This window comes from Cucumis melo, chromosome 8, assembly GCF_025177605.1.
Source record: "Cucumis melo cultivar AY chromosome 8, USDA_Cmelo_AY_1.0, whole genome shotgun sequence".
NCBI lineage: Eukaryota > Viridiplantae > Streptophyta > Magnoliopsida > Cucurbitales > Cucurbitaceae > Cucumis > Cucumis melo.
The window spans coordinates 27655232-27727320 of record NC_066864.1 but is presented as its reverse complement, the minus strand read 5'-3'; the positions used below and the strand labels follow the sequence as shown (position 1 = coordinate 27727320).

Sequence of the window (72089 nt, the reverse complement as noted above, 5' to 3'; positions counted from 1 at the left end):
TGTGTCTTATCTTTTTTAAGTACCCTATTTTTAACAATAGTCGGAAAAAAAATATTATTCTTGAAATTTGTCCTTAGTACAACTTTCGAAGTTTTAACAATATTTTTTAAGCGAGGTACTAATAATTTGTCTATCTATCAACGTTAGAGGTATTTTTCGAAATTTAAAGATATTGACGAAATTTTAGAAACTTAACAAGCGTATTTGAAACAAATTCCTTAAGAATTTTTGTCAGAAATCTAATTGTAAAAGCATTTTAAAATTTTTGTTTGTAAGTTAAAAGGGTATTTGTTAAACTTTTAAAATTTCAGGGACGTAGTATTAATTTAGAGTAATTTGTATAGTTTATTTTATCCTAGTTTATTCACCCAAAGACTAGGGTAAGTTACTGCATATTTAGAGTTAATAGATGAGAATCATAGTTTCAACAAGGTAAAACATATAAATATCAAAAGTTTGAATTTTAGAACTCACACAATCATATCTATCTAATTCTCAACCAAAATTCTACTATATATTTATAAATATAGACAGACTCATGGTAAAATTCCAAATTGATCTTGTTATTATTAATTGATTTTTCAAAATAATGTATTTCATCAACGAATCTCTTAATTTTAAAGTATGCATCATTTAAAATAATAAATTGTATGATTATGCTCTGTGTGTGTGTGTATATATATATATGCATTCCATCATCACTTTCCAATACCAAAGGTATATTTCCCACACTTCAATTAATTAGCCTACTAGGCCCTAGTGGTATTATTCAAACTACTAAATATTATAATATTTACATATATTCTATGATAATATTTTTTATTTCCCCTTAGAAATTGAAAATTGAAATTGACAAGTACCTACAACCAATATTAAAACACCCAGAGAAGAATTTCTAGTTCTCATATAATTTATTTTGATAATTTAATTTGAATGTTTTTGTTGATGAATCTTTTCTACGTCATTATTTTTTTATACTACTTTAATTCTTAAAAGAAAAAATTAGTATTACGCAAACTTTTATTAGCATTGTTAATTATATTGAAAAATTTGATAGAAGAATATTACTACTAAACTGAAAAATAGGAATTAAAATGTTGAGATTGAAACTTGGTAATGATAATTTCAAAAACTAAAAATTTACATGAATCAAGTTTTTTTTTTTTTGCAACGAATTGATTTTTTTTGATTAAGAACAAGCATAGCATACAATGGTCATCACTTCATAGCTACACTTAAAAGTTTAATTTAATTTTGGGGACTTCCTTCTATGTTTACTTGTCTCTCTATCTAACATAAATTTAGTCAATGATCCACCAACCATTGTTAACAACCACAATATCTAATTAACTTGAGGTTTTTTATATATATAACTTTCACACACATCTTAAAACAAAACAAAAAAAAAAAAAAAAAAAAAAAAAACAAAAAGAAAAGAAAAGAAAAGAAAAGAGAGATTTACTTAGTCAACAATAGTCTAATACAAAGAGATTTCAACTTAAAAATTTGTTTAATCATCAGTAATTCCCCCTATGAACTCTTGTATATAATATGATATAATCAAAGAAAATAGAAAGAAGCATAGGCAGTCAAATCAACAAAAAAGTCAAAACATGAACACCATGGACTATTTGAACTTTTCATACTACGGTTTTCATGGTCTAATTCTCCTAATTAAAGAATTCCCACCCCAAAAAAATAATTAAATGATATTGATTGGTCATTGTTAATTAATTATATTTATATTCTCAAGATAATGACAACCTTTGGATGGGAAAATTCCCATAAATCATTTCCTTTACCTTACCACCAATAATTTACACATTTTCTCTCTTCTTTGAATTGGAAGATCTTATTTATATATATATATATATATATATATATATATATATATATTTTTGCTATTTCTTTCTTTTTGTCTCTCTTTTTGGCATTTAATTATTAATTTGGGAAGACAAGTTCAAAAGAATAATTACATATTCAAAGGTCATTTTTCCTTTTCAAAGTACTTTGTTTCACTTTTCTTCATAATTCGTATCTTGTTTGTGTTGTATATATATTTATATGGTGTTTTAATGATTATTTTGTTTTTTATTTTAAAAAAGGATGATTTGTAGAAATATCAAGTATTAGTTTAGAAGAGTATTGATCAAAAACTACATGGAAGTTGTTTTCTAAACCTTGAATTCTATTGTTGAAAACCTATAGAACAAAAGACCAAAGAGAACATTTAATTATAATAATTAGTATGTTAACCTGAGAAATGTAAGAGTAATTAATTTAACATTATAATTTTTATTCAAACTCTAGTGGGAATGTACAAGATGGAAAAGATGAAATTAATGATAAACTTAACTAATAGTTTTTATTGTTGAATTTTCTAAGGTTTTTAAATGTAAAATTATTTCAATTAAGAAAAAGGCAGCACTGAGAAAATTTTATTTTTGGTTATTTAAAAAAAATATAACAAAATGATGTACAGAACAATTCTGAAAATGGAAAAAACCCACGTGCCCACCATGGAAGATATTAAAAATGCTTCGTCAACAACTCGCGTAATATATTTGGTACACGATCATTTAGATTTGACTATCGATTTGGTCTTTTAGATTTAGATAGTCAAATCTAAATGGTTTATTTTTCAAATTGTCTGTACATGATCGTTTATTTTGGTTACACGATCGTTTAGATTTGATTATTTAATTTGGTTAAACGCTTTTTTTCTTCAAGATTTGGTACACAATCGTGTAGATTTGCCAAATGATTTTTTTTGTAAGATTCTTTTGCTACACGATGTTTATATTTGTCTATACGATCGTTTATTATTATTATTATTATTATTTGTACAGATCATTAGATTTGGTTACTCCAATCTAAACGATTTTTTAGGATTTTTTTTCTACGCGGTCGTTTAGATTGGGTTCAAATCTAAACGATGTTTTTTTCAATCTTTTATATTTAGTAAACGATTTTGAACAAGTTTGAAAAAAAATAGATATTTTATATTTGATACACGATCTTGAACTAAAAAAAAGACGATGAAGCAGACGAAGAGTGAAGAAAGACGAAAAGATAAACCTTAAATATTTAAAAAAATGACTATCTTCATGGACTTTGTTACCTGAGTCATAAATATTTTACCGGTTTGTTATGTTTAAGACAATTTACCTTTTATTTTATTGTTTCCAAGGGAGGTGTGATTTTATAATGGTTAAAATTATTTTTATTAATTTTAAAATAACTCTCAAACATGCTTGGAGAGTGATTTTAAATTTAGAAAAAAAATATTTTAAAGTGTACTCAAAGTTTCAAAATCTAGCTCAGAGTGATAAATTTTTTTAAGGTATTTTGTTGGAAATAACTCATCCTTTATTATATGAAAATACCAAACTAAAAAGGAAAAGTAAAAAAAAATAAAAAAAAAATTAGAGAAAAGACCTTACTAAGAAATTTCACTAATGACCTAAAACAAAATTTATCATCTTTGAATTAGGATTTGGTATGAGTTTGCTTAGAAAGTGGGCCTTAAACAAATTGATGTACTCGGCCCAATATAAGGTTTGAAAATTGGGCTGGGCCATAACATGTTTTCGGCTATGTTGTTGGTTGATAATCGAAGGCTTCTACAAAAGAAAAAAGAAAGAAAGAAAATCAAAATTGAATGCAATATTACACAATTTTTTAAAAGTTTTGTGATAAACCGATATTTCATAGATAAATCAAATATTTCTGGAGGTAAATTACCTTAGTAAATATACTAAATAAGAAAAGATAAAACTAGCCTAAACTATAAATAACGGACAACTAACAGTAGTCGTCATATATGATAATAAGTCTAAAGGACTGTTTGGAGAATCTGAAATATGATCAAGATAATTGAAGACAAAACTAAAATATGATCGTGAATGTAAAAATAGTAAAAAGGAGAGTTTAATTGAAAACTGTTAAAATGGAATAAGTTTCTTATTATAAATCAAGTCCAAAACATTCAATCAAAATATGTGTTTTAAATTACATTATATTATAAACTCATCACATTACGGTTCGTTATATATTCATGAGTATGCTGTACATAAGTTTTTTTTTAATGATATGATAATTAATAATCTTTTAATGTTGTCATCAACAATAATAAATAAATAAACCCAAACTAAAAATTCAATAATAAAAAATAATAGAAAACTTGGCAACTTTAATCGTGTACATTTAAAAAAAAAAAAACGGTTAAGAAAATTATATTTATTCACGTAAAAAGAAAATCCACTAAAAACTACGAAAAAAAATTTACGAAATCTCATGAATAAAAAAGAAATGTATGATTTTTGTTGTCAATCTTGATAGAAACATTTTGTTCTTCCATCTTATTACCGGCCAAAGTTGCAACGAAAGAAAGTATCTATAATACTTCATTTTTATTTTTAGTTTGACAAGTTAAGTATGATGGAATATATATTAAGAATTTATTAGATATAAAATTGAAACCTATAATACTTACTTAGACACAAAATTCAAAAGATTTAAAATCTAATTGATAAGTTAACTAGGATAAATCTTTAAATCACCTTTTCATTTCATTAGATACTTTTTCTGGTAGTAAGAAAACAAACAAATAGAAAGCAAGATACTTTTTTTCTCTCTCAGTTAATTTAATTGAGTTTAAAAGATTCACTAATTATGTACTAACATATATAAGGTGAGTTATCTAACACCAATTTAAAATCTGTTTCCAATACCATATCAACTACAATAATCTTCCGCAAGAAAAACATAATTCTTTTTAAAGAAATTATCATTACCACAATTTTTTTTTATTAAAACGTAGGACTTAAGGAAGGAAAATATATATACATATTAAAATCTCTAATTCCATTAACACCTTTGTATATATATTATATGATAGGAAAATTTACATAAATATAACAAAACCGTAAACTATTTACTGCTCGTGTAACAAAATTCCAAAGTTAGTCATTTTTTAAATATTTCAGATTTGTCCTTCCATCTCCTTTCTCGCGATTTGTCTTTCTCCTGATATTTCGTCTTCCCTGCGATTTCTTTTTTTTTCTCTTTTTCTTTTCTGTGATTTCTTTCCATCATTCTTCTTATTTTTCAATTCTTTATTTATGACATTTAATATTTCCATCTTTTTTCTTCTTTTCCTCTTTGTTTTTTTCGCTTCGATTTCTTTCCATCGTCCTTCTTTTTTTTTTACGCGTTTAGATTGGAGTAGCCAAATGTAAAAAAAAAATAAAAGATTGTGTATAAAGAATCTTGAAAAAAAAATCATTTAGATTGGAGCAGCCAACGATCGTTTAAAAAAGTAAAGGATCGTGTAAAACAATAAAAAATCGTCTATAAAAAATCTTTGAAAAAAAATCATTTGGATGGGAGTAAATAAACGATCGTGTAAATAAATCTAAATGATCGTGTAACAAAAGAATTAAAAAAGACATGTACGAAATTTAAAAAAAAATCATTTATATCTGGCCAAATCTAAATAAGTGTAGCAAAATTAAACGATAAAATTGAAAAGATAAACTATAGCCATATCTAAACAATTGCATATATATTGAACCATATCTAAACGATTTCGTATATATTGAATCATATCTAAACGATCGCCTATATGTAAACGATCGCGTATAAATTGTAGTTATATCTAAACGATCGCGTATAAATCGCAAATATGTTACGCGCGTTGTTGACGAGACGTTTTTGATATTTTACACGATGACGTCTAGACTTTTTTATATTTTTGAAAAGACCATATTCTAGTCCAGTAATAAAATTTTCACATTAAAAACTAGATAACATGGTGAAAGTGAATCATATATGCGTTAATTCTAAAAGATAAATAAAATAAAAGTAGCTGGGTATGATAGAGGAAATTTTGGAAGGTGTTGGGTTGACACGTGTAAGTCCAAAATATCAATAAATTCCCATTGAAATAACAAAGAATATCTTTCGGAATTTGAGAAGCGTTGTAGAGAAAGAGATTGGGTTTGATGAGTTAAATTTAAAGGTTGATAGGAGTGTGTCTTGTGACCAATATATCTGCCACAAAATTAAATAAATAAAAGTGACAAATTTTTAGGGTTTTAATGAAATACACGAGAACTCCATAATATCTCCAGCTGTTTCAACTCAACCAACTTCCCCTCTCATGACCTTATCTCCAAAACCCTATTCTTTCTCTTTCTCATTTACTTTTCAAATGATCTTATGGAACACCAAGATGATGATCGCCATTCCTATGGCCACCACCATATTGCTAGGAAACTAAACTTCAATGCCCCTCTTTTGACCACACGTCGCCCGACCGCCAATGTCGATCTCGATCGTGTTAGTGTCTCTGGGTCTGTAAGAATATCGTTGTCAACAACTAGTGATCGAGTTCCATTTTGTTGGGAGCAAGCTCCGGGCAAACCGAAGAAGTATGCTGAGAGATGTCATGATGCTGCTGATCATGGTGGTGACGCCACCACTCCTCGTCCTACGCTTCCACCTGGATGGTGGCGACCACCCGTTCAAACAAGTAATAGTCATGAACTATTTTTCAATAATAGATTATTAATTATTTTGAATTATGTCCTTATATTATTATAAATTTAGTTTCAATATCATTTTTACTTATTTTAAAATTTCATATGTAGGATTTGAACTTAATTAAGATTTCTTTTACTTAATTAATCACATATTTTTTTTTTAACAATATCGATACATTTGTTTACCCCCACAGCAAGTTCATCAACTCATATTAGAATTTAGGATTATTTAGGGTTTAACAAATAAAAAAAATAAATATATATACTTGTGGTACTAATGTTCAGCCATAACACTGGGGATAAAATTAAAATTTAGAAAAAAACTAAACCTAAATCACTTAACATATATTGATAATCATAAAACTATAACGCAAATTAAAATTATCCCCATATCATTAAAATTCTTCTGGGATTAGTTTTACTTAACCGTTTCTATTTAAGTTGTGATCTAAGATAGATTATCTTTTATCGGAGTTCTATAAACAATGTGTTATACTATGTGTATTAATAATAAATAACACTGAATCGAATCCAAGCTATATCTCAATTTTTTCCCTGGATCAATTTGCAGGAAGAAACTCTAGACATCTTCATTGCAACGATGGTCATAGATGTGATGACAATGTAGATGTCGATGACAATAATGACGAAAACTCCAGCGGCAGTGGGTATGTCTTGTCTGATGTCATGGATGTCTTCTCATTGTCAGAGGCCATTGACATAGTTGAGAAGGCCGAAAAAGCGCGTAAATTTTCTGATGAGTTGAACCTAAAGGAGTTAAAGTTACACGAAGAAGAAGAGGAAGAAGAAGAGAGAAACAACGGCAATTACAACCGCTCGTCAAATTTCATGATCGAGCGGTTTCTACCTGATGCGACAGCATTGGCAGCATCGTCGGTGTTGAACCGCCATGCTTTCTCACCACAGAGGGTGGCGAAGCGGCCATTTTCTCCGCCAAAAGGATGTGGGCTAGACGTGTTGTTTCCATGGCGAATAAAGCACCATCATCAGCTGTGTGGGGTGAAGAGTCCGGTGAGGGACGGTGGCCGGAGCCTGGGATCAAAATCTTCAGCAAAACAAAAGAAACATCATTAGATATATTTACTTTGATTTACTCCTTTTGACGACAAAAACACTAAAATTAAATCGTCTCTCCCATATGTTGTATAAATTATACTAACGTACTGTACAAAAATGCAGGCACAACATGATTTTAACGGTAGTTAATGTTGGAAGTTTTGTTGTGTTGTATGAATGTGATCATTTTATTAAAAAACAAAAGTTGCCATGTGTGGCTGTTTTTTACTTAACATGACAGAGATATGTATTCAAGGTAGCATCATTTTTCTTTTTTCATGTATCACCATATTTCTTTTAGCATCTCGTCAAATTGTGATTGTGATTGAACAATTTGTTAATTCAAATTAACCCCATATTGCTAAAGTAACACACTATTTACCGTTTGATATATTGTAGAAATGTTTCCAATAATTCCACTTAATTATTTGGGGACTGCTTCGAGCGACTACTACGCCAACTTTCAAGAAATAGCACATTTATGACGCACAATTTCAACTACAACAGCCTCCGACAATGCTAAATCTATTGACTACCTTTGATGGTCAACTCCAACAATCACCCTCAATAACTATCTATATGTGACAAATCAAGTGACCAACAACACTCTAATGATCAATCCAACGACCAATTTATAATGTTTAATGGATCTTTTATTTGACATTAGTAGAAACACTTTGGGGGTGTATAGGAAAATAAACAAACATGTGTGTACTGTAAACACTCTTAAGCAAATGAGTCTTTTTATTTTAAACAATTTTATGAAATTTGTTTAAATGAAAATGATTTTTTAAAAATCAATTTTTTTCTAGTCAATTTAAAAATGACCTTACAATGTATAACTTGTTTCATGGGCCTCTTTAAAGTATTCAAATATATAATTGAACTAGCTAGAGAATAAGATAATAAATGTGTCGAAGAATCTTCTATAACGGTTCACCTTTGATCAACCATTCCTTCTTTGAACCGTTTCTGAATGATAACCTATCTCATGTTCTTTTTGTACATATTCAACAGTATTGATATATCTCAAAATGACTAAATGAACATAATAACGTATCTTTAAAATCTAATTCACGTGTTTTGTAAAAAATTGGTAGAACAAATATATATTTATTTTTATTGACAAAATATGATAGATAAGGTACTAATTAAATACTTGTATAATATAATACATTGATAAACAACCATCTCATAAACAAAAATCAACAACCCAAACAACTAAATCGACCAGACTCAAATAATATGCATTCTAATACCAGACTTTCCAACTCCTAAAATAGTCTAATCTCAAAAATAAACTTTTTCAACTCATGTTAGTATAAATTGCACTCTAAACAACAAATACAAAATTAATTTATATCTCATACAAATTATCATAACTTGTTCGTAAATTATAATAACCACAAATCATTAGCATTGCCTGCACCACCTTACATAGTAGCATAGTTTTTAATTTAGTTATTGAAAGTCAGATGAACAATATATATGATATTCAATATGCAAATCAGACATAGTCAATGTAAAAGAAAATATGTATGAAATTCCATTTAAATTTAGTCATATAAAAACTAAAGTATATATTTTAGTAAGGTCCTTAAAAAGAAAGGAAAAACAAAATCTAAAAAATAAAATTTTAAAACTTTGAGAAAAAAAAAAAAAAACTAACCCCTACGTCAACAGTATGATTCAGATCTACGGAGGCAAAGAACAATGGATCAATATTTACAATATGGTCTATTAGTGATAAACTTCTATTATTGATAAATTTTGACGGATTTTGCTATATTTACAATTTTTTTAAAATGTTGTTACATATATATACATTAATATTTTGAATCTAATTACTATATTTGCAATTATCAAGCAATGCAAAAAAAAAAATTGAATCAAGGGAGAGTTATAGGTATAACAATTAGATTTAAAATAGGGGTCTTTTAAAAATTATAACAAAGTGGCAAAATATAATTCTAAAAACAGGAAAAAGCTCACAGGCCCACCATGGAAAATACCAAAAATGCCCCATCAACAATGCGCGTAATATATTTGGTACACGATCGTTTAGATTTATTTTTTCAATTCTATCGTTTAATTTTGTTACACGATCGTTTAAATTTGGGGTATACGATTTTTTTTTTCAAAATTTGGTATAAGATCATTTAGATTTGACTATACAATCGTTTAAATTTAGCTATACTATCGTTTAGAAGGCTACCCTAAGTTTAAACGATTTTTTTTCAAAATTTGTTACACGATTATTTAGATTTGAATATTTTTTTCAAAATTTGGTACATCGTTTAGATTTTGCTACCCTAAATCTAAACGATTTTTTTTTCAAAATTTGTTATACGATCGTTTGTATTTGAATTTTTTTTTCAAAATTTGGTACACGATCATTTAAATTTGGCTAAACAGTTTTTTTTTTAAAGATTCTTTATACACAATCTTTTAGCTTTGATTACCCTAATCTAAATGGCAAACGATTTTTTTCAAGATTCTTTATACACCATCTTTTAGATTTGGTTACCCTAATCTAAACGTAAAAAAAGAAAAGAAGAAGACGATGCACGCAGTGAATGAAAAAAAAAAGGAAAAAGAAGAAAGAAGAAGAAAGACATGCACGTAATGAAAAAAAATAGAAAAATAAGAAAGACGATAGAAAGAAATAGATTTGGGTATCAAATCTAAGCAACGTAAAAAAAGAAGAGAAAAAGAAGAAAGATGGAAGAAATCGCAGTTAAAAAAAGAGTAAAGGAGGAAGACGATAAAAAATTTGCATAACGGAAAAAAAGATGGAAGGGCAAATCTAGAATATTTAAAAAATGACTAACTTTATAGGTTTTATTAGACGGACCGTAAATATTTTAGTAGTTTGTTATATTTATGAAAGTTTCTCTTTAAAATAATTAATCTTATAGTAACATTTTAAAAAATTTGTAAATATAACAAAATCTGTCGAAATCTATCAATGATAGAAGTCTAACGGATAGGTTTTGATATATGTGAAATCTTTTAAAATATTGTTATGTATTTCGTTATTATTCCTAAAATTGTCACCGATTATAATTATCTTTGAATTAAATTTATATTTACATTTTAGCACTGTACTAAAAACCAAGGGAACTGAAAAATAAAAGTAAGTTTAATTTTACTTTAATTTTACATAGAACGAAATAAACTTAATTTTCAAAAACTAAAAATAATACAAGAAATGGTTATCAAATTAAACATAAGTTAGTAAAGTAATTAGGGGTTAGGTAAAATGAGCTTCGTTCAATATTGATAATTAACATGATTTTCATTTTTAGAAATGGAAAGTTGAATCCTCGATAATTAGTGCACAAATATTACAAATCTCGTGTAGTTGCAAATGAGTAATTAAGGTGTTAATGATTTTGAAGAGGCTCATTTAATTGGGTATGAAGCTAGAACTGGATTGCAGAAATTTACTTTGATGAAATTTTTAGTATAGTTGTTAAAGAGCCTACTATTTGAATAATTCAATCACTTGCGGCAAGTCACAATTGACGATAGCATCAAACTTACGTAAAAAAATGTCTTTGTGCATTGTTGTTTAAAGGAAGAAGTATGTATATTTCCATGGGTTTGGGTATGATTGTTTTACCTCTTATTTCTTCACCCTTGGTTTTGTCTTTTTTTTCCTCATACTTCTTGTTTGTTTGCTTCGTGACTCATCGTTCACCTATCTTCTTTTTTATTTGAGTGATATTGTTATTGCTAGACTTAATTATGCTTACATTACAACACACGAAACTACATTTGTTTGTGAATTTCATAATTCTAACTTGAGTTCGCTTTAAGTTTTTTTCTTTTTTTTCTTTTTTTTTTTTTTTGGGGAATTGTAATATCTATCAATATAGTGTTTGTTAACCAAGTCAAATATCTTTCATTATTTGTTGCATACCTCGAGCATGATTGCAATGTCTCACGCACCTGTGTCCATAATTTTGGATTTCCATACACCAACTACATTATATGTTTGATGTCATGCTTTACAAAAGCCTTGTGAGTTATTGACAATATCTTTGCTTTTCGATATACTCGACTTGATATTGTTTTTTCAGTTAATCAAGTTAGTCAAATTATGCATAATAATCCAACTTCGTGCGTTTCACTTTGCGAAGCGTATATAGATTATGATAGCTTTGTGGGACCTCCAATCTTGGTTTTTCATTCCAAACCCAAGAATATTGTGGCACCTCCAATTTTGGTTTTTCATTTCAAACCAATCAAAGTTGGTTGTTTTTCTTGACTCTTATCGAACACTACAAGAAATTTTGGATTTCCCGATGAAGCTCCACACTGTCGAGAGAAACGACATCAAGAGATATGAGATATCCTGATGCAGAAACTAGAGCGTCTGGACATATAGTATCTCCCACGCATAAAGCATGTATCGGCAGTTATTAATCATCTCCTGACGTCGTGCATGTAGGCACTGGGAGATATAAGGTATTTTCCAATGCTTTACTAGAGGCGTCGAGATTTATGGGGAATTCTCAGTGCTTATTGAGCTGTTCGGGAGTTCCTCGTTACAAACCTTCCAAATTTTCATTTCATAGATCTGAGAAAGGGGAAGAAGAAAAATCGAGAGAAGGCCTTGGAGAACATCTCATCACTCAGAAATGCACCACCACCGCTCGTGCCACTGCATCGTCGTCGTCCTCGTCTATCAACCTTTTGAAGAGATGAAAGCCAATCGCACTGAAAAATTAACAGAGACCATAACTTAAATTAATTTAGGAACATAAAAATACCAGTACATTGGCAAAAACTAATTTATTTATGGCTAAACATGAAAAAATATACATACAAAGAATTACACAGAAGAGGCAGAATACTTACGATCGTAGACGACTCTAGATCTACAAACCACCAAATTTGGTGACACTACCACTAGGAAACCTCCCTATTCTCTAAGCGAGATTTTGGTTGGTGGAAACCAAAATTGGAATGGAATTTTTTTTGGAGAAAATTTTTCTACCAAGAGAATGTAATACGCAACACAGAACTTTTCTGCAATGTTGCGCAGATCTTTCCCTCTTCTTCAGACGGAAGAAGTGAGAAGTTGAGAGAAAAATTGGGAATGTGAGAAAACCACCCACATTCTTTATTAATTTAATAATAACTTATTATTAAATAATATTAACATTAATTAATTAATTAATTAAATCATATTTTATTTAAATTATATTTAAATGAATATCTCTCACGTAACCTATAGTTTAAATTTAATTAATTTAATTAAATAAAATTAAACCAAACTATTAATTAATTCTTCAATTAATTAATTCCTAAATTAAATATGTTATATTTAATTTAATCCAAATTTGAATCATATTCGAATATAAATTTCTTTCATAACCTATGGTTTTAATGTGTATCATATACGCATTAAATCTTAATCTATAGTTTTAATATAAATCTAATACACATAAATTAATATTTGAACTCACTTATATATTTTATTCCCTCATAAATTAATTTTGAATTATATCCAAAATTAAATTTATATAATAAAGTTTAATTAAAATATAAACTTTATATAATAATGTATCACCATACATTATATTAATTTCTAAAGTAGATTTGAACATTTCAAACTACAACCAATATAAATAAATCTCATTAGCCTTTACGAGCTAGAAAGGGGACTTAATGGATCTACAGGTCAGAAGCTACAATGATACGAGATTAATTGACAAAACTTATGAACCACATTAATCAATATTCGTTAATTGTGTGTACGCTCCACTCAAGACTCACAGTTGAACTCTTCTCATTGTAGATATATTTATGTGTCCACGGAGATAGACCAATACCAATAACTTAATCCTTCACTAGTGTTCGTAACATCAGTTGGGTCAAATTACCGTTTTACCCATGAGTTACTTCTAGTCCTTAAATACTAGTGCTTCTCTAATGAACAACCTGTTTATGGTCCAACCACTAAATAGAAACCCCTCTCGTGCTATAAAGAGGATAGAGCCCTTTGTTCAAGTCCCGGAGATAGCATTTAAGGGAACACCCATCTACTTACCTTAAAGTCGAGAATGAATGAATTCCATCTTGTGTGATTATGTTTCCAGCTCCATATTCGGTCTTATCCTCAAAATGATAAGTATATTGAGTCGACAATCTGACCACTCTCACACATACAAATCAAAGGACAATCTCTTGCAAACAAGAGTTCATAATATACTTAGGATTAAGACTAAGTTACCTAGGTTATCCTAATGAATAGAAACCCAATGAGTTACATCTAGTGGTTACTATTTTGTGGTCCTGTCTTATGCAAACTTATTGCATAGAATACCCTCAATCGTATGTCACCTATACGAATGCGTTGGATCATTGTGTTTGTATCAAATACAAAGTGAGTCATATCCATAATATTACTAAGATAAGGTACCCAACCTTGTCCTTATACTATAGACCCTTTAAGTTGTATCTCAAATATTGATCTCTGTATGTCTTTACATACTGTTCAAGGCTTATCAAACAGTTTAGGATGTTAGTTTATTAAGACAAAACTAATAATATAATTAATAACACTGGTTGAGTTTATAATAATATAACACTTTATTAATAATAGTCAATGGATTAATTTACTATCTACGAGTTTTAGGACATAAAACCCAATACCTCTGTCGTCCTACGGTGTCGTCGCCATCATAATCTCTTAATCTGTAGAAAAAAAATAGTGTCCCGATCCTTACTTAAATGTCTTAACTAATCTACTGAAGGGTCTTCAAACACAATAATATTTTTTTTCTTGTGCACTAACTAATTTTACGATGTACCTTAACTAAAACTACTTCTAACATCCAGTGATTATGTGTTTCATGGCCTCTGCGTTTTTCTTTGAGAGTGTCCTATTTAATTATCGTGCAACAGTGATCCTACCATATTGTCTCTAGCTAGTAATGTTATGTTCCATGCTCCTACAAAAACATATATACTGAAATAGAATAAAATTTTGATGGTAACAAGGTGATTCATAAAGAAATTTATGTTCAATAATTCATCTCTACGAAGGAAAAAGGTGTTGATTTGTTTAACAAAATGCTCTCTCCGCACAATCTTTTCGATTTTATGGTGACAAAGTCTGTAATATCTTCTCTCCCATTATAAATGAATCTCTTTTAAAATCATCCTATTAGCTTACCTATAAACAGGCATAGGCATGAATCTATGTTCTTTGAACATATTCAAAAAATATAAAGTACGTTTAGGTCAGTCTATTGAGTTTCATGAAAACTTTGTTTTATACCAATTTAATATATGTTTTATTTTTTAAATAGTTATTTTATGAAAATATTGAATGTAATTTATTTTTAAGTTAGTCATCATTCCCCAAATTTTCTCTTTTTCTCCAAATATCCACAAAAATCACAATCTTCTTTTTCCCATTCTCTTTAAAAATATTTCACTCTTCTTTCCTAAATTTTCTTTCATTTTCCTCTTCATTCCCACAATTTTTTTTCCCTTTCCTCTTCCCTTCCCCACAAAATTTTCAAATACGATTCTCAACTGCACACCCAAGCTCCCATCGTTGCACGCTCGAGGCAGAGACGAGTGCTAGAGCAGAGAGAATGGAAGATGAGATTGTAGCAGTCGATGGATCGACTGAGGGATAGCTACTGCTGGCAGCATGCTCTAAAATTGATATTCACGGAAGGAGAAGATACATGGCTAAATGTACTTGTCCATGGATGGAAATGAGAATCTGAATGAGTCAGAGTGGTTTCCTTCGCAAATATTTCAGGTGATTTGATGGAAGAAAGGTTTGTGATAGAGTGAGAGTGAATATGATGGTTTATTTATTTATCTTTTTTTAGGTTTGATTTCAGGCGCTATTAGTGAAATTGACGAGGATTGCAAGTATGGTGATAGAGATGTTTGTGAGACGGGAGAGATTTGCAACAGTTCGTCTAATGAGACTGACCAAAACGGTGATATTGTGGCTTTCTAAAGATAAAGCTTTTTGGGAAGAGGTTGAAGAAGGGCCTTGCCCTTCAACAAGTAAGTTCTTAACAACAAATAAACTAAGGTCTAACCTCTACTTGAATAGATTTATTTTATATTCAAAATTACCAAAATTAAATTGTCTCTATCAAAATTGTTGGATCTGTTTATATCTAACCTCCAATTTTGGTTTTTTTTTCTTTTGCTTCACTGTAATCCCAAATCTGAGCTAAATTGGAGTTCAAGTTTGATCTTTCACGGAGGTTTTTGTTGGGGACTTTGTGGCTTCTTCAATCTTCAAGTTAATTTCGGTTCTAATTAAATCTCTCACTGTCTGGATTTTGTTTTTTCGATCTTATTTCTACTTCCAAGTTGGGTTTTTAGTTCTTGTGGAAAATGGTTTTTAGTTCTCTATGTAACTATGCTGAATTGTTATATCACGTTGAAGATTGTTCTGTAAATGTTATTTACCTTTTGTTTTTTCTTTTCATTCTTTGTTATCAGACTGATGGTAGTGTTCCAAAGACACTAGTTATTACAAATTGTAAAGTTGTGAAGCCTAGAGTTGCAGCTGCAGAGCACATTTCTAAGGTGATTGATCAATTTCAAAGTTCAAACCCATTGTTTGCCAACTGAAAATTATAAGTTCGTCTTCTTTCTAGTTTTCTTCATTTTCTTAATTGTAACTTGTGTTTGTTATATAAAAACACAATCTAGAAATTTAAACTTCATGAATATGGTTGGCTAAAGGGAAGCTTATGTTCTTTGGTTTGTTATTCATTTGTTATAATTAATAGCAAAGTTAGATATTGTGCTCCTAAAAAATAGTTGGTTTGGTATTCGTGTTGACAACAAGGTATTGCTTTGCAATAGATGCTAACTCAACAACGTCTTTGTTCATTCCTTAAGCTACCGTAACTCAAAAACGCATTTTAACTATTTTGTGATTCTTTAAAGGTACATTGATGGTTTTGTGAAGTCTATTCATGGTTTTGTGAAATATATTGTTGGCTATGTGATGAAACATTTTGGTAGTTTACAATGTGTTTGATGAAATGCCTCAATAAAGCATTTGGTTGATTTTTAATTGATTATTGTTTGTTTGAATTAGGAAATCAAGACCAAGGGAGATTTCATGACGATGGGAGGAAACTTTGAGAAAAAAAGAATGAAAAATAAATGATAGATTTTAAACTTTGACGGTGTGTAGGACCTTTAAGCATTTTCTAGAGTTTAGAGCCTTCATCACATATTCATGCTCATTAAAAAATGTCCAAAAAGTTGTGAGTGAAGCTGATGGTTACCAACCTCATTTAATTGCTCTAGAACAAGGATACATGATGCTTATTTATGGTTCAATCAGCTATTTTGAGGGTTCTGCTGAAGCTTCTGTTTATGTTGTAATATTTTTATTAAATCCCTATCCGATAATATTGTCTAAAATCAAGAATTTAAATTATGGGATTTATGCATGATTATATTATAAAATTAAACCTAAATATCTAGTATATGTGCCATCTCTTTTTTATGATGAAAAAGAATCTGGTAGTACAGTTTGATAAATATATATGTATATTACAACCTAAATTTCTATTTGTTAGCCTGCTACTATATTATAAAATTTTAGAAGTTGAAGTTTAGATTCACTTTGAGCTTTGGCTATGAGATCACATTGGATTATTTGTTTATTTAATGCACTCTTACAAGGATCTATCATACAACCATGAATTATCCGCATGCTATCAGTTCTCAAGGTAAAACTTGGTTCTAAAAAACTTTTGTTGTAAACTTCCCACCCTTTTTACAAATAGTTCAAATTTTGCTTGGCCATAGTTTCCAGATTCACCATATTGTGTTAATAATCTTACTTTTTGATTATCGTCTTAAAATCATCTCTTTGTTGCAAAAAATTATTGTCAGGATAGTAAATATTTTATTTCCTTCATTTGATTATTTTTTGGTAGTGTTGATTGAATGTGATTTAATTTCTTGAAGCTCTCAAATGCAAAGTTGTGGATTTTCTTTGACATTTGTTGTATGCTATTGTAGTTCAAAACTCTCTATTGTAGTTTACAATGGATTCATAGTGTTGATTTAAAGTGCAACTTTTTTTGTTTTTATTAGGTCTCGCACGAATCTGATCTACTGTAGTGGTGAAGCTACCAAGTAAGTGATTGACATTTACACGACATATGAGGGTCTTTTTACAAGTTATTGTTATGTTTAATGTTTACTTGTATGAGATTTTAATGATATTAGTTTAAATGGCTCCAAAGTTAATATACTTCGCGGGGAGATATATTGAGATACATTATGAACTAATAATTGGTTGAAGTAGATTCAAAACCTAGATCGTCCACTTTAATAAATATTCCTATGTGAACCAATTTTTAACTTATCTTAGTGTATTTTGGTTCAGATTGTGGAATCTAAGTTTGTATTTGAAGCTAAGATCACCTAAGGTTACTGAGTTTCAAGTTTGATCCTTTGCTATTACTTTAGTTTTGAGGACATTAATTCCCTTGCCATGATTTTTAGTTTTTTTATCCTTTAATGCGTATAATTTTCATGTAATTAAGGTAGAATTTATGAACTTCTATTGCTAAGGTAGAATTTGAATTTTTTATCAAAGAAGAAAATATATGTTTGAGTTTAATTGATTTCAAGTAGTTACTTGCTTCAAACAGTGAAATTCAGTGACTGTATTCATTCTTCTAGGTTAGGAACGAACACCAAACTTTATTTGTGTCAGAGATGATTTTAATTTCACTTCAAAAGTTATTCATTCTAAATCACATCATAATTGAGATTCATTATAAAACCTTTTAGATTTGTTTTAAGAAGAGATTGTCCTTTCTTCATGTGGTAGAAATTTCTATTATAATAAATATTTAGTCTGCGATCATGTAATTTATTGAATTCCAGTTTTTAGGACATTACAATATTTATCTGGTATGAATTTTCATTAGTGTTTAACCTCATGTGGTATATGTGCATTATTTCAGGAACCTTCGAAGAGATTTCAGCTTTATAAAAAGTAAGTCTTATATACTTAGGCATAAAATTTCTTCTTTAAATTGATTCTTTCGTTGTCACTTATTATTTTTTCCTTTGATTTTGCCGAAGTAAGAAGGATAATCATTGGCAAATTATATTGCATATTACTTTGAAGTGGTTGGGACTAGAAAAAATTACAAATTATTGAAGCAATATATATTGAAACTGGAAATACAATTTCATATACTAGTTAGAAGTGGTTAAACTTTTTGATATTAGTTCAAATAACTTCAAAGTTATACTTCCGGGGGAGGGGGAATATATTGAGATATATTATGAACTAAATAATTGGGTGAAGTAGATTCAATTTATCTCTCCTTATAACTAGGATTGGAATTGGTACATTGTGTTGGCATTACAAATAGTAAAACCTTATTATATTCTTATATATTGATGTGTAAAGTCATACTCTAAACGAGGTTCTATTTTCTTTCTAGGTTTTGCAAGAATCCAATGTAGCGATGAAGCTATATTGGAGCAATTGATTGATTTATAAGTCTTTTTGTAGAGTTGGTAGCAAAATTTTGTTGATTTATTGGCCTTTTTGTAGGGTTGGTAGCAAAATTTTGGTTGAAATGTACTTATTTAAATAACTTGTTGATACCAAAACATGTATGTTTATTCTATCATTGTACAAATCTTTTACCAACAATTATACAAATATTACAAAGTGTATATTAATGTATATATATTAAAGCGTCGACTGTTTGTTTCCATATGAGTGTGTTATATAGTATTTTGTGCTTGAACTGGTCTGTGTAATGGCAAAGCGGTAAGAAAAACAGAGACTGTAAAAAAAAATAGGGCAAGAAACAAATGTAATAATAGAGGAGTATATGACATTTCAATTTTTAAAACAAAAACTGTCAAGAAAAAGGTATTCTTGACAGTCAATTAAAGTCATGCTAGGTGAAATGATGACAGTTAGTCATTGTTATAAAATATAAACAATGACATTTATTATCTGTTAATAATACTTGATACGTGACATTTATTTTCTGTCATAAAATATAAATAATAACATTTATTATCCATCAACAATAAGAGATATGTGACATTTATTTTCTATCATGAAAAACACTTATTGTGACAGTTTTTCCAAACTGTCATAATAAACTTTCCATGACTGTCGGAATAATGACTGAAAATAACTGTCATGAATTTTACATATGACAGAGTTTAACTATAATTGTAGGCCGTTTTTCTAGTAGTGATTTTGGATGAAGTTCAAGAATAATGTTGTTTTCCAAATTATTGACAAAAATAGAATACATTGAAAAGACTAAACAAAAGTAGGATTGAAGCCTAAACCGATGACAGAGAAAAATCAAATGTAACGAATTTTATCTTTTAGTAGTTTTGTTCTATAAATGGTAAATAGTTTGTCTATTTTTTATATTTTTTAAAGAAACCCTTCTGATATTAATTATAGTAATATATAGATCTTCTCCTTTTTTTTTTCTATTAGATAAGAGATGGAGAGATACCCTCGTAAACCAACTACCGACCCTCTCACTTTATTTAGCTCTCGTGTTCTCAAATTCTTTGAACCTTTATCAGTGAGCTTTTCCTCTCCCCCTTTGTTCATTGATAACAATCGATCTTCTTCTTCACGTCCTCCGTCCCTTTCTAAAAAAATCTAAAATAAAATATATTACTACAACTTAAATTTTTAAGAAAATTGAAATATAAAATAGATTACTATTAACTTAAAGTTTTAAGCAAATTGAAATCTTAAAAAGAAAGAAATTAATTAAAAAAATTGATAAAATTTGAATCTAAATTTTTACTAATGAAATAATTAAATAGGAATTTCCATGGTGGCACAAAGTTGTAGAGTACGTACACGATTTAGCTCTTAAATTATATACCGGATACACAATTCAACTCTTAAATAGTATATCGAGTATACAAATCTAATCGTGTACCAGGTACATAATTTCACCGCTTCACTTTTATCAATTTTTTCTCTCCTAATTAAAAACAAACAGGGCATTAGTTTTTTTCTTTGAAAATTGTGGATGTATTCTGACCATTTTTCTACCATTTTCAACTTTCTAATTAAACCTTTTCAACCCATGGTCAAATTTAAGAAACAAAATATGTTTCTGAATATTTTTCCCTTTTCAAATATTGCACTTACTTTTTAAAACAACTCCTTCAAACTATCCTCTAAAACAAAGAAATCAATAGATAATATTTTTTATTACTTTGTTTTTTTTAAAAAAAAAAAATCAAACGTTTGATATAAATAATTTTCTTTTCAAGTATATGATATAAATAAATCTACTAATGGAAATTAAATTAAAAAACTTGTAAAAACAAAAAATATATATATTTATAAATGCAACGTCAACAGCAGGATTCGAACCTGCGCAGGCAAAGCCCAACAGATTTCGAGTCTGTCTCCTTAACCACTCGGACATATTGACAATTTGACTTAGGAATTCATCATTATTTTATTGAAGGAATTATTTAGTTAACTTAAGAACATGTGTATTTTTTTTATTTTAAAAGAATGAGAAATAAACCAAATCTTGTTGTAAAATACAATACCCCTCCTTTGTGAGTTTTATTGATTTAAAATTTTCATATTCTATAAGTGTATCAATTAATTTCTATTACGTTTTATTTATACAAAGGTTGTCTTATGATTTGTTAGCTATACCTCTCAACTTACATAAGTGAAGCATTTGGGACTTTTAATTAAGATTTCTTTAACTGTCTATTGAATATACATTTGTCCAAAGCATTCAACTCAACAATAATAAGAAAACATCTTTAATTAAAATGTGATTGAATACACGTTTGAGACCTTCTCAAATAGTTTTGATCTTAAGCGCATCATGGGATTGAGTTATTACATACCAATACAAATTATTTGGATTGAGTTATTGCATATCAATTGAGAATTTTCCAGAGTCACGCAAACCATCAAACTGTCCCCTCCTCTACCAATTTCTCAAGTCAGGGTTCATCACCGTTCATCTTCACATTTTAGATTCATATTTTGGATTTTTTTTAAAATAGAAAAATTGACAAACTATTTACGCTCCATAAAGCAAAATCATTACAAGACAAAATTCAATACACTTGATTTCTTTATGAAATATAAAGTGTCAATTTTATATTTTTGACAAATTTTCTTGACAATCATTTTAGGGACATTTGTAGCAAAAAAAAAAAAATTACCCTATGATAGTCCTTCAATAACCTTATGTTGTTGGATGCAATTTTTCATAATTTTGATTAATTATTAGTTTAAAATTTAAATGGATAAAATGATGAAAGTTTAATATTTATTTTGTGTTTTAAGATTTTTCAAGAGTGATGTTAAGTTCTAAAAATTTAAAATTAATTTTCTTAAGTCTTAAATATTTTTTGTTCTCTTGCATAACAAACGTAATGTGATATGTGATAATTCGCTTTTTTATTATTTTATTATTTAAAAAACTTTTAATAAAATAAGTCCAAAACCTCAGTGGCCCATTCAAAATCCAAATTAAAAATGAAAAGAAAACCCCTAAAATGACATTCCTTCCTTTCCCATTTTCCCCTCATCTTCTACCTTCAACCTTCGGAACTTCACCTTCTCCTCTCCATTTCACACTTCGCTTGCACGCCGCCACAGCACTAGACCTTAGCTTCATTTAGATACGATTAACACAGTCGCCCATCACCGCTGCCACTGCAATCGCCGATACTTGTATATTTTTATTTATTTATTTTTGAACAAACGAAAACAAGGATGTTCAGTAGAGAAAGCAAGGATTGTTTGCCACCACGGAGAGCATCGTTGCCTATCTGTGGGATAAGAGGTGGCCGGCAGAGTATACCGAAAAGGAATTGAAGGAAAAATACCTTTTATTGGATTGGGTCGCCACCAACCTGGTGTACCAGAGGCCCATGATGACAAGGAAACTCTTTGTATATGCCCCCACACGCAAAAGACGCTTGTCATCAGTATCCTCAAAAAGGTCTTAAGGATATATTTCGCGGGACAAAGGATATATGACTATTCGGGAACGATTAATTTGACCTGTGGGTCATACATGGGTTCAACGATTACACCGAACACTCCAACTACCCATCCAAGGAAGCTCTAACTCATATGAACGGACTCCTCAAGCTCCTCGATGGGCGGGAGTGCAAACTGAATGCCAAATACTAAAGAACCTTTGTGAAATAGGCCAAAATACCCGTGGTCATAATGGCAAATGAGATGCCCTACCGCTTCAAAAGGGACGAGGGATGCTGGGCAAAGAGGATAATGCCTCTATACTTTTACTCCGAAATAGAGGAGTTGAAGGAGGAAAGGTTGATAGCCACGTTCTGAGGTTGTCTTTTCCGAAAGGCTTGCATAAATCCACAGGAATTCATGGACGATCCCTGTCTTAAGTACAATTCTCTAAGGGCAACAGAGGTCCTCGTTAATGATCCAGAAACAACTCAGGAAAGATTTTTGCACTCCTTAAAATTAGAAGAGGAAAAGGAATACTGGTAGTCCTAATAAGGAAGGACAAAGGAGAGAGGATACCCTACCTAGACCTTGCGTATTCTCAAGTAAGGAATGGACCAATAGATCTACTCCAGTTTGCTGTAGTGTCCCTAAGAGAAGGAGGCAAATGACCCGACACAACCGACACAGACAACACTGACAAATATGGTAATACAAAGGGAAGAAGGAGTGCATTATGCCCTATGGCCCCTGTTTGTGAAGAAAACAAAAACGAACAAGGGATATCATTTGAGAGTCAAAGTTCACTATAAGAAAACACGTGGGGAAGACGAAGAAGGGGAAGGACAGACTCTTTATGAACAACTCGAAGAACAGATGAACAAGGCGGGGAACGAAAGGAAAGAGGAAGAAGTAGAGATTCTTGGGGGGCTCCCAAGGTGAGCATGGCTACTAGATGTTTTTGTTAGGGTTGAATCTGATTTTGAGAAGAAAACACCCGATCTTGGAGACAAAAAGTAGGTGAATAAGGTGCATTTTGTACCAAAAGAGGGTTTATGGTACCAAATTCTCTTAAAAATTGGTCAAAACAACGGGTTTAGTTAAAATATTAGGGTTGTTTTGAAAACTATTTTGTAAAAAGAGGTAGTTTTGAAATTAATTAGGGAAAGTAACCAACGTTAAGTTTATTCCTTTGTTATTTTTTTTTTATGTAAATGAACTGCAGGGTTTAAACCATGTGTACACAATCTTCGACTCTAGAATATGTTGGAAAAACAAACATTGATCATCTTGTGCCATGTCGAACCACTGTTTTGAAAGCAAAATTCAGCGACCTCGATGCTAAATCGCATATGTCGGATTGCTCTTCAAGATTTACACAACTTCCAAACTCTAGCGTGCACTTGTAAAAGTTAGGAATATAATCAAAACGCTCATAGAAAGAAATTAAGTTTTGTTTTGTTGAAAGAAGAAAAAGATCACCTCCAAAACTTTTCTTTAAATAAATAAATAAATATATATATATATATATATATATATATATATATATATGTGAAAGAATTATGTTTTTTGAGTTATAAAATATATTAAATAATAACAATTATTAATTTTCAACTCTTATAAAATAGTACAACGATTGATAGTCATTTCCAACAATCCCCACGAATGGCTACCATTGTAATCCAGTTAAAACAATAATAAAGCATTTTCTCTGAGCAAATAAAGAAGTATTATAAACTTAAACATCAATATCTTTTGATTTGAATTGATGCATAGTGAGGTGGGGGCAACAATCCAATTTATAAAGAAAGTAAGTTATCTTTTGAACTTTCAATAACTATGGTTGAGACCCACACAACACGTTTTACTTCTTAATTTATCGATCCTGCAATAAAGTCTATCATAATAGACAACTCAAAATTGTGCTATTTAAGGTCGTGCACATAGAACATTGGGTCAACGTGAAAGCTCTAGAAAAAGATCCTTAAACTTTTTCATAGAAGGCGGCCACACCCTCACAATCTTGTTTATTGCTTTATCAAGTCTACCACAATAGACTAGTCAAAACTAAGTTATGAAGACTTCACAATAGTCCACATTAAAACCAACTTCATCAAGTTTGTTAAAAACAAACCACTCAAAACTGAGCTATAAAGATTTTACTGTTATCCATACGTGACTATGGACCATCAAGTCTACCGCAACAAACCACCCAGAAAAAGGCTATGGACCATCAAGTCTATCGCAATAGACCACCGAAATAAAGGGCTATGGTCCATCAGATGTTCGAGTCTCATACTTGTTGAAAATCCTAGAATTACTATCTCCTTGTCAGCCCTTTGGAGAGATGATCTACAAGCTTCTTCAGACCTCACATACTTCAAGAAGATAATTCTTTCATTCAACCATCATCTCACAACTCCATATGTTTCAGACGAATATGTCTTTTTTTTTTTTTTTTGCCATAATACACTATTCTTGGCAATACCCTATGGCCGTGTATGAGTCTTAATACAGATATACTAGTATAGATGCCCCCACAATGGTACATCTCCCATTAGGCTTTTATGTCATTCATACTAATTGACCCATATAATGGCATATTTTTTTATTAAGAACACATATCCACTAGTAAAGCTTACCTCGCCATTCTAAGTTACCCGGTTTGCATATACACTACCTATTTAGTATGATAGACAATAATTCCAATGCAAACCAAAATCTATTGTAACCTTAAGATATCTTAATAAATGACGAGGAGCAATAAAATAATCTTAATCGGGATTATATATGTATATACTCAATCTTCTCACAACATATGCAGCAACATGTCTTGTACAGTTGCATGTTCAGATTGAGAAACACTATCTCATTTACTTTCCTTAAGGCTCATTACTAGCGTCATAAGAGCACTATCAAACTATTAAAATCTCTTTAATAGTATTCAATGTGTGATTGACATAAATCAAAACATTCTCAATGATACTAAACTCATCACATTAGTCTCACATAAATCTTTCATGACTTCAAGATATGGTAACTTTATAGCATCACCAACATTTATGTTCGTATCACATAAATCTTTCGTATCAACATACAAACATACACACAATAAACTCCAAACAACTTTTAGTAAACACATATATCAACAATTCACTACTCGAGACATTGTTTACAATATTGTTAATGTTTTTTCCTCATCAAACTTTCAGGAACTAGTTTAAGACCATAAAGAAATTTGACTGTACCAAGTTACCTTTAAGGAATATCATCTTTACATACACTTGATGTATTAGAAGACCACATATAGCTACAAAAGCTTTTAAGGCTCTATAGTAGCTAATTTAGTCGTATGAGAATAAGAATCAAAACATTCTAAATTCCACGTTTGATTCAAAATATTTTTCATCAGTCTAAAGTTACACCTATGTACTTGTGATCAGTTTCTTTATCTAATGTGGAACTTTGGTCGCATTCCCAACTCCTCGAACAAAGTTCCAACTGAACCTCCCTTGAAGTAGACATCAATCCATTTAACTTTTATCTAGGCTAACTCCTCCCTAGAGCATATTGCTTATTCAATAGAGCTCAACCATGGATAATATTGTGACTACTTTTAAGGTTCCACTACACCTTTGTTCGACCTAGGATTATATCAACAAGGCTAAACCAAGAACAACATGACTCTGATACCACTTTAATTTAGAGACACCTTAGGGTATAAGTCCCCATGCCTTATAAGATCTCACATATTCAATAGTTTAGACAATCAATATCTTAAACTTTTCATAAGTTCCTATGAGATTCATAAAGAATGAATTTTCATATTTTCATATTTTCATACTACTAGCAAACTTTAGTAATATGCAAATAATATTGTACGACCAAAGTTGATTACAAATAATAGTAATACTTTCAATTTCATGAAAAATTAACAACCAAATTAATCAACAATTCATGAAGTAAGTCAGTCTCAACATTTACAAACTGATTTAAATATATAAATCTATATGCAACCCTATTATGAATATAATCAATAAACAACAATCAAGGGTTTTCAATCATGCTGAAGATTTCTTGAACACAAGATATGTTACCTTAGTTAGACGCCCCCAGCAGAACATATTCAAAGTTCAACAATACTATTTTGTTGAGGGGAATAAATTTCATGAACAAATCCATTTAGTTCACAAAATTCTATTATAAGGTATTCATGATCCTTTTGTTTAATTGACTTTCTACTTCTAATTAATCATATGCATGATTCATGTCATACATTATTTTCATCCAAGAATGCATAGACTAGTTCAAATCATCACAATAACATTCATTACTACAACATAAATTTGTCAAACTATACAGTATTCTATAGTATATCCTCATCAAAAATATACATACAGAATGTCATCCTCAATTATAGCATAAAAGTAAACTAGTTAATTCTTATACTATATGTAAAAATTAAATTTGTGGAATAAATCATCAATCAAATCATGATTGTCCATATTGAAACTATTTATGTAGCAAGACCATCAAAATCAAATTACATTTTATCACAATAACTTTCCATTATGACATTAATAGCAATACAAAACTAAGAGCCAATATGTTTGCTAATGAACTATTCAATATATACTTATCACACATATATTGAATATCATGCTCAAATATGGAAATGAAATAAGATTGCCAAATATTCTCAGGTCATATATAAAAACTCGAAATATTGTTGAGCCTTAAACCATACGAAAACCAAACCCATCATTATCCAAAACTTACAATAAATTGACTCTATCACATGTATCATGATATAATTTGCTTATACTCGTCAAATATCCAAATATATATTCATAAAGTATGTGTCAGATATCAAATATTAAATCTTGTAAGAGAAATCTCAACAATGTAAAGTTATGTTTGTGGAACAAATTACTGGCCAAAATATATCAACAACACAAGCCAACAACCCAATTAAAGTCATCAACAAATAAATGCATGACTTATTAAACTACATCTTAGAACCTTAACAAGTTTTAAAAATTGAATTTTTCAGAAATTTTCACTGACTTCATCCAAATTGACAAAAGATGAAAATTTAACGTGCTCAATTGTTTTTCCAAAGATTTCAAATAATCTCTTCAAGTGGATGATTTAGTCTGCTGATCACTCTAGAATAAATTAAAATAAAATTCATTCACAGAAACGATTGGAAACAAATCATTATTGACTTTCTACCATTTCTTAACTCTCCATTTTAATTTGTATTGAGAAACTCAAATTTTCATAATCATCAAACAAAGGTTTAAGCTTAATATGTTATGTTAAGACCAACGTTTATCTTTTTAAATTTGTATCAATCAAAATAAATGATTAACACAACTCTTGAAAATAAATGGTTTCATCTATCCCTTTTAGATTATTTCCCTAATAAACCATTCATTAATCAATAAAAATTACGCTACTAAAGCAATAAATATAGATACCCACAGAGCAATCCAAAACTCCGTTGTTAGTGAGACTCCTTTTCCTTTTCAACAGATCAGTGGAATTGGTTGGGACATTTAAGCTCTTTATCTTCCTTGTTCTCTTCGGCCTCAAAATTTTGTTTCCATTCATTTCTGCTAGCAACATTGTCACAAATGCAAACATGTTTTTCCTTCGAAATTTGCCTGGCCAACAATTGTCTGATGTTGGCTTTTCAGGCCTTCACTTTGACAGATGGAGTTATCAATGCGAGAGCTACGGTTTTAGGTGGTTCGGCCATCAATGCAGATTTTTATACACAATGAAGCACAAGGTACTTCCATTTCAATTTCTTCGAAGCCAAAGAAGGGATCGGCAATTTCAACCCTAAAATCGACCTTACGAAATTCAATTTGGTACTCGGAGCAAATCCATGAAGCATGTTCCAGTATCGCAGCTGTAACCCGCCTCTGATGCGACTCAATCGTTGTTGGGAAAGCAGGAGATTCGCAGACATGGTTCAGAAGATTGTGATTTACGAGAGTGGATGATGATTTGCCAGTGTGATTCCCAATCTCTCGGTGCAAAAAAAAAAAAAAATCGATTACATTTTTGCTTTCAAATTGTTGGAAAAACAAACATTGATTATCGTTGTTGTGTCGTGTCGAACCACTGCTTTGAAAGTAAAATTTGGCGCAACCTCGGTGCTAAATCGCATATGTCGGGCTGCTCCCCAAGGTTTACACAACTTCCAAACTCTAGTGCGCAGTCGTAAGAGTTAAGAATATAATCAGAATGAAAAACGCTCGGAGAAAGACATTAGGATTTTGTTTTGTTGAAAAAAGAAAAAGATCACCCACAACTTTTCTTTGAGTTATAAAATATATTAAATAATAACAATTATTAATTTCCTAACTCTTATAAAATAGTACGATATAGTTATTCCCAACGGAACACATTTTGAAACATCAGTATTGTGCAAGTAACCTTGTCCTTCTCTCACATTGTGTTTTCTTCTTTGGCTTGGTGTTAGGCCGGCGGCTGCAACTTAGTAGTTAGTATCATGATGAGGCTCTAAAAAAGGGTAAAGTTGATTTATTTACAAAAATGATAATCAATGTAATTACTTCAATATCTTCTATGTAAAATCCACGTTTTCTATACTCAAACAAAAGAAGGAAAAAACCCACGTTTTCATCCCTTCATCTGGGAACACTTTTTTCTTTTTCTGTTTTTTTTCCCCTCTTTGGCTAATGTAAACAATAGGATCATGTTGGGGTTTATTTGTTCCAATGATTTATTGTTCAACTTTTTTTAGTCCACTTTATTTTTTTTTTTTAAAAAAATATGTTGTTAGAGATGTGACTTATTGAACTTTCTTTTACAAACAATACTCTTTCTAAAAAAAGAATTAGCCAACTTAATTTTCGAAACACATATGTTTACAAATTTTTGCTTTCGGAAAAGGAAGCATGGACTTGTTTGAGGTTTGAAAATTAAAAAAAAAAATATATATATATATATATATATATAACAACAATAAATAATAAAAGAGAAATAGTTTCAAAAGGACAAAATGGTAAAAATAATTTTAACTGTAAAAAAATGGTAAAACCGGCAAATGAAAATTTTCACTATTATGTTTTATTTGTAACTTAGATGTATGAAAAGAGCTCTAAATAAAAAACCAAGTGAAAGCCTCCCCATAAATATAGAGAGAACCCAACAAGGAATTTCATTTGCACCCCTAAGAAGAAGAAGAAACCAAGTTTGCAAACGAATCGAGTTTGGGTGTAGGATTTACTTACATTTAAAAAAGAAGAAAAAAGCCGGTTATCACCGAACCAGATGAGGTGGGTCGGTTCAGAACTGTTGTGCCGTTTTTTACGGTTTCACGCTTTTTTGATAAGAAAAAAAGAGACGTCGACAGCAGGATTCGAACCTGCGCAGGCAAAGCCCAACAGATTTCGAGTCTGTCTCCTTAACCACTCGGACATATCGACGAATTTGATCTTAAACTTATTCAACAAAAACTTACATTGATTTTGTAAATTAGAAAACGTTCCTTTTGGCGCCTAAACAAAATCGATTTCTCTCGTTTCAGAGCCCTAAGAACAAATATCGGCCCGAAGCGTAAGTCCCCACTCACCACTGAAGATTCCCCTTTTTCTTCTTCTTCTTCTTCACAGCAACCTCCTTGTTGACGTCTTCTTCAATTAAGCAAAATGGGAGATTTCGCCACAAATTCCAACATTGAGGAGCTCGCATCTTTTGCCGACGATCTGGTAGCAATCTTAAAGGACCCAACTGACGTTCATAACTTGAATCAATGTCTTGAACATTTCAAGACTCTTCAATCTTCTTGTGACGATGATTTCAATAGTGTTCAAAGCTCAGTTGAAGGTATGTTGACTTCCTTTTCTCTAATATGGGTTTTTATTTATAACCATTTGGAGGTTAGTAATTTCGGGTCTTTTGGGGGTGAGCGAATTCATATAATTTATTTAACTAGTTACTAAACGAAGCAGATTATGAGAAGAAAATTAAAGCATGCCGGGAGAAAACAGAAGAGGCCAAAGCGAACACTGTTGCAGATGATGAAATGGAGATTCTAGAAAAGGAACTCGAAGAGGAGGTTGGGAAAGGGCATTTGCTCATGGAGGAGATAAGATAAGTGTAGAATTAACTTTAATTTTGAATTTTTCTTCATGTGATTGTTTGTTCCTAATGTATTTGTGTATGTATATGATGCACCTGGTTTTTTTTCAACACATTGGTCACCAATGAGATTAATGAGCTAGAACGCCAAAGGGTTTCTGTTCAAGAAAGGAAGCAAGCGATGAAGAAACTTGAGCAACAAGAACTTTGGGCTCAGTGAGTAGATTTTCTGTTTTGAAGTTGCTTTGTCATCTGTAATTGTTAAATGTTAATTCCTTAGCAATTATCTAATTCCTGTGAATTTTGAATCTATTTCAGAATTTTGCTGTTTCTAGTATTATCTGATGAACATATTTTATGTATTGTTAGTTAGAACTTGGAAGTACAAAAGGTGTAATGTAGATAAGTTATAGGTTACTAGCACGTTTGTTTCTCCTACCGATTGCTTATGCTTAAATGTTAACTAGGTAGACATTCCTCTGAAGATGGCTGCTTAATTTTTGAACTAATGAACATTTTGTAGGCTAATAGTTTATCCATGATATAGATAATGGCAATATCTTTGTATGGAATCTCTGTCCTATGTTGAAAATAGGAAATTCTTTTAATGTATTTGACGTTTGTGAAAGATGAGAGCGAGAAGAAATAAAGGTAACAATGATTAGTAAACAACGCTACCAATTACACAATGTTGTCAAATTCATTATTTATTAATGAGGTGAACTAGACTTACCTCAAGCGTTGGGAATACAAACAAAGCCTCACATTGACTACAAAAAAGGGAAATATATGGTTTCATTGATTTGAGGTTTTTTTTGGATAAAACCAAAAGCAAATGCTTATGTTAGACCCCCAATAATTAGATTTGTTTACAACAAAAGGAAGAATTAGTTAAAAATTAGTTACAGCAAAGAATTAGTTACATCAGTTGAAATTAGCTATATTAGTTGTAGCACATCACATACTTTTCACATGTGAGTTAGTTAGAGGCCAGCAAGATTAGTATAAATACTAAGGGAATTGAATTGAGAAAGCAGAGAAATTTTAGTGAGGAAGTTTTACTGTAATTCCTTGAGAGAGAGGAAGATAGTAGAGAGAAATAAGGAATTGAGTTACTCAGCCCCTGATTGTAATATCTTGAATCAATAAAGAAGACGAAATTCAATAAAGAAGAATATAGTTTCATCAAATTGGTATCAGAGCTGACGATCCGAAGCGTTAAAATGGTGCAGACGCGCATTGAAGAACGTCTAGAAATGATCGATCAAGAAATCGTTGGGATGAAAAGAGAGAGAAGCAAAATGCCTGCGATCAAAATTAGCCTAAGCGAAATATCGAAAAATCTCGAGCTAATGCGACTGCAATCGGAAAAGCAATAACAAATGTTGTTAACGATGATGGAAACGAATGTGTGGGAACGGTCTGTGATGAAGGAAAAAACGATAGAAACACCTACGCGATATGCCGAAAATGATAAACGAAAGGAGAACTAAGCCTCATCGAGTAAAGCGGAGGAACTAAAGCGAAAATTCGGGGACGACCTAAACGAAAGAAAGAGCGAAAGCGATGAAAACTACAGTGACCGAAACAAGTTCAAAAAGGTGGAAATGCCCGTGTTCATTGGCGAAGACCTGGATTCATGGCTATTCCGCGCCGAAAGGTACTTTCAAATCCATAAGCTAACCGAGTCTGAAAAAATGCTCGTATCTACTGTTAGTTTCAATGGCCCAGCGTTAAATTGGTTTAGATCACAAGAAGAAAGAGATAAATTCACAAGCTGGACAAATCTTAAAGAACAATTGTTAGTACGATTTAGATCAAGTAAGGATGGAACCATTAGCGTACAATTCTTACGCATCAAACAGGAATCATCTATAGAAGAATATAGAAATTTGTTCGATAAGCTCGTCGCGCCATTATCCGTTTTACCAGAATGGGTAGTGGAGGATACTTTTATGAATGGATTACTACCTTGGATTATAGCAGAAGTCGCATTCTGTAGACCGAAAAGTTTAGCCGAAATGATGGAGGTAGCCTAGCTAGTGGAAAATAGAGAGAATTTCAGAAGGGAAGCAAACTTAAATGGGTATTTCGGCGGGAAGAATTTGGTTCAAACACCTGGAGGAAAGAACACCACCAGCAATACCACTGGAGAAACCAAAGGAAAAACCGTATTTCCTATTAGAACAATCACCTTGAGGAGCCCTGCCCAAGGTGAAAACTGAAGAGAAGGAACATATAAGCGACTACCAGATGCAGAATTTCAGATCCGAAAAGAAAAAGGTTTATGTTTCAGATGCAATGAGAAGTACTCAGCCGATCATAAGTGTAAAATGAAGGAGCATTGTGAGTTAAGGATGTTTGTAGTAACAAATGATCAAGAAGAACTTAGATTGTCGATAGAGATGAAGTAAAAAAGGGAGAGCTGAATATGATAGAAGTCAAAGAAGATACCACCACCTTTGTTGAACTCTCAATCAATTCAGTGGTAGGCTTGAATTACCCGGGCACTATGAAGGTGAGAGGGAAACTGCAAGACGAAGATGTGATAATACTAATCGATTGCGGCACAACCCATAACTTTGTATCTGAAAAATTAGTCAAGAAATTGCTTATCCCAATCAAAGTGACAGCACACTACGGTGGTATTCTAGGCTCAGGAGCTGCTGTCCAAGGTAAGGGGATTTGTGAAGAGCTGGAAATATGTATGAAGGACTGGACAGTTAAAGAAAATGTTTTACCCTTGGAGCTCGGAGGGGTTGATATCATACTAGGTATGTAGTGGCTCCACTCCTTAGGGGTAACTACGGTAGACTGGAAGAACCTATTACTAACCTTTTCAGTCAAAGGAAAACCTATCCAAATTCAAGGAGATCCAAGCTTGACTAAAGCAAGGGTCAGCCTCAAGAATATGATTAAAGCTTGGGGAGCGGAGGACGAAGGTTTCCTCGTTGAATGTCGAGTAGTAGAACTTGTGACACCAGTGAATAACGATTATCGTATGACATACATGGAGATTGAGACCGACAGCTCCTTGAGCACCGTGTTGAAACAATTTGAAGATGTGTTCGAATGGCCAGAAAAGCTCCCTCCTAGAAGGGAAATAGAACATCAAATACATTTGAAGCAAGGAACTGATCCTATAAACGTACGGCCTTACCGCTATGGCTTCCAACAAAAGGAAGAAACGGAAAAACTAGTCAAGGAAATGCTGGAATCAAGAGTTATAAGGCCCAGTAACATTAATTCCCGAAAACCTCTATCTCTCCAGAATGATGTTCTGAAGTATAAGGATAGGTTGGTGATCACGAAAACCTCCTCATTAATTCCCGCAATATTAGACACCTATCATAATTTTGTTGTTAGAGGGCATTCAGGGTTTTTACGAACCTACAAAAGGATATCTAGTGACTATATTGAGAAGGAATGAAAGCAGATATTAAAAGGCATTGCGAAGAATGTTTGATATGCCAAAGAAATAAATCACTAGCCTTATCCCCTGCTGGACTATTAGTACCCTTGGAGATTCTGCAAGCCATTTGGAATGATATATCCATGGACTTTGTGGAAGGTTTACCAAAGGCTAATGAGTTTGAAGTATTTTGGTACTGGTGGATAGATTAAGGAAATATGGTCACTTCCTGCCCCGTAAACATTCCTTTACTGCAAAAGTGGTAGTCGAATTGTTCATAAAGGAAGTTGTGAGATTACACGGGTTTCCATTGTCCATTATATCAGATAGGGACAAAATCTTTCTGAGTCATTTTTGGCAAGAGCTATTTAGAGTTTCGGGAACAAGATTAAACAAGAGCACGACTTACCACCCTCAGACCGATGGGCAGACGGAGGTAGTCAATAGAGGGGTTGAAACCTATCTCAGGTGTTTTTGCAATGAAAAACCAAAGGAATGGGTAAAATGGCTTCCCTAGACCGAGTAGCGATATAATACTACATTTCAACGAGCCATTGGGATGTCTCCTTTCCAGGTTGTTTGCGGTAGAAAACCACCCGCCTTACTATCCTATGGCAGTATGCAATCAAAGAATTCGACAGTTGAAGAGATGTTACAAGAAAGGGATGAAATCTTAAGTGCTCTGCGTGACCATTTACGCCTAGCACAAGAACAAATGAAAGACTATGCTGATTGAAAAAGAAGACATGTAGAATATTGTGTTGGAGACCTTGTCTTTTTAAAGGTATGGCCCTACAGGCAACTCACCTTGAGGAGAAAGCAAAATGAGAAACTCTCCCCAAAATTTTTTGGCCCTTACAAAATCTTGGAAAAAGTTGGACCCGTAGCCTATAAACTCGAGTTACCACATACTACCAACATTCATCCGGTGTTCCATGAGTCGCAGCTCAAGAAATTGATCGGGCCACAATGAAAATGCACAACCTACAATGCAGCACATTACTGAAAAATTTGAATAGAAATCGGTTCCTGAAGAAGTTTTGGAGTATCGACAAAACAAAGCTGAACAATGGGAAGTCCTAACCAAATGGGAAGGATTACCATTACATGAGGCAACTTGGGAGTCATATGAGGAAATGCATCGCTTGTACCCCACTCTTCACCTTGAGGACAAGGTGAATCTAAAAGGGGCAGTAATGTTAGACCCCCAATTAGATTTGTTTACAACAGAAGGAAGAATTAGTTAAAAATTAGTTACAGCAGTTGAAATTAGCTATATTAGTTGTAGCACATCACATACTTTTCACATGTGAGTTAGTTAGAGGCCAGCAAGATTAGTATAAATACTTAGGGAATTGAATTGAGAAAGCAGAGAAATTTTAGTGAAGAAGTTTTACTGTAATTCCTTGAGAGAGAGGAAGATAGTAGAGAGAAATAAGGAATTGAGTTTACTCAGCCCCTGATTGTAATATCTTGAATCAATAAAGAAGACGAAATTCAATAAAGAAGAATAGAGTTTCATCAGCTTATGCCAAAGGTAGACGATAATACATCGTTGCTGAGAGATGCGACAGGTCCATTGCCCTTCATGTCTGGAACTGTGGTACATTCCAGAACTGAATTTATGGTAGTTGTAATTATCGTATTTGTTTTAACCGTGAACTTCTGAACTGGGTGGCTGTCGAAAATCCCTTGACAACTCAAGTCTCAGTAATATTGGTAGGCATTAATTTGACATTTCTTATCTTCTAAATTGATGCATATTTTCTTTTTTTCTTGCAGGAGGAAGCTTTCGATGTATGCTTCGGTCACTGATATCATACCAAACATGGACGATCAGTCTAAAATTTCTGGCCGTATCCTTCATTTGAGTTTATATTCTTTTCTGTTGTATTTTCCTTTTCCCTATTGCAATTAGCCAATTACTTTACCTTAACGTGAATTAACTACAGATATTGTGGACAGAAATAAACGAGTTGTCCAAAAGTTTGAATTCGACCCAACTAAGATATCTTCTTTTGATACATGCAATGGCCTTTGGAATATGATTAATTCCCCATAGTAGAGATATCAATTACATTGTCATTTGTGAATTAGAAGCTTATTATTGCTTGGTCCTTTTAGTCACTTCATGGTATTACAATAGAACGCTTATTTTGTTGTGTATGTATGTTTGAAGGACTACTTTCTAAGGTCCTCTTGTATGTGATAACTTATTGTAAATCAAATCTCCTTGGTCCTTGATGATTATTAAAGAAAAGAATTCCCGTCTATGTTAAGGCACCAATCCATGTAAATGGTGAATGATGTTGCTCATTTTCTTGGATATTTGAGGCTTGGAAGCAACTAACTTTGTATCTATTCCACTGATCTCAATTCTACTATCTTTTGTAATCTGATTATATTAGTTGTTGAAAATGATTTTTTACTTTCTTTATAGTTGAGGTTGAAGGCTACTGTTTTAGCTCATATGTTAGTTTGTTACTTTTCTGCTATTAACTTTAATCTTTCTCATTGTATATCTATACTTCCGTGGAGATAACTTAAGTTTCGGTATTATTTCCTCCACTTTACATCTGTTCATAGCTATGGATGGTACAATGAAAATATTATGACCATGGGATGCTTATGTCTATTCTGATGTAATTCTGAGACAATATTCTATGATAATATTACTTATGTTAGAACACGCAGCAAATAGTTTCAAGCCACCCGAAAGCAAGAAGGACAAGAGCTGGCCACCAACTTTCATTCATGATATTAGATTCAAGCTCCATAAGCTTCATAAAATAGAGTTCAGAATACCAGGTTTTACTCTTCCCCTCGATCTTTTTTCGGTTGACGGAGAGATATTGACAATTTCAAAATTATCTACTGTCTGAGCGAAGGAAACATTACACAATCAGCACACAAACTTAAATAGTTATCGTAATTCTGAAACTGAAATAGTTATATTCTATAGTTATCTTCTAGTATTGTTATTTCAAATGACAAACTTCTCCATTGACTGTAGTATCTAATTTTCTGGCTGGTTTGATCTTGAGATGTCTCTTTGCCCGTGTTTATAATGTTGAGTTTCTCGTCGTAGTTGCATAACAGACTTGACTTCCTCCACTGGCATTTTCCAGGTATTGGCGGTTGTCGAGGTTTATAGACTTGCAAGCTTCTGGTACACCACTGCCTTTATAAGCCTTGCAAATGTAGGCCATGAAGTTCTGGTAGTCCTGATTCAGACAAAAGAAAACAGGTTGATTTCAAAGAATCACACAGCAAAGAACAAGGAAAAAACTAGCTTGAATCGAAGCTGACCAACCTCCTGGAGAGGGTGATTATCGACAATGACCCATGGAACAAATCGGTGAGGTGGATTGAGGCGAGTAGTTTCAGAAGCATAGTATTGTTCAAGCTGCATTTCATTGACTTAATCAGGATTCAATCAAGAAAGAAACAGAAATAGAAGATGTTAAGTAAGCGATGCTACCATTTTTCCATGCCCATTTCTGTAGCAATCTATTGGTATGGCACTCAACTTTGCAATATCAAAACACTTTGTCCATTCATTGTGTCTGTTTTGCACTGTCAATCCCTCAACACAATGGATGAATCTGAAATGTTTTTCCTTCGCATACCAAACCACAAAAGTTTAGTAGATTTAACATTTATATCATGCCCATTTCTGTAGCAATTTATACAATGACTTGACTGATGCAGTTTACCTACCTACGTCTAGACAAATTTCAATTTCACAAGATAATCCACTCAACTCTATTATATTTCAATGTCAAGGAAACTCTTAGAATATTTGATTCTCAGTAGGTGGTTACTATGGATTATATACATTGGTCAATTCATGGTGATTTATATTTATATGTTTAATATTTTGAAGGGATGTTATAATTGTATCTTCGTTATTCAATTGTTTCTTATGATTACTATAAAAGTTATGTATTATCGTTAATTAACTATATTTGTAATTGAAGAAATAATAGTAAAAGGGTTTTTACTATATCAGGGTAAATTGAAATGGTGCAAGCTTCAATGGTATTCAACATGCATTCATCTGGTCCATGCTGCACATGAACAATAACATTTTTAGTTAGTAATTACTCTTAGTATGGATTTGAGATTTAAACGATTAATGAATTAAAATTTCATTACCAAGGAATAATAAAAGAAAACTGAGTAAAGTAGGAGACAAGAGTATTAATAATCATAATTGTAAATGGGGGATGACACTGTGAATACCAACATGACTACACGAGTATTAAATGACCCATATACATTTTTTTTGAACAAATAATTCTGACCAACATTAATTAGTAATGGGGTTGGTACCTTTTGAATTATGAGTTTTCAGAAAAGAAAATAGATCCACTTCCCCAGGGATCCCATATGAGGAACCCTAAAACAGCTGCCGACTTCAACCACCCGTTCCATGTACTACCATTTGACTAACTGTCTATCCTACTTCCTTTACTTTCTTCACGGTTCATCTTCGTCTCAACAGAGCCTTTCAGTGGCATCTTTCCATCTTCTTTTCCACCACTTAGAAAAAGTGAGCCCCTAGTTCAAATACGCTGAACTCTAGTTTATGTTTTTAAATTATTTTAGTAAATATATGCTTCATATATATATATATATATATATCAAGCATATATTTACTAAATTATTTTAGTAGGTTTATGTTTTTAAATTGATAAAGTTTAGGAAATATATGGTTGATATATAATTTAGATTCTACTTTTTTAAAAAAATTGGTTTCGAATTTTTTTTCTATAGATTTTTTATTTTAATTTTGTTATATATATATATATATATAATAATAATCCTCCCTGGCCTCTCTTTTCTTCCGCTTTATTCCATGTTTTTCAATAGAGAGAACTAAAGTAACTAATGTGAACCTTAATAGGAAATTATTACAATATATCTTAATTTCATATTTAGTAAAAACATTGAACTTTAAAAATTGTGTTTTAATAAGTTCAAGAAATTTTAGTTTTGGGGCGAATAGACTTTAACATTTGAATAGATTAACAAAAACATTTTAAAATTTAAAGGTTTATGATATGGAAAATTGGAATTTAACCTTAAACATGGTTTACATCCTCATTCACTTGGTCTAAACATGTCACTTTGATTAAACTAATGGATTGTACTTATTTAAGGGCAAGAATTAAGTTATTATAGTCTTAAACCATTATAGTTTGATTGGAATAGTTTGTGTTTAGACCGTAGATTATTTTAGTTTAGATTACAATATTATATGTACGGTGGGTAAAAAATGATGAATATTAAATAGTAAAAACAATAGAAAATAATAAAGTAGTTAATTGAATACTTCTAAATAGTAGTTATTGTAGAAAGAGATGGTCATTAAAGTGCTAGATAATCTGTATCACAAAGGACCCTAAGTAATTATAATAACAAAAAATCATAAATAGATAAATGATAACTTAAGCAAACAAGTCTAACTGATTTAACATTCCTATAATTCAGATTCATTTTAGTTTTTTAGTTTTTTAAAATTAAGATTATAAATGCTACTTCTATCTCTAAGTTTGTTTCCTGAGTTAATCACTTAGCCATCATTGCCTATGAAAGAACCAAACTATATTTTGAGAATAAAAAGTAGAGATCCCATTTGGAAGATTTTTTTTCTTACAGGTGACCTTTACATAGAGGACTTTATGAGTAATGACCCGCATCTCATAAAATGTAAGAAATATAATCTTCAAAGGTACTATGAGATGTGGACGTCCTAACGCAATAGTTACTATAAAAATGCAATATTACATTTTCACTTGAGTAAAAAAAAAAACGTTAGTTTTTATTGATAGGAATAGATGTTTTTAGATAGAGATCATCCCTACAAAAATTTACCATATGGATAAAATGATTTTTGACTTTTGAAAATTAAGTTTATTTTTTTCTATTTATGGTTTTTATATTTCAATTTTAAAAAACAAAAGTCCTTAGAACAAAGCGTAGAAACTAACTTACTTAAAAAAAAGTGAATTGAAATAGTAGAGAAGGTTTACTTGGCAAAAGAAGGAGCCGTCGGGCTGGATCCAGGCGTTGCCCCAAGGGATCATCCGGAGGTTGACGGCGGAGATTAATCCATTTTCAAAAAGCTTCACCAAATGATAAACCACGAAGTTCGCACAGAATGGGCACAGTGCTTCGTAATAAACTGACACTGTTACTTTTTCCGACGCCGACGGCGGCAGTGACGACAACAGAAGCACAGCACATAGGGCCGTGAGGACGGCGGACCACCCATGGACAAGGCGACCCATTATGGCTCGATCCAATTGCGGATCATGCCGGACCCCAAACAGAACAAATGATGCCCCTTTTTATAAAGCCTGACCCATAGCATTCACTTCACTTGTGGCTTTCTCTTTTCATTTTTTATTTTGCTTTACTTTGCTTTTCTTTTTTTTCCCCCTCACCCCACTTGCTTTGCTTTGTTTGGCTTTTTATCCAAATTTGGATGAAACTTATGATTGTTTTGATTATTAGCACTACTTTTTAAATTGGTAAATGTTGGATTATCAAAATAAGTAGACTGCTGAAATTGATATATAGTTTAAAGTCTAAGTTAAAAGGGTGAATATGAGTTGATTTGGTTTTCCAGTTTCTTTTTTCTTTTTATTTTTACCAACTCAATAATCCAAATGGGTCAAAATTTTGACTGGATAGGGTTAGATTGAGATGTTGAGTTTTTTTCTTTTTTCTTTTATTTATTTATTTATTGATTGATTTAAGATACATAAGCTTATGTTTAAAATATGTCTAATAACTAAAATTTAATAAAGTAAAATATTGAATATTGAATAATAGAAGTGATACAAATAATAAAAAAGATTAAAAAAGAAAAAACAAACCAATCCAAATTAATCCAATGGTTTTTTAGTATCAAACTAGATTTTTTTTATTTGTATTAGGAGAAAATTAAAAAGTATTGGTTTCCATTGAATTTTTGTTGGAAAAACCCAACCCAAACCAAACCAAATAGTATGTATATATATATATATATCCTAAAAATACAATTCTTTATTAATTTTCTTTTTGTATTATAATTATTGTGGGGCATTTACATTTGTTGTTTAGAAAAAAAAAATGAATAATTATTATGTAGTGTGTCTGTTTTTTATTTAGAAAAATACAAGAAATTTTAAAAAATGTCAAATAATTGCAATTTATAGAGAAAGAAATAGACCAAATTTTAATTTAAAGTTAGTAAAAAAGACCTTATTCCTTTCAAGAGCTTTGAATGTTATTGGGTTTTACATGAACGATGTTTTGTTTATTTCCACAACATTAAACATTGTTGATTATTAAAATATTTGTCTTTCATAAGTCATTGCCATTAACTCCATCAATTTAATAAATTGCAATGCTTATCACTTGTGATGCCTAGGGCTTAGAAAGACCACCTAACATACTTCTAATTATCATTTGTACCACATGATCCTAAATTATTAATCATGTCATTGTGTGAATTAATTTAAGAAGTTAACAATAAATAATTATTAGACAAAAACATATATTAAAGGTCCACGCATGAAGTAGTTATTCACATCATTCTTTTTAAAAAGGTGAAATTAATGTTTGAAAGTTTGAATTGTTTAATTGGAAGATCCAGACGTTTGAATTTATACAACTTATATTTGAGTTGTGAGAATTTTATAATATGTAGTTTTGTAGTATTTGTATTTTGCATAATACATTCAAGAAATAAAATTTTATAGTCTATACTTGTTTATTACAAAAAAATTGTTACACGAATATAATCATTGAATATCGTGAAATGCATAGCATTATAACATTATATGCATGATGGAATAGTCTAACACCTTCCCGTTGTTTTCTTAAAATAATTTTATTAACTCTGACATGAGAGAAATCGTGTTCCAGAAGAAAAAAATGACAGTTCTTATGGATCAAATACTTTTTCATCCAATAAACTAAATTTGAAAAAAGTTTATAAAATAGACAAACGTTTTTTATAAGAAAAATGCTTAATTTGAAAACGAGACACATTTAAAGACTAATTTGTGACATTTCGAACCGTCATCTTTAAGGTTGAAATAAAATATATTTAGAGGTTTTAGTGATTAAGTATTAGAGTTTTCTTAATCCTAACTAATAGCGCTTTTGTCTCTTATTCAATTTGATTATTTATTAAAAGACATCCATTCTTAATATATCCGATAAAAACTTATAAAAATGAAAAGAACGTTATACCATTTATTCCAACAAGAAGTGGTTAAAAAAAAAGGGAGGAAAATGGTAATAAATCAAATCTCAAGCTATTTAAATCTAAAGTGAGTTAGGAATGGAAGTAAGGATTGTGAATCTAAAATTTGTTTAAAGAACTTTCTATCTTTATTCCCTTTCATTACTCACCAAGATTTTGTACATCATTAAATCCCATTGGATACCCTTTTTCTTTTCCTTTTTTTTCAAGAAAATCCCAATAGATACTTGGCTTCTAAATCAAGGTTGAATTCAACGTTTGTTTTCATATGGGAGACATTTTTACACCGAAGTAATATTGAAGAAAACTTTCCCTCGTACACAATCTTTTTACTATAAATATTTGTTAATAGACTCTAGTCTAATGTCATTAAAAATTCTTTTATAAAAGTTTTAGTGGCACTCAACGAATTTATCACTAAATATCTACCGTTATAAGATTACCGTCATGTTTACAATGGTGCTTCTTTGTGTGTTGTTAATATTTTAATGGTATACTTTTAATGATATGATAATGTGTTATTAAAAGTAATTTTTATTTTAGTAGTGATTAAAAAAAAAAACAAACTTAACCAATTATAATTTTTTAAAATGAATTAATAGACATAACTAAAAAACTATGGCGTTTTGAACAGAAACGTAGAGATAAGAAAGAAAATGAGGAAGAATGAGCCCATAAATCTCATGGGCTTTTACGGCCCAAATACGAAATGGGTCGCTAATTCCAAACAGATTCGATGTGGCACAGAATCCAAAATCCTGCCGACCTTCAATATAAATATTTCCGAAATACTTAACGTGTCGAATGCTGATTCGTCCCAAAAATCACCCATCCGACAACTTTTAAAAAAATACGTGTAACCTGAAAAGAGCTTCCTTTTTTCTAATCTTCACTAGGAAGGGGACGCTCGTCCATTCCTCTGCTTATACATACAACACAAGAAACTCCCATTAATTCCGAATCCAAACCCTAAAACTGAAACAGTAAATCTCAGAAAATGGAAGATGGCATTGCAGATGAGCGTCCTCAGAACTTCGTCCAGCAACGAGGACAAGAAGAAGAACACGAAAAGTCAAGTGGGTTTTTCAAGAATTTCATTTCCAACATGGCCTCCCCAGAGGAAAGTGACGAGAAGAAAACGGATCGTGAAAATGAAGAAAATGGAGAAAAGTCGAGCGGGTTTCTGAAGAATTTCATATCGAACATGGTCTCCGCAGAGGAAACTGAAGAGAAAACAGAGCAAGAAGAAGAAGAAGAAGGCAAGACAAATGGGTTTCTGAAGAATTTCATCTCAAATATTGTTTCTGGAGAGGAAACTGAAGAAAAGGCAGAGGAAGAAGAAGAAGGAAAGGAAAATGGGTTTCTGAAGAATTTCATGTCGAACAGAGTAAATGAAGGGGAGAGTGAAGAGAAAACAGAGGAAGAAGAAGAAAAGGGAGGTGGGTTTTTGAGAAATTTCATTTCAAACATGGTGTCTTCGGAAGGAAATGAAGATGATGATGGTAAGATTGCAAGCAATGACATGGTTTCTCAGAAAACAGGGGAAGAAGAAAGAGACAAAAGCAGCGGTTATGAGTCGGTTGAAGAAAAGGGCGGCGACAACAGCAGTGGCGGTGGAGGTGGAGGCATTATAGACAACATTGTCTCCCATTTGCCTGCTTCACTTCAAGGTGAGTATGACCATAAAACAAGTAAATTTGAAATAATTTAATTTGAGAGATAAAACAAAGTAATGAGATTTGAAATTGTTTAAACAGGTGATGCAGTGACAACAACAGATGAAGCAGCAATTCTGATTCACTCAATTATCCATGAATGAAAATTTCTTGGGTTTTGATTTTGTTTTGTGTTCATAGGTTTTGTTTTGTTTTTTTTTTTTTTTTTGTTTTTTTCTCTTTTCTATGTAAAATTAAGTTTGTTTGTGTTTTGATTGATTTGGGATGTGTACTCTTTTCTTTTTTGTTAAACAGAGTACATAAGAAACAGTGGGTTTAGGGGGATAAGAGAAAGAAGATGCTGAATATCAGGATATTTGACTATGAAAATGTAGTTATTATTGGACTTTCAATATTTGTTTATTAAAAATGGATTTGGTGTTTTTTTAGGTGGAACGCTTTAAAATATGGGTTGAAAGTTCTATCAGTTATGTAAACTAAATTTTCGTTACAAATTATAGATAATAGATTTTAACTTTATAAGGATTAAGACTAAAGTGATAGAATTTATAATCGAATAGAAGACCTTATGACCTACGACTTGATAATCTACAAAACAAATCAAGTTATTAAATACATAAAAGTCTTAATATTGAATTTTCTCTCTTTTATGAGAGTAAAATGTACATGTGGTTAGAAAAAACATATAATCTGAGATAATGATATTGATGTTATAGAGTGGGGAAAGTACTTGTGGCATGATGGACTTCCTAAGAACCCTTTTTTCTTTCTTTTTTTGGGTGTAGTGGGCGGGATATCTTTGGGTTTATTTTTATTTGGTAATTAAATTCTAAAATACTAAACTCTATTCTTGTATTTTTACTTTTAAATTATTTTTAATTTGATGTCATTAGTTTTAATTTAGTTTAACTTCATGATATACAAATTTCGTTTCTTATTTTATATGTTATTATTTTTTATCTGTTTAAAAAAATTAAATGTAAGAATGAAATAGAAATTAAATTCAAAATGAAAATAAAATCAAGTACAATATTTGTGGTAAGTATTTAACTCAATCAAAGAAGAAAAGATTTGTGGTTCAAATTCACCGATTTTCAGACAAGACTACTCCGCTACTTTCATCTTTTGATAGTGGAATATCATGATAAGATAAATCAGGCTTAGAAGGTCGGAGGCTGCACGGCTCTCATAAAGGCTGAAGAGGTTGAGCTTAGGTTAAGTAAGAAGCTTTACCGAGGATTAGGGTGTTAAAAAACAAATATAATATTTAAAAATTTAAGAATTAAAATGTGGTTAGAAATTCAGAGACTAAATTTCTTTTTTCTTAAAAGGTATGTGGTGCTTGTGAATGAATTATAGGATGTTGTGAAAGGCATTGAGATGAAAAAGTATACATTTTATCTAAATTTGTTAAAATTCTAAAAGCCGATAGTAGAGTATATTTGTTGTCTTATTTAATTTGGTGCTTTAGATAAGAGTAATGTAGCCTATTGATTTTGACAATTTGATCGAAGGAAATATGAAGGTACCAAAGACGAGATCTTATTTTCAATAAAACACTTGCCATAAATTTTAAATTCTATACATCGTTTTAATAATTCGAATTAAGAGATCCAATTGAGGGTACATGTATAGAAACTATAGTAAATAAAACTCTGTGTACTTGGGTGTAAATATAAATACTAACACATCACTTAAAGTTACTTGGTGCTCCTTTTAAGAAATAAAAAAGGATAAATTATTCTTTACAATGACAATATTCTTGGGTTTATCCTTCGTTGCATCTAGTGTAGATCTAAGCCCCTCTAAACTTTATACTTGTCATATATATATAGATTTGTATACGCGTGCCTACGTGTATGTATGTCCCAATTTTTACATTTATTTCATATTATTTTAGTTGAAGTATAAAGCTCTATCAACAAACTTTTTAGATCCATTATTGGGTTTGTCATCGATTTGGATGTGATGGAAGCTTTAGTAGAAAGAAAGTCCAATCTTAACCAAGAATATGGGGTTCTCTTGCTTGATCTTAGAAACAAAATTAGCTCGAATTTTCTATCAACTGAATTATGAAAGAAATGCGGACTTAGAAGTAGGAAGGGTTACAAAAGGAAATAATTGATCCATCTTATCTCTTTATAATCCATTCATTATCGATCTTACAAAACTTAACATATAACAATAATATAGATCGTAAATAGAGTTGAAAATATCTTAAATAGAAAAATATGCATATAAAATACACTTCAATATTTTTTAGAAAAGGAACACTAATTAAATTGGATCCATTAATCTAATCCACGCAAGAAATGGCGACAACAATAATTCGCATCAAATTAAAAGAGGAAAAAGGAAAAAGAAAGTCTTGGACAAGGTCACCAATCCATTCTCCATTTTGCCTTACAAAGATGGGGATTTGATGGAACTTGATGAGATGTTTGATGTTAGGGGAAAGGATCTTAGCCTATGCCTAAGTTACTATGATTCATACACCATCTAATGGTTGGATCCTATTGTTATACTCAAAAGGGCTTCAAGTCACATGTCCATTCAAAATATATTCAATTGTTTTTCTTTTCTATGCACTGTTGGTATTATTTAGATGCAATTCTATCACATACTTTAAATTTATTTATTTATAAAAATCTCAAATTTTAATTACTACATTAACTAGATTTGTATTTTAAACAACGTTAACTCTAAATTTCAAGTACTAAATTGATTTTGTTTTTTTTTTCTTTTTACAAAATAAAGAACTAGACATAGCGGTCCACAACGAGTCTATTATTGTAGTACATCTTAAAATATTTAAGATAATTAAGGTGGCACAAGAACAAAATACTTAAAATCCACAAATTAAAGATGAACGTACTATTGTAGTACCTCTCTACCAACCAAAATATTTTTCAATCTATTCAAATCAAATACACATCTCATTTAATTTGAAATAATTATAAATAAATAATTAATAGGGAAGTTGTTAGGAATAACCTACAATTAAAATAAAAGTTTTACCGGAAGAAAAATCACCTAACAATTTTAATGTAAATTGAAAGAAAGGAAAAGTAAAATGAATCGAAGAAAAAGAAGATGATTGACAAAGAAAAAAAAAGAAAAAAAAATGGAAAAAATGGAAAGTAAAAACAAAATAATTTGCTTTTATGTAATTATGTTTTCTTAGAGAATTATGATATATATTTTTTGATAAAACATCAAAGTTAATTATAAAAAAGAATATAAAAGGGGAAATTGCATCGGAAAGCAGCAATATATTTTCCATAAGTTAAATCTGTGTCATTCTATTTTCCATAATTACATATGATGACAATTATTTTTAATTATGTTAAATATTTCGAAATTTCCAATTATACCCCTACGTTTGCACTGCCATCTTCTTCCTTCCATCGTTTCTTCTTTCGCGCGTTCCTTCCCTCGTTTCTTTTTTTGCACATTTCTTCTTCATTCGTTTTACCTTTCTTCTTCTTTGATTTATTATACGATCTCTCTTTATTCATTTTCTTTCACGATTATTAGTCCTTCTTCTTCTCCTTCTGTGATTTCTTGTACTGTTTCAAAGTTTTCACAATTTTTGGTCGCTTCCTCTGTGATTTTCTATACATTTTTCTTCTTCCTTTCTTCTACATTGATCTCAGCATTATCTCTTCTTCTTTTTTTTTTATGATTTAGTTGATTTTAGGACTTTTTTCAATCTTTTGTGTTATGTTATTAGTCTGATTTCTTTATTCAATCTGCGATTTCGTTGATTTTAAATGTTTTTTCATTGTTTGTGTTATGTTTACAGTTTAGAATCGATAAAAATAAGGGTATGTAGATAGTTTAAAATTTTAATTTGATTGATATCTAATGTCTATCCGATTTTAATTTGATTTCATGTATGTGTGAACTAATTTTATATGATTGTCATTTAATTGCTATTAGATTACTATTTTGTGTATACTTTAGTTTAAGTTTTTTACATTTTTGCAGCATTTTTTTTAGATATGGTTAAACTTTCAATAGTTGTTTTCTACGATAGTCAATGGAATGATCAACAATGTTATATAGATTATCAAACTATTGGTGTATTAGTGTAAAAAGGGATGGATTTTCATTCTTTTGTTAAGTTCATACAAACTAAACTTCTGATTAATTTTACCTATTGAACTTTGGGTACTACAAGGGTTCAACACATTGTTAAGATTTTTCAAGATAAAAGATATATGTTGGTTTTTTATTGTGGTTAATAATGATCAATTTACAAAATACCCTCAAGTTGTGCATGTTGTGAATACAGTTTCAGAGGTTTCAATTCCTTCTTCTTCTTTTGTACATGAATCTTATTTTGGAAGTGAACTAGAAGTTTTTAAAGATTTCCATGTTGATAATATGTCTTCTGCATTGTCTTTGAAGGAGAAAGACTTCTTTGGTAGTAAGGAAATTTTGTTGAAGTCATTGCATTTTAGAGCTATTAAGAACAATTTTGAAATTTATAACTATAAGGTCAAATTCAAAATCTATTGAGTTGGTATGTAGTCAAGATGGTTGTCAATGGTTTCTTAGGACAACACGTTATAAACGCAGTGAATTGTTGATGATTCGAAAGTATATTAGTGAGCATGATTGCTCTATGATGGTTCGTTTTTCTCACAAGCACGCATCTTCACAATTTATTAGTGATTGTATGATTGAGAGTTTTAGATATAGTTAAAATCATTCCACACCAAAGGATATGGTACATCACATGCGAATGAATTATAGGGTTAGTGCTAGTTATTATAAAGCTTTGAGGACGAAGGAATCCATTATGAAGTTGTTGAAAGGAGATGCCAGTGATTCTTATGGCTTGATTCCTAAATTCTTTTTGAAGTTGAAAGAAATGAATTCATGTTGCTATTATTATGAGTAGTATTTAAATCTATGAATTAATTATTTTCTTGTTTCAATTCTAGGTTTGTCATCAGTGAGTTTGAACATCAAGCACTCGATGAAGGTAAAACCTTTTGGGTTAAGTTGAACTATAGAAGTTGTACTTGTCATGTTTTTTGCGATTTGGAAAAAATACCATGCAGTCACGCACTTGCTGTTATTCATGCTCTTCATTTAGATCCTTATTCTTTTGTATCAAAGTATTAATTTTGTTAGTACATTGGCATCAACTTATTATAATGGTGTTGTTCATCCTGTTGGTAACCATAACGAATGGAGTATTGTTAGCAGAGAATGATATTATATAGCCTCCAATTGTTAAATGTCCAGTAAGAAGACCCCAAAAGCAAAGAATCCCTTCAATTGGTGAATTGAGAAAGCGCAACATCAAGCATAAGAGGTGTACTCGTTATAAGGGTATTGGTCATAATAAAAGAACATGTAAAAATCAACATGTTTGAATGGTGTTGTGGGAGTCTTGTAAAAATTAAGACAAACTTGTAAAAATTTTGTAAAATTCAATTTTATGTACATCAGATGGTATTCATACAATCATCAAACGTCAATTTTTCTTTCAATTTATCTTCTTTGCTAGTGTGTTATGATCTTCTTATTCTGTTTCAGATATGCATTTGCTGGTCAATGTACATATTGCAAGGGTATTGGTCATAATTGAAGAACATGTAGAAATCAACCTATTTAAATTGTGTGAATTACATGTCAATAATATTTCAATCATAAGATAATCATATGTCAATTACTTTTTTTTTTTAATGTGTTTGTTTGCTAGTGTGATACCTTTTGATTTAGATTTTTATTGAATCATGTACTAAACATTACATATTTTGTTATGTCACAACTTATACTAAACTATATTATACCAAACATTGCATATTTTGTTATGTCACAACTTATAAGACAATCACACGCCAATTAATAGTCAATCGTATATTAATTACATGTTTATTAATCGTCAATCATATGATAATCATGTGTCAATTTATATTTCATTTTGTTTTGTTTTCTAGTGTGATATTTTTAGCCTCTGTTTCCACTAATCAATTTGATGATTTGTAGGCAGAACTTAAAATATGCATCTGTCGTTTGCAAAGACATTTAAACGACAAAATATTAGTAAACCCACTCAACCTTTTTTCAATGTTCTAAGGTTGATTTACAAAATATTAGTGCTAATATAAAAAAAAAAACACAAAAATTAGTAACCGTTAGTCTATCGAGTTCATAAATGTATTTTCTGTCTAAATTCTGTTGTGATAAATTTAAACTGAATGCATGTAGCTCAAAAGCACTGCTTCTTGTATTATGGGTCTTGTTTGGAGACTTCTGTTACTTTCCAATTTCTAAACCAATAGCCTTCAGTGTTAGCTTTATCATTTTTTTTTTCTTTTTTGTCTTTCTTTTTCTACAACTTCAAGCTTTTCTTCTTGGAAAGATTACCTTGTTTTCATTATATTTTCAACCACCTAAAACAAATATAAAATGAATATTAAATTGGTATAAAATAGTAATCACATGTATTAATTTTAAATCTTATCAAAGTAGAGAATTTTGTTACCTTCGTTTTTCTTTTATCATTCTTTTTCCTTGTTTTCGTTTTTCTTGTGTCTTCATCCTGTTTACAAAACTTACAAAATAATCATTATCTAATGAAAAAGTTTAAATCAATGTATTTATTATTAGGTATTTACAATTGATTCTTTTTCTACTATTTCATCTTCTTGATTTTCCTTTTGTTTAAGTTCTTCAACAAGCTATTAATTACAAATGAAGGAGATTAAACGCAATCAGATGGGATAAGGTAGACATCATATGTCAATCACTTATATCAAAATTAGAACTAATTACTAAAAATCACCTTGCCAAGTTGAAGTATTTGATCAACTTTATTTCTATCACCGTTTTGTTGATCTTCTCCTTCAACTTCTTTATCTTTTTGTTCTTATTCATGGACCTAAAAAAAGTTTATTAGTTCAAGTATATTAGTTTTACATTTTATCAAAATAGAAAATTTTGTTACATTTTCTTTTCCTTTATCATTTCTTTTATTTGTCCTCATTTCTCAATCATTATCTAATAAAGAAGTTTCAAAACCATTTGTGCATATTATTAGATACTTACTAGTATATCTTCTTTATTTCCTTTTCGTCGAAGTTTTTCAACAATTTCTTATATACAAATTAAGAAGATTAGAAAAAGATGCTAACTAGAAAATAACTTAAATCACAAATATTTCCATCACATGCAATCAAATAGAAATAAGATAGACATCAGATGGTAATCACTTAAATTAAAATTAACTTGTTAACTTGGAGTAATTCATCAACTGTCCATCCATCATTGTTTTGCTTATTTGTTTCTTCAATTTCTTTTTCATTTTGTTCATCTTGTTCAGTGATCTAAGACAAGTAATCAAATGTCAATTAGATGGACACCAAATGGTAATCACCTAGGTTAAAAACGAAATCCAGTTACTCCAATTACTTTATGTACTTCATCACGTGAACATCCATCATGTTCATTTCCGTCATCTTTTTCTTCTTGACCAGGAAGCTAAAAAGTAATCAGATAAACATCACGTATTATTAAAACAAATGTCAATTACTAAAATTACTTGTTCTTGTCCATCATCTTTTCCTTCTTCAGAAAGCTAAGAAAATTAATCATTATTAAAAGATAGCAATCAGTCGATGTGAATAGAAATCAATAAGCAATCATATGATAAAAGATATAGTTACCTCTTTATCATCCAAGTGTTGAATGTTCATCTCATCTTCAATGTTTTGAAGACTATTCGTTGGAGCATTATTTTGATAAATAGAGTCTTGAGATCGCTTGTCGGGGTTTCTTGTCAATGTTTCGTTTGTAGTGTGCATTATTGACACAAGCATTCCCATTAATTCATCCTTGAAAAATGTCAAATCATTCTTTCACTTTCACCTCTAATAGAGAGAATTTTCTTTTAGGCCAACCATTTCTTCATCAAATTTGTCCTTATCATTATTCCGTCACTAAATCAAGTTGAATTGTTTAAAAAAGTTCATTATTATTCTAGGATAGACATTATAGAAAAAGTAGTGAAGACTTTAACACCAAATCAAGTTGAAATGTTTTAAAAAGGCCCGTTCGAGTTCTTTTTAGATTATAAGATGATAATTATTGGTTCATCTCGTCGGAAGATTGAGTGTTAAAGATAGTACAAATGAACTAGTGTTTTTCTTAGAAGGATTAAAAGTAAAGTTTGCAATGAGAGGATTTAGCATGATCACAGACCTTTGTTGTATCCCATTTCACCACGATTGTTAAGGGATGAAACATTTAAAAATATCAGTTTGATCTATACAATTGCTACACATGATGATAAGGTAATTGTGAAATTAGCAAAGTTTTACATTTTAGAGTGTTTCCTTAATAGCAAACCGATGCATAATGTTATGGATTTGAAATGTCGAATTGATTGAAGACGATGAAGCGTTGCATAGTTTTCCTTAAGGTAGACTAGAATTTAATTTTGACCGTATATTTTTTCAAAAGAGCTGCACAAACTAAAGGTACACAGAGCACAATACAAGGTTTCCCACAAGCCTTGTTAATTTGGACATACAAAATCGTAATGAAACTCTCGAATCTAGGTGTTGGGGTTGTAGCAAAAAGACCCGTGAAGACTACCCTAGGATGCTTAGATGGAAACCAACAAAGAAATTTGATTGAAACTACCTCCAAGAACGTATCTTCAAAGTTAGTAATGTAAGTTTACCCAATGATTACTTTATTATTTCCTATTTATACTATTTTTTGCACTTTGATATCACTAACTCATTAAGTTGTACATACTTTGTTTAGTTTTCAGTTGTAGTTTTGAACTCATCTGCCCTTCGAATTGCATTCCAAATATTTTGAATGTTTTGTGAATGAACTATTGGATGCGATAGAAGAAAGATGGGCTTATAAAACGTCAGTAAACTATAATGATAAGGACAGATTTGATGAAGTGATTGGCCCAAAAAAAGAAAATTCTCTCACGTTGAAGATGGAAAAAGTGTAAGAATAATTCGGCATCTTTTAAAGACGAAGTAATGTGAATGCTTGCATCAATAGTAAATTGACAAAAAAACTCCACCAAACAATCTCAAGACTTTATTTATTAAAACTAAAAGTTCAACAGGTAAATTAAAACTAAAAGTCCAACAGGTAAATAAGTTTAGTTTGTATCAACTTAACAAAAGACTGAATATCCATCCCTTCTTCCACTAATACACAAATAGTCATCATTCCATTAACCACGGTGGAAAACAACAATTGGAAGCTTAACCATATCTAAAGATGCTACAAAAAATGTAAAAGATTAAATTAAAATATACACAAAATAGTAACCTAATAGCAATTATATGGCAATCATATAGAATTAGTTCACACAGACATGAAATCAAATTAAAATCAGATGTCAATCAAACTAAAAATTTAAACGATCTATCCACCCTTATTTTTATCGGTTATAAACGGTAAACATAACCACAAACAATAAAAAAACATATAAAATCAGATCAAACAAAGAAATCAGTCTAACAACACAGAAGATTGAAAAAAGCCCTAAAATCAACGAAATCATAAAAGAAAAAAGGAAAAGACAATGTTGAGATCAATGTAGAAGAAGAGAAACGTACAAAAAATTGCAAAGGAAGAGAGCGAAAGTTGTGAAATCAAATGAGAAGAACTAATCGGACCTCGAAACGGTACGAGAAATCACAGAAGGAGAAGGAGAAAAACTAATAATCATGAAAGCAAATGAAGAAAGAAAGATGCAATAAATCACAGAAGAAGAAAGGTAAAACGAATGAAGAAGAAACCTGCAAATAAAGAAACAATGGAAGGAACGCGCGAGAGAAGAAACGATGGAAGGAAGAAAATGGCAGCGCAAACGTTGGAGTATAATTGGAAATTCTGAAATATTTAACAGAATTAAAAATAGTTATTTTTAAGAATTGTCATATATACAACTATAGAAAATGGGATGACACGAATTTAATTTATGGAAAATATATTGCTCCACGATGCAATTCCCCATATATTGAAGTGTTAACATAGACCATATAAACTCCAAGTTGTCACAAAGTTGATCCTCAGAGTGGGGTTCCCATTGGCTTTCCATGGAGTTGAGGTTGACTTTGAGTTCAATATCATAAAGTTCCATTTGATCCAAGTCTCATCAGAAAGAGAATGTGAAATATGGATAAAACAAAGGAGTAGCAGTTGGTGAAATGTCAAAGCAAAGGCAGTTAGGGCTGCACATGATCAATGCCTACTATACTACCATTAACATAGTTAACATTAATCTTACCTAACATATCACTCATTTTTTTCTCCTCAACAGTTCCATTTTAATCTCCTTTCCGATATTGTTAACTAAAACAAAAAACAAATTTATCTAGATTCAATCCATCTAAAACTAACACTAAAGTCGAAGAATAAACATATTAATCAAAGAGAAATGATTTATACGATACGTCTAGTATAAAGACAAAAGAACCCTTTTGATAAAAGAGTTGAAGTATCAAAAAGAGGATGTGAAAAAGACAGGTTTATATATATATACGTAGAGAGAACACAAATAGAAGAGATGATAGAAAAGCCAACAGACCGCTTTGACCATGGCCCCAATTGTCCAACTTCCACAGTGTATTTAATGGAAGAGAATCTAGGTGTGAGGATAGATGAGGAAAGCAAAATCCAAACACTTTACTCAATATTTAATTTTGATCTTGATCTTTCATTTTCATCTTCAAATCCCTCAAACGCTCCTTTTCCTTCTTTCCATCTAAACTTGAACCAAATTTAACCACTTTCACTGTATTTGGTCCTCACCTCCATGGTTTTTTGTGCCTAAATCCTTCTTGGTTTTCACTGTATTTCCATCCACATTGAATTCAACTCTAATTGACTGATTTTGGTGATTTGATGGGATCGCTTGTAAAGGTACTACGAATAATACTCCAAAAGTCCGTCTGTTTCCTCTTTATTTATTAACTCAGGTTTTGATCCTTGAGAGAGAGAGAGAGAGAGAGAGAGAGAGAGAGATTGTACTATATAAATCAAAGGTTGGTTGAAGAGAGTGGAGCCTGCAGGTGAAGAAGATGAAGAGATGGCGATTATGGGGTTGTTTTAAACGCTCGTTCCTCTTCCCCACTAAACTGTTTTTTCTCAAACTAAACTCACACCTTCTCCGTAAGCCTAAAGGTAACCTCTTTCTCTCTAACTTGTTTCTGAAATAGTTGAGAAGGAACGCAATTTCCTTTCTCTCTTGGGATTGTTTTATCCGTTTCCCCTGATGAAAGCTTGTTTAATGGCAGGCAATGGGAATGGGCTACTAAGCCTCTACAAGGATATAGAGTCTTGCGGAGAGTACAGAGATATCCAAGTAATGTGGGATATGATTCAGTCCCACAATGTCCATGAAAACACAAGTAGAAGCTTAAGAAGATTGAGGTTTTCTTCAACTTGGAGATCCCTCTGTTTCCAGCCTACTTGCTGAAAGCAGGTTCTTGATGAAAACAGAACCTGCTTTCATCTTCTCTGCACAAAACCACAGAATGTAAATATATAGATAATAATAAGGAAATAGTTGCTTTGGGAATGTGGGAGTTTTCACTCAAGCTCACAAAGCTTGTCTTTGATTGATATGTTCCCTATGTTTCACTTTCATCAGATGACGAGAAGAGCTTCGGATAGATACCTGTTTTTCGATTTCATCAACATTTGCAGAACAACCCTGCTGATGTTGTTCATAATCTGCAAGAAAATTTTGGTACTTGTTTGGTTTTTACTCATCAGTTGAAGATGTTTAACTGTGTGGGTTTTGGTCTGTTTTCTTGTTGTGTTGGTCTGATTTTTTGATAAAATTGGTCCTTGCTTTTAGCCATTCATTTGCAGATACCACATTGGACAAGAATGTAAAGCCAAAAGCTTACTTGGGAGGAAACTATTAGCTATACTTATTATATTACAGAATCAAAATTTAATGATTGATATATCATATATGTGTGCATGCACCTACTTTTTAAGTATCTACATATGGTTTCATCTCACTCTTTAGTTGTAACACAATATCAGTTCGTTGGGCTTTGGGTATAATTACAAACGTTACTGTCAAAATCAGCATAGCTCAATTGGCATACACAAATATACAAATGTCACCTTGTGTTTATAGTTGTCGTTAGTTCAATAATAGCCAACTAGAACATAAATACACTAGTTAAAACATCATAACTGTCCAAAAGAACATAAATACACTAGTTAAAACATCATAACTGTCCAAAAGAACATAAATACACTAGTTAAAACATCATAACTGTCCAAAAGATGGTCGAGTTTCACCTTGCCGGTAGCTTGTAAATCTGACTCATTTCTCTTGAATGTAAAGTAAGTTTTAAACAAGTGAAATCTGCTAAATTATAAGAATGCCAAGGAGCTAAGGCAGAGTAATAAAGAACGATTTCTGGAGAAACTCAAACGGAGAAGCTGTAATTTCCATTGTCTTGGTTCGATTCTTCATGGATGGAATTTAGTTTGAAACAACTCTCCAATCTTTAGACGGGGTCCATGGGCTTTATTGGCTCCTAAATCCTCATCTTTCTGGCCCTCATGTTCTAATTTTCATCAATGAGAAAGAAATATAGTTCATGTTCTAATTTTCATCAATGAGAAAGAAATATAGTGTCTAGGAGAAAGAAATCAAGCCTGTCAATTGTCATTGGGAGGAAAAGAGAGATCCGACTTTAACAGTTAAGGAATTCAAAGTACTAGAAGATGCTGCTTGAATTTGACTGGAGAATAATAGATAAAGATGAGAAAAACAACGGATCAGCCAATTTGCCATTACAAACAACATGATCAGCTAACACAATACTTGTTGGCATCATATGCTTAATTATGGTTTTTTCAATTTAAGATAAAGTTCCATGGTCGAATTTTTGTATGGATAACCTACTTTTCAAGGCTCAAATGAGATTTGACCCAACATTTGAAAATCGAAGTTTTCTGTTCTTCTGCTTATGCCACCCCTAGATAAAGGAATGTTAATATGGTTACTAGAATGGGTATGTTAGCAATTAGTTAGTTTGTTAGGGATTGAAGGTGGGGGTTGAGGGGTGAAGAATTTTGCTAAGGATTTCCTGATTGGGGAATTTGGGAGAGGATTTGTGTATTGTAGTTTCTTCCAGATATTGCAATATAATTCTATCTTTTGGTATTCTTTGTTTGAGCTTGTTTGTTCTTTGAATGTTCTTGTTAGGAGGTATACTACCATCATCATAACTTACCAAAGAACCATGGAAGCATGCAGTGGGAGCAAAAATCTTGCTCCTCTTCTCGATTCTCTCTCCTCCATCTCACTCCCACTATCCTCCTCGATTAGCTTCTTCAATTGTCAGATTTCTTCAACTTCCTCAACTCTTTCTCGCTCCTGTATTCATATTCACTTTCCTTCTTTTGAGAAGGAAAAAGAACAAGAAATTCAAACGGAGCCAGATGAAGAATTCACGGAATCGGAGGGTAGAAAGACCTTCAATCTTGGAATTGGAGACAACCTCAGAAAAGAGGAGGATTTAAAAAAGAAAAAAAAACAAAGAAAAAATAGTTGTAGATTGGATTTTAAAAAGGGAAAAAAAGTAGCAGATTGAAAAAGGATTGGTAAAAACTTAAGGAGGAGCATGAGCAAAAATTGAACAGTGAGAATCGAGGAGTGAATCCCATCACATGTGCATATTTGGTCAATTTTAATAATTCCACCCATCGATAACCTAAGAAACAATAACAAAAACAACGATTTTTAAAAGTCGGATAAATTCTAATTTGAGCATCAAAACACAGGTCATTGGCGCCTATTTCGCTTCCATAACATTGATTAGAACTTGACAAAATAATACAAGAATAACGTCAGAAGTAGACAATATCTTTCTATGAAGTTTCATGTCCTAACAGTTCTCGAGAATCTTCTAAACGTAAATAATTTTCTAGTAAAGAAAAGATATCTGAACTTTAGTGTCTTAAACAGTGACGGAGTCTTAAAAGTTCTATCAGGGAAAGGTCCAGATGCTGCGGAAGCAGACAGACAAAGTAAGCTTTTGGATCATAAAGTTATAAAATGCTGACTTAACCTACAGTTCATTCCCAATTGAAAAAGTCTAATACCGGGCTATCATAAGAATCTCCAGAAAGACATTTGATTCTCTGCAGATAAAGGATAAGAATAACACTCTGTTGAACACCCAAGTTCATACCTAAAACCATGTCTCATTCATCTTTTTTTGATATAAACTCAGAATTATTCTCAATTGATTGAATGAAGATGAATCAACATGCATACTATCAGTATCTTTGTAGATATTTTACAGAACTAACAAAAAGGAAATGCCATGATAGCTCCTCTAGACGATGCTCTGTAATAAAAAAAAAAATATGCAGAAAGACGAGAGAAAGAAGAAACATCACCTCACAAAAAGCTATGGAGCAAGACGACAATCTCATTCCATTCAAACAGAACAACACTGATTCGAACATCTCTTAACACCAATTTCAATCTCAGCATCTTTCACACCATGGCCACAAGCGTCTCCCACTCTCCCGATTTCCGCCCTGAAGTTTCCGTTACGCCGCCGACCCACGACGGCCTTTACTTCTGGCAGTTCATGATCGCCGGCTCAATCGCAGGGTCGGTCGAGCACATGGCGATGTATCCAGTGGACACTCTCAAGACCCGAATACAAGCCCTAGGTGGTGGATCGTCAACAGTCCGACAAGCACTCGGCTCGATTCTGAAAGTGGAAGGTCCGGCTGGGCTCTACCGTGGAATTGGAGCAATGGGTTTAGGCGCAGGACCTGCACACGCCGTCTACTTCTCGGTATACGAGTTTGCGAAAGAAGGGTTTTCAATGGGGAATAAGAACAACCCATTAGCGCACGCCATCGCTGGAGTTTGTGCGACGGTGACGAGCGACGCCGTGATAACGCCGATGGATGTAGTGAAACAGAGGCTGCAGTTGAAGAATAGTCCTTATAAAGGAGTGGGGGACTGTGTGAGGAGGATTTTGGCTGAGGAAGGGATTGGGGCGTTGTATGCTTCTTATCGGACCACGGTTGTGATGAATGCACCGTATACGGCGGTGTATTTTGCGACTTATGAAGCTGCTAAAAGGGGATTGAAGGAGGTGTCACCGGGAAGTGATGACGATGAGAGGCTGATTGTTCATGCTACGGCCGGTGCGGCAGCTGGGTCTCTTGCTGCTGCTCTTACAACGCCATTAGACGTTGTGAAAACTCGGCTGCAGTGTCAGGTAAAATCACTCTTTCTTTCGCTTTGCCACTGTTTCTTAATTTTCTTAATTCACATATTAAAACGAGCTTAACTAATTGACATAATTCTTGAAGAATCAACTAGGACTAATAAATTGGATGCTTGAATTTTTCACAATATGGATAAACTCAAAAGAAATAGACAAACTTAATTGTCATGGAAGTAGAGTTGAGAAGTGGCTAAAAGACTTTTGCCTGTCATTTAAGTATAAAGTATCAAATTTATATCATATTAATTGTTTACTTTACAAGTCTACCACTCTTTAGATAATATTAGCTTAAATGGTAACTTCGACCATAAAAAAGAGTCTGAAATACAATTTGGGAATGAAATTTGATTACCTTGAAACACATTAGCATACACTCACCTCAACTAATCTCAGGATTGTTAGAAACAATCAGACCCTACAACATTTAAGTGTCAAACAAATTTCTAAGAAATTAATTCATAAATAAATGATTACTATAGATTGAACTAATAACCATTTAGTTATCAAGACTACATGTTCTTTCTTACCACTAAACCGATACATGATGATTCTTGGAGGACACATTTGTCCTTTGTAAATGGAAGCCACAATTCATCACACCATACTTTCCAAAATGAGGATAACCCAATCCAGAAGTGCACGCTTAACCAGCATACACACCTAATAATAACTACATTTGATTTTAAAGCAACTAAATAGCTACCATAATTTAAATAAACTCATTTAGTTGACTTATTTCTTCTAAATCCTTTTTTATTAGAGAAAATACTCTCTTACACAAGCAGCCCTAACTGGAAACTTTGGTGTGATTCTCTTATGTTTTGACCATACAAACAGGGAGTGTGTGGTTGCGACAAATTTTCAAGCAGTTCAATTGGATACGTACTTGGGTGTGTGGTGAAGAAGGATGGCTACAACGGGCTGATGAAAGGATGGATTCCAAGGATGATGTTCCATGCCCCTGCTGCTGCAATTTGCTGGTCCACTTACGAGGCTTCCAAATCCTTCTTTCAACATCTCCAGAATCACAACAACAATTAGAAACAACATTTGTTTACTCACTGCCAATACTTTCACGACAGGAGTAAACAAAAAGCTCATTACTTACACTTATATATTGTATTCCGATATCAAATCCTGTTATCCAATAAAATAAATTTACAGTTACAAGTTAAGGATACAAGATGCAAATTTGTCCGAGTCCTCTTATAGATCATTCTACTAAAAACGGCACACCATATGCCCTATTGGACATGAAAATAGCATGTAATCGTGATATACGGTTGGGAAAGATCATAATAACGCATTCAAGAACAAGAATCTAATGGTGATTTAAGCTTTATAAGTATATAAAGACCCAACCAAAAAAGAATCCCCACATTTTAGAACTTCTCGACATTTACACCATCTCTAAGGACTTCATACGCTTCTCTTTTCCTGGTTTTCTTCATTCCAGCAGTGAAGTTGAGCTTTGGTCCATCGGAAGTAATACAAGTTACTTTTACCCATATCATCACCTTTGTTTTCATTCCTTCTATATCTGCTAGCTTCCCCTTTTCCAGATACCCAGTCACAGTGGTGTTAAATCGCAAGACTGATGAGTCTTTATACCCAACTTCACAGATTTCTGGGATGAAGACAGTAAGCTTTCCTGTCTCCTCGTTGAACTCATAGTTGGTTGCGTCACGAGGGAAAATTCCCACTGCCAAGTCATAATCCTTCAGCAGGTCTGGTAAAGGTTTTTGCATTTTTCCTACGAAAGACCAAGGAAGATTAATCAAAATAATGTACTACTTTTTGCAATAGAGAAACTAAAATGATGTCTCGTGGCCAGTACATGGTAATGGCACGATGCTGCTCCATATTGTACTAATAAATCCATCAGTTTATAGCTCCATTAAGGACATTAATAATACGTAGCCCTGAGCAAGAAAGTACCATATGACCACAATTCCAGAATTGTTATAGCAAAGCACGGTGATAATACATAGCCCTGAGCAAGAAAGTACCATATGACCACTATTCCAGAATCGCTATACCGACCACACACAAAATGATATAATTTGTAATTTTTCGCATAACTTTAGAGGACTTTGCTATGACTATGACATGTACTGCCATTCGAGTCTAGAAAATAACATTGCAATCACCAAAAGATCATATTAGGCCCCAGTATACTTTAAAGAACCAAACATTCAATAGTAAAAAAATTGACACTATTATCAAAAAGGGAAAAAGGAAAATTAACTGAAACAACATGTGTCAACATTATTAAAAGCATAAACAGAACCTAATAAAAAAAAGAAATAACTAACCTTTTATTTTATTAACCAACCAGCTAGTTCCTCCTTGAATACTCGTTGACAATGACTGATAATAGAATAATAAGGGAAGGAAGATATATAAGCTTAATACGAATTAATAAATAATAAAGCAAAAGGTATTGGGTGCAAAGGAAAATAAACAATTCAACCTGAAAAAATTTTATATTAAAATAAAGCCAGAGGAAACTCTTTTTCTTGAATGAAAGAACTGGCATTGAACCCACGAAGAAGTAACCGCTAACCAAATAGTATATACTATGTATGGAACTACATTCAAGAACTCTGGTTTTCAAGGGGCATAGGAATTCCAAGCCATATGATATTACACCCAAAAGAAGCGGAGGCGTATGCTTCTTCCTAGATGTTTTCGAGCTAACTCATAAGACAGAATTGCCTTTCTAATAAATGGTGTTTTTGAGCTAACTTGTAATCCATGATATACTAACCAAATAGTACATACTATGTATGAAACTAGATCACTATAAAACTGCGTAAGAACAACCAAATAGTTCTCACTAAACGGAATCCATCTGCAACAATAGGCCAATAACACTATCATTTGGAAAGCCGATACTTCAACCAAAAACTCTGATATATATAAGGGGGCTTATGCTTCTACCTAGCTAAGAATGTAAACACTAACTCACCATCATAATGAATTTCCCGCTTTCCATATAACTAGTAAGAAACAACTATCCTTCCAATAAATGGGGTTTTTGAGCTAACCTAGACGCTCAATAACGCATAGCAAATGTCCGAACAGAATTGAGAAAGTTGGCGCGCTCGCTCAGCCAGCCAAGATGGAAATCCGACTAAGTAGACTCATCAACACGACAATCCAGTTAGAAAGTGTCAAAACTATGGAGTTCAATTTCTCAACCCTAGATTATTGAACCAAATTTCTTCTCCAAAATCCAAACCAGAACAAAAATCAGCACAAAAAATCATCGTAAAAATAAAGCTCTAGATGTTAATTAAGGGAAGGAAATGAACATCAAAAGCTGGAGAATTCAACGTCGACGTCATAAAAGCCCTAATTGTAATATTTAAAAAAAAACGAAACAACGAATTAAAACAACAAAGGAAAACGCAAACGAAATCATACAACAATTAATAAAGGAAAAGAAAAGGGGGGGAAAGGAGGAGAGAGAAGTGGGATTACATTAATGTCATCGCCGATGGAGCCGATCTCCTTACTGGCCTTCTGGTTGAACCAATAAGAACCAACTTTGTTCATAATCTGATCCATTCTGAGCTTTCAATTGAACGGAAAAAGCAGTAGAAATCGATCGGAAGAATTGGAGGAGAGAAAAAATGGCTATTAGAGAGAGAGAGATGAAGTTGTCTCGTCTCCCTCTCCACGCGTTCTTTCTGTGCGACTTTTCTGAAAATCGAAATTTAGTTTAATTGCAACATTATCTATTTTTATTTTCTATTTTTGACGAACTACATGTCGATAAAATTAAAATGGATGATTAGGAACGAATTACGACGTGTCGTACATGCACTACTGTGCCCTCAAAATGGCAACAACTCGCCCACATTGATTCTCTCTCTCTCTCTCTCTCTGTTTTTCCTTTTTCCATTTCAATGGTTGAAATTGTAAAATCTTTCAACTCAAAACATTCTCCTTAAATTTAATGGAAACAATTAGTACTATGTTTCAAAAAATAAATTTATATTTCAATCCCTTTAACTTTAAAAAAGAAAAGTTGAAACGACTTATTATTGGTATATATACACAAAACTCATGGACTAGTTGCTTTCAAAAATTCTCAACTTTGTCAAAAACAGTATAAACCTGTTATTACCATAAATTATTTCTCTCTATTTATTCTTGCGCATTTTCTCAGCGATCTAACATATCTCAAAATTTCGAGTTACACGTAAAGTTACAAATTTATTTTTTAAAAAAAGAGAAAACAATTTTATTATAACTCAAAAAAAAATTAACATCTCTTTTTTTGTCATTAAACTCAAAGGATGTTTTTTTAGTACAAAACTCTCGATATAGTGAAAAAACTTTTGATTTCTAAAAAAAAAACTCAATTTCAGCTTCATACAATTTATCAATTAAAATTGTATTCAACAACAAACGTATAAGTTTATTTACCTCGAGAAGTAGAAAAAGAATTATGGTGCTCATTCCTCTTAAAATTATAAGATTATTTTGATAGTTTAGAATATATTCAAAGACCAAGTCAACTAATCTATTTTAAAACTTCAAAATTGTTTTTATATGGTCAATAAAGTATCTTGTTGATTCCATCGTTCTTTTATCTTATTATTCTACATCAAACTGGAACTGGAGGAGTATGTTTGAAAGTTGAGAGAATAAAGTTTGATGAAATTTTATAGAGTAAGGTATAAGGGTTGTAAAATTATAAGAAGAAATGGTTACAAACTTAAAAAATTTGTGTGTAGTTTTGTTTGAAGTAGAAAGAAAAAAGCACAAACTTTGTAATTTATATTTCTCCACGTCCTCTGCATGTAGTCTTAGTGTGCGTATTGAAGCCTATGCAGATCGATTAGATTTCATGGCGCCAAATTGGGATATATGAATTCAATGCTATATTCTATTTTATTTGATTTCAAGTACAAATGCTTAAGTGTGTAATGTAAAGTTTAAATATGGTCGTCATGTTTCCCTCTATAATTTCTCACTGCCCTTTCCACCACAAAAAGGGTCATTGCCCATTGGTGACTACCAAGAAAGAATCAAGCTTTCATATGCATGCTTCCAAATCTAATTATCATTGTCACCCGCTTATAAAATGTCCATACTCTAATAAAAATATTCCTAAAATGTAAATATGTTGATAGAGATATTTTCAAATTTTTTTATATTTATACTTTTTTTTAAAACTTAATATTGTTTTGTGTAGTTCGCACTTATTAAAGGTTACGTAATTATGCAACATTAATTGATTTACACCACAAAGATCGAAAAGAAGATGATGCAAGAAGAAGATTAAGAGGAATATGGGAGAAAAAAGTGTTGTTATTGATAACTATCGAGAGAAAAAGATATTTTGTGGTATTAATAATCAAGAAGTTTCTCTCTTTAATTTGAGATGTTTTAGTGTAACAAATAAACAGAAATTACACGAAATGATTAAATAATTTATCTATAAATGTAAAATACAATGCCGTAATACATTAAATGTATCATCGATCATATTCACACGTTTTTTGTGATTATTTTGTTGGTTAGTTTTTTAGATTTTATGAACGTTTTGACTAAGTAATGAATTTTTTTATTATTATATTATCTAACTTTTAAGAAAATATGAAAAATACCAATGAAAATGTGAAACATATCAATGAAAATTTAATAGCATATCGTTTATTATATTTAGATGTTTATTTCATTAAAATAAATAGATGAATTTCTTGCTTTCAAATTTGATGATATGATAAAATAATTTATTTGAATTCAAACCACTTAAATTATTCACAAATAACTTTTTAATAACGCAAATATTTTCAAATAGACATTAAATAATTTTTTTTTTGTTTGAAAGGTTTTCGGTTTTAAATTAACTTAGAATTATTATTATGTATGGAACTTTAAAACTCATCTATCATGGGTTTTTAATACCTTTCAAACTTGTAGGATTACTATACTTGAAAAAGGAATAGAATATGGTTAATTAATAAATTAATACCAATTAATAATTACTATTAATTTAATTACAGGTAACAAAATTTCATTTCCTACAATTACCATTTCTTTTGTTATATTAACTATATAATATAATGTTTTATTATTGATTATTAATATTCTTATTAGTTTATATTTATTTAATTATTTTTGTTATTAAACAAAATAATATAAATTAAACAATATTTAATTAAAAAGACATTCCTTTATGGATATTTCAAGTGGTTAAATAATTAGATTTTATAACCATAGATGTTCTCTTGCATAAATAATTATTTAATTTTGGTTTTTCTAAAAAAACTAAAACACATTCATTTAACTTTCGGGTATTAATTATTTTACATATACAAACACAAACATCAATTATTCATAAAATGTAGGTATTTAAATTTTAGACAATATTTAATATTCACATCCATAAAATAAAATATGTGATGTTTTCAGTTTTTTTTTTTTTTTTTTTCTTATTGATTAAGGTTTGGTAGAGAGAGGTGTGGGGTTGTAAATAAAGGTCCCTATGATCATTGACCATTGATGTTGAAGTCTTATAATGAACCAAAAAAAACTTCACATTCATTGGTTGATATTTTCTTTTCAATCTCTGATTACTAAAGCATATAAATGTTATATAATACCAAAAATTTTCAAATATAAAACTATCTTGGATGTTGATTTTTTTTTTTTTTTAATTTTATCAAGGCGTGAAATGTGTGTATTTATAATCAAATAATTTAACCATGAGCTCTTTTCTCTCTCTCTCTCTCTTAAATAATAAACCTCCAAATATTGAATTCCTATCACGTTTGCTTTTTTGTATTTATATGTATATATTGAAAATTATTTTAAATAATAAATTGAAAATTTTTGTAAAATTATCAAAATTGTGATAGATACTACGATATAGATTCATCATATTTTATAAATATTTTAGTTAATTTCGTTATTTTTGAAAATAATAGTGTATTAATGATTTGAAATTTAAGCATAAAAATGGTGAAATCATTCTCAAGAAACATTGATTTGTTTCAACCAAATATTAGCAATGTATCTAATAGGTGTTAGAAATTTTTGAAGTGTTTAATAAATTTTTAAATTTTCATTTTTCTTTTTTCAAATAAGCACTCTTAAAAATATACATTTTTCAAAAAATTAATCTAATCGTAGATATGTATTAAATATTTATAATTATAACAAAATGGTAATTTTTAGTCTCTAATAAACATCTATCAATGTATATCATTGATAGACAATAACATTTTGTGCTATCTTTAAAAATATTTTCAGTAATTTTACTTTTTAAAATAATTACTCGTAGATTTAAAATGTAAATACATATATGTTCATAGTTTAAATTTTTTAGTGGAATAAAGAGTAAGAAAATTCGAATCACGTAAAGTTTTGTAATTAGCTAACATATGCTTGCTTTGTAGCAACAACAATTAGAAGTATAAGAATAAAAATTTTGTAATTTAAGCTAAAATAAGGAATGGGAGAAAGTAGAGAAGTTTTAGAAGCTTCATTGGTGTCACATCATTGGATCATGGGCATAAGAAAAAAATGGTCCCTAGAGTCTTGCAACTCAAGAAGAGTGGGGGCATGACCCTATAACCACTAGCATATGTATTATTTATATAAACTCACATGCCTTTCAAAGTTTGGTTTCAAATTTTGGCTCCCACCCATAACTTTTACATCTTTGGGAACATCCATAAAAATATGCTTTCAAATACTTCTTCCTTTTTACTTTTTACTTTTTACTTTATACATTATTATTATCATTTCACTCTTAATTACGTAAATAATCTTCATGTAAAAACCCCAAAATATATATTATTATATATATGTTTCTTTTTTCTTCGTATTATTGACAAACATAAAAAATACTTAGGTTTTTGTAAAATACATATGATTGAAAATGTAATCAAACTATCAAATTTTAAAATTCCTTAATTATATATATATATATATATAATTATTGTTATAATTAAAGTTTAATACGTTAATATGGTGAATATATTGATAGATATTTTTAGAAAAATAATGAAATAGAAAATATTGAGATGAATAAATAAATATTTTACACTGTTAAAATTTATTTTAGTGACGTTGTGCTGCTTTTATGTTGTGTGCCATTAAAAAATTGTCGGCTCATAAAAAATTTAATACCCTAACTATAACCAGCACAAACAAACACACACATACACCAAAATCTTAGGCTAGCTAATATTAATGCATCCACACATATGCATTTAAATCCCATATAAGAGAAGACGTTATATCTATATTTGGTTCTTTTTTTTTTTTTTCTTACCACGATGTCGTATACTAATTATTGAAGTGAAGCAAATAAATGAGTACTAATTTATAAAATTGGCAGTTGATAATTTTAACTATAAGATAATTATTAGTTTACAATTTGAATTGGATAAATACCAAAAAATTCTACCAGTAATGGGAGGAGACAGCATATCTAACCACTTGAGGTACGATAAAATCTTTATATTGTAATGAAAGTGACAAATTATAATTTTATGAACCTAAGATTGGATAATTTCTCCAAATAAGCATAGCATTTTTAATTATGAGGATTATAAACACTTTTATAAGGTTTTTCTTCTTCTTCTTTATCTCGAAAATTAAATAATAATTAGAAAATTGTTGATCTTATCCTTGGGATTATTACGATCTATTCAGCAACTTGATTGCCTAATTGGCAGTCTGATTAACAGTTGTCAAGCCTCTTGCGCTCTTTTTTTATTCCCTAAATTACTATTTTGTCCTCTCTCTCTCTCTCTCTCTCTCTCTTACCAAGTAGGCTAGAAGAACTTTAAGCTCAAGTCAAAGTCTAAAATAGAAATTTTATTCTTCTTCTTAATTTGGATTTATCTTTTCAATATAATTAGTTCATAATTACGTGCTTCTCTAAATTTCAAATAAGAAATTTTCTTTGTTAAACAATTAATAATTTAAAGTAGGTAATTTTATAATTGTTATGCAGTTAATTTTGAATGTCTTTTCAAAAATACCTAATATCTTATTGTGGTTCGTACTAAAAAAAATAGATCAATATGTATAATACATGAATTTTTTATAATAAAATCGTATTTTATACTTTGTGTATAATTTAATTTCAATGATATTTTATTATTTATTTGTATATTATGTGTAAGAGAATTTGTTTACTATAGAAAAAGGGAAGTTTTTTTTTTAATTGTTTGAAAGTAAAAAATAAAACAAACTTAAAAATGCGTTAAAAGGAAGAGAATAAAGAAAATATAGATTACATACATGAGTTCAAGAATAATTGATGTAGTAGGTGAAACTTGTGTAATTAGTTTCTTCGATAATTTTAAATTTTAAATTACAAAGTTTATATTCATATCGTCTATCTTTTTATTTGTCAAAAATGATCTTTTTAAAAGACATGTTAATGTGGAATATTTATTTTCAAAATAGAACAAATGAAAAAATAAGATTCAAAACGTAATCAAATTCAAAATGTTACATTTTTATTTTTATCGATCTATATAATTCTATGTCACCATTATCATTAGTTTGGGTTTACAGTTATTCTGAAATTAAAAAACGGTTAAGTTATGTAAAATTCATTCTTTTAGTTTTAGAAAAGTTACATTAGATTGGATGAAAACCTATAAATAAGGTATAAAATTGAATTTGTGTTGAATTAAGAGACCAACTTTTCTATTTTATACTTAATAGCTTTTTAATAATTTATTAAACACAAGGTTAAAAAATTAAAGATTTATTGAAGAAAATATTTATTTTATGAAAAAAGGAAGTGAAAACTTATTGAGATATATAAAGAAAAAAAGATGGTTTGAAAAGAAAGAATAAAAAAGAAAGTTATGGATTGATTGAATTAAAATTAAAAATAATAATCATAAACGACAAAGAAAATTCAAACAGAGAAAATAAGGGTATTTATGTCATTTCGACCATCCAAGTTGGCCTCCGCCCTCCCATGAAGGTTGCATAAACTGCTTCCGGTTTCTCTTCACCGAATAACCAAATTGCTAAGGAAAAAAAAAAAAAAAAAAAATAGAAAGAAAAGGGAAAAGCTGCATCGCCGCCGCTTCGATTTCAGCTATATAAATCCGCCAGGAAAGGAGAAGAAAAAAAGTAACTCCACTTACACGGAAAATGCCTCCCAATCCCCCTAAATCATCCCCCGCCTCCCATCGTATAACCCACCCCGCCACCGTGCCCGAGTTTTTTAAGCGCCAGATTCAATCACGCGCTACCGCTGTTCCTGACGCGGTGGCGCGTTACCACAACCACGCTGTTTCCATTAACCAGTGCTGCTCCGCCGTCGTTCAAGAGATCGATGCCCCGGTCTCCACCGTGTGGTCCGTCGTCCGCCGCTTCGACAACCCGCAAGCGTACAAGCACTTCGTCAAGAGCTGTGACGTCATCGTCGGTGACGGAAACGTTGGCAGCCTCCGTGAAGTTCGCGTCATTTCCGGCCTTCCGGCAGCCAACAGCACCGAGCGGCTGGAGATTCTCGACGACGAACGTCATATTATTAGCTTCAGTGTCGTCGGCGGCGAACACCGACTCGCTAACTACCGGTCTGTCACCACCCTCCACCCAACCGGCGACGGCACCGTCGTGGTGGAATCGTACGTCGTCGACATTCCCCCCGGAAACACCGAGGAGGACACGTGCGTGTTCGTCGACACCATCGTCCGATGCAACCTTCAGTCACTGACTCAGATCGCCGAGAACCTGAACCGCCGGAGCCGAGCGGCGCCGCCGTGAGGTTTTTTTAATCGTTTGCTTTTCTTCTTCTTCTTCTTCTTTTTTTTTTTTTGGATAGCTGTTAGAATCTGTGAAGTCGTTTTGTTTGACGATGATTTTAAAATGAATGTTGAGTTTTATATTATATTGTATCATCAAGTAATTACATTACATGTATTATCGATCCATTTTTTTTCCTCCTTTTTAATTGATAAGTACTTGATTTTTTTATTTAAAAACAATGTTGAAAAATGCTACTCTTTTTAATATATTGTTTTTAGTTTTAGCTTCGATCTATCACCACCCAACTTCTCTAATGATTAACCTATAAATATACTCATAGATGAGGCGTCTTTAGACTCTATAGATTCATGTTCTAACGAGGTTCATTTATAACTCATAAATCAATTAAGGATATATTGACAGAATAGAATATTTAAAACGAGTGGAATCTGACTCGGAAGAATATCTTTTTGAAATTAAATCTGACGAGAGACCAAGTAAATATAGAATTAAAAATTTTGATCATTGACTTAGGTATATACGAATATATTGTGAAAAGAATGGTGTCAATGGAGTTATTGACTCAATGTAGTTTTGATGAACAAAATGTTTTTAATACAATGTTGCCGAGGAAATTAATGTGATCATGATTGAGTTTGCAAAAGGGCTAGATTTAAAACCAAAAGTCCATAAATGTATGTGTTAATTTGATTATTATGAATATTGTAAAATGTAGTAACATGTTATTATTTACCAATGGTTAATTGAGTCATCAATTACATTTTTAACTAGATTGAAATTGTTTGGCATACTCCTAAAGACTTCTAGTGTTAGATAGATTTATATTTGTATCTAGATGACTGCATACTGAGGGTAAAAAATTACTATCACTCAATTTAGCCATTTCAAATATTATGTGTATAATTATAAAGTTAAGTCATTGTTATTGAAGTTTCACTACCATATTAATATAAACCTCAACAATGAGTTGTCTAGAATAAATTTACGTAAATAATACGAGTTTTAGGATGATAAAATGATATGCTACATGTAACCGATAAGATGAAGATGCTAAAGTTATTTAGAAGGAGAGGGTGAATAAATCCTTTTTGCAAATATAAAATTCATCATTTGAGCGACATTAAATATAAAAGTAGTTAAGATTTTTCTTCAAACTTCATCACTCTGGAATATCCACAACCTCAGCTAATCTACATAGTTTATTATATTTCCTCAAGTTAAAATAAAAACCATTACTTTTACAAAGGCAACAAACCTAACAAAACACAAAAAATATAAGAAGAAAATCTTTAAAAGATTAGGTCTCAACATGTACTTTGTATGAATCGATGTGACAATGCATTCCTACTTAAAAACATATAACGATCGTAAATTTTCTTTTCTTGTTTTTTTTCTTTTTTTCTTTTATATAAAATTAATGTAGGACAATAAAAGTTAAATCAATATATTATCATTGTTTAAGATAATTAACAACTCCATTACCACAAATTAACATAATTTATTTACAAAACATTTTCTTGTCTCACTTTTTTTGTTTGTTGATCATAAATGACCAAATGAATATAGTGTAAGAAATCCAATTTAATAATGAAATAATAAACAAAAGTTGTTTAATTGGTGGGAGGGGAATTAGCTTAGGATAATGTGTTAGGTTTAGTACAACCTACAAAAAAAAAAAAAAAAAGATTATTTTTGGTACAAAATAGAATGAAAAGAGTTGTTGAAATTAGAAGTATACACAATGATAAAAAAAAGAGTATAGTAAATTCAAAAAGAAAGAAAGAAAGAAAGAAAGAAAGAGAATTTGAATAGGTTATGTCAAGTTGCAAGTTGGGGTTTTCTTTGGGGAGGGGGGGTTTTAGATTAAAAAAGAATGGGTTTTGCAAGTTGCAAAATTTTCTTTATAAAGAATTGTTGATGTGTTTTGAATAAGACTG

The 72089-nt window shown here is 31.1% G+C and overlaps 6 protein-coding genes, 1 long non-coding RNA gene and 2 other non-coding genes across 9 annotated transcripts; 4 read left to right on the top strand and 5 right to left on the bottom strand.

Annotated features, from left to right (window-relative positions):
* The first annotated feature begins 6143 nt into the window (after positions 1-6143).
* LOC103502152 (uncharacterized) lies at positions 6144-7784 on the top strand. Its single transcript, XM_008465998.3, has 2 exons — positions 6144-6535; positions 7117-7784. The coding sequence occupies exons 1-2, from the start codon at positions 6223-6225 to the stop codon at positions 7638-7640; spliced, it is 837 nt and encodes a 278-aa protein (XP_008464220.2). The 5' UTR covers positions 6144-6222; the 3' UTR covers positions 7641-7784.
* A 13234-nt stretch (positions 7785-21018) lies between these two features.
* Positions 21019-21100, bottom strand: TRNAS-CGA (transfer RNA serine (anticodon CGA)). Its single transcript has one exon. It is a non-coding gene; the product is annotated as a tRNA-Ser (tRNA).
* An 8910-nt stretch (positions 21101-30010) lies between these two features.
* TRNAS-CGA (transfer RNA serine (anticodon CGA)) lies at positions 30011-30092 on the bottom strand. The gene has a single exon. It is a non-coding gene; the product is annotated as a tRNA-Ser (tRNA).
* Positions 30093-30217: 125 nt separating this feature from the next.
* Positions 30218-36587, top strand: LOC103502153 (kinetochore protein SPC24 homolog). The gene is made up of 5 exons (XM_051088197.1): positions 30218-30492; positions 30618-30761; positions 30864-30963; positions 35942-36015; positions 36112-36587. Exons 1-5 carry the CDS (start codon positions 30315-30317, stop codon positions 36219-36221), a joined length of 606 nt encoding a protein of 201 aa, XP_050944154.1. The 5' UTR covers positions 30218-30314; the 3' UTR covers positions 36222-36587.
* Positions 36588-36894: 307 nt separating this feature from the next.
* Positions 36895-40650, bottom strand: LOC103502154 (gamma-interferon-responsive lysosomal thiol protein). Its single transcript, XM_008466001.3, has 5 exons — positions 40198-40650; positions 38164-38229; positions 37641-37778; positions 37473-37565; positions 36895-37383 (listed from the first exon to the last, which is right to left on the bottom strand). Exons 1-5 carry the CDS (start codon positions 40453-40455, stop codon positions 37222-37224), a joined length of 717 nt encoding a protein of 238 aa, XP_008464223.2. The 5' UTR covers positions 40456-40650; the 3' UTR covers positions 36895-37221.
* A 15536-nt stretch (positions 40651-56186) lies between these two features.
* LOC107992059 (uncharacterized) lies at positions 56187-58672 on the bottom strand. Its single transcript, XR_007822754.1, has 3 exons — positions 58532-58672; positions 57361-57609; positions 56187-56688 (listed from the first exon to the last, which is right to left on the bottom strand). It is a non-coding gene; the product is annotated as an uncharacterized LOC107992059 (long non-coding RNA).
* On the top strand, positions 57884-60557 carry LOC103502157 (uncharacterized). Its single transcript, XM_008466004.3, has 2 exons — positions 57884-59373; positions 60220-60557. The coding sequence occupies exons 1-2, from the start codon at positions 58639-58641 to the stop codon at positions 60421-60423; spliced, it is 939 nt and encodes a 312-aa protein (XP_008464226.2). The 5' UTR covers positions 57884-58638; the 3' UTR covers positions 60424-60557.
* Positions 60500-63317, bottom strand: LOC103502156 (uncharacterized protein At5g01610). Its single transcript, XM_008466003.3, has 3 exons — positions 62869-63317; positions 61698-61752; positions 60500-61135 (listed from the first exon to the last, which is right to left on the bottom strand). Exons 1-3 carry the CDS (start codon positions 62953-62955, stop codon positions 60765-60767), a joined length of 513 nt encoding a protein of 170 aa, XP_008464225.2. The 5' UTR covers positions 62956-63317; the 3' UTR covers positions 60500-60764.
* A 6009-nt stretch (positions 63318-69326) lies between these two features.
* LOC103502159 (abscisic acid receptor PYL4) lies at positions 69327-70336 on the top strand. The gene has a single exon (XM_008466005.3). The coding sequence runs from the start codon at positions 69532-69534 to the stop codon at positions 70147-70149; it is 618 nt and encodes a 205-aa protein (XP_008464227.1). The 5' UTR covers positions 69327-69531; the 3' UTR covers positions 70150-70336.
* Positions 70337-72089: the final 1753 nt, after the last annotated feature.

Excerpts from the sequence above, each read along its gene's own strand:
- LOC103502152 (XM_008465998.3), top strand. The coding sequence starts at position 6,223 with ATGGAACACCAAGATGATGATCGCCATTCCTATGGCCACCACCATATT. Across the intron at positions 6,536-7,116 it reads GCGACCACCCGTTCAAACAA|GAAGAAACTCTAGACATCTT; the intron begins GTAATAGTCATG and ends ATCAATTTGCAG.
- LOC103502153 (XM_051088197.1), top strand. The coding sequence starts at position 30,315 with ATGGGAGATTTCGCCACAAATTCCAACATTGAGGAGCTCGCATCTTTT. Across the intron at positions 30,493-30,617 it reads TGTTCAAAGCTCAGTTGAAG|ATTATGAGAAGAAAATTAAA; the intron begins GTATGTTGACTT and ends TAAACGAAGCAG. Across the intron at positions 30,762-30,863 it reads GCTCATGGAGGAGATAAGAT|TGGTCACCAATGAGATTAAT; the intron begins AAGTGTAGAATT and ends TTTTCAACACAT.
- LOC103502154 (XM_008466001.3), bottom strand. The coding sequence starts at position 40,455 with ATGGGTCGCCTTGTCCATGGGTGGTCCGCCGTCCTCACGGCCCTATGT. Across the intron at positions 38,230-40,197 it reads ACGGCTCCTTCTTTTGCCAA|CATGGACCAGATGAATGCAT; the intron begins GTAAACCTTCTC and ends GTTCATGTGCAG. Across the intron at positions 37,779-38,163 it reads TTTCAATTTACCCTGATATA|GAAAAACATTTCAGATTCAT; the intron begins GTAAAAACCCTT and ends TGGTATGCGAAG.
- LOC103502157 (XM_008466004.3), top strand. The coding sequence starts at position 58,639 with ATGGCCACAAGCGTCTCCCACTCTCCCGATTTCCGCCCTGAAGTTTCC. Across the intron at positions 59,374-60,219 it reads AAACTCGGCTGCAGTGTCAG|GGAGTGTGTGGTTGCGACAA; the intron begins GTAAAATCACTC and ends CCATACAAACAG.
- LOC103502156 (XM_008466003.3), bottom strand. The coding sequence starts at position 62,955 with ATGGATCAGATTATGAACAAAGTTGGTTCTTATTGGTTCAACCAGAAG. Across the intron at positions 61,753-62,868 it reads CCATCGGCGATGACATTAAT|TCATTGTCAACGAGTATTCA; the intron begins GTAATCCCACTT and ends TTCTATTATCAG. Across the intron at positions 61,136-61,697 it reads GTTGGTTAATAAAATAAAAG|GAAAAATGCAAAAACCTTTA; the intron begins GTTAGTTATTTC and ends GGTCTTTCGTAG.
- LOC103502159 (XM_008466005.3), top strand. The coding sequence starts at position 69,532 with ATGCCTCCCAATCCCCCTAAATCATCCCCCGCCTCCCATCGTATAACC.